The following is a 72,089-nucleotide window of genomic DNA, read 5'->3' as shown; positions in this document are numbered from 1 at the left end:
AATAGTGTTGGCCCCAGGACCGAACCTTGGGGCACGCCACTGGTGACGGGTTGCCAATCCGATGCTTCACCATTAAGAACTACACGTTGTTCTCTGTCGGTGAGCCAGTCATGAATCCACGCACATAGATGGTCGTTAATACCGTGGGAACGCAGTTTAGAAATAAGCCTAACGTGAGGAACTTTATCAAACGCTTTCTGAAAATCTAGGTAAACTACGTCATATGGGCTTCGGGCGTCCCAACATGTATAAACATCGTTGAAAAAAGTTAATAGGTTGGTAAGGCAAGACCGATTACTACGAAATCCGTGCTGACTATCAGTTATCAAATCATTTGTTTCAAGGAAAGTGATCATTTTATCCCTGATCATTTTTTCGAATAGTTTAATTAGGACAGACGTAAGGCTGATAGGATGATAATTACTGGCTTGTTTTTTATCTCCTTTTTTAAAGATCGAGGTAATATTGACCTTTTTCCACTCGAGAGGCACACTGGCCTGTGCTAATGACTTGTTGAATATTAATGTTATGGGTAATTCTAGCTGTTGACTACATTCTCTCAACACGCGAGGAGATAAATTGTCGGGGCCCGGAGATTTATTTGGATCTATTTTCTGCAGGTACCCACGCACTTCACTGATATCAATGTCGGTCAATGCAAGCTTATGTTCTTCAGGGCCTTGAAAAATTTTCTTCGGGGCTGGAATCGATGTCATGTTCTCTTTTGTAAATACGCTACTAAAGGTTGAATTTAGGACCGACGCCATGCCTTTATCATCACTAATCGTATTGCCACTTAATAGTAGTGGGCCGATATTATTTTAAAGTTTTTTTGTTTCTTATGTAACTGAAAAATAACCTGGGATTTTTCTTGGCATCGAGTGATATTTTCATCTCATATTCGCGTTTCTGTTTTCTGATTTTCCTTTCGAACTCTCTCTTGACATTGATGTAATTAGTATGATCCTGTGAATTATGTGACAACTTATATTGCTTATACAGTTTTCTTTTTTCGACGATGATTTTTTGTAGGTAATTATTCATCCACAGCGGTTGTAACGGGCTTGTCGGGGGGCGTTTAAAGGGTGTTGATTAAGACTTCAGCTTCCTTAAGGCGAATTATATTCGTAGCCTTTATGTACAAGAAGCGACGGAGCGAGAGCGACTGTCGTTGTGTGTCAGTCGGACTCTCGTGAAGGAGTCGCGAGTTACAGGTTGGAAAATAATTGTTACAATTGGTCACGTATGTCAAGGTGAGGCGATGGATTTACCATCCCCTGTATGCGTCGGCCTTGATACACGATCGCGTCGCTTTCAGGGTTTATGGTTATGTGCAGGTCTTTCATGGCGTTTAATCCTAAGATCCCATCCACAGGTAAAGCAAACCTGCTAGAGACATAAAAGAAATCTCGAAAGGGACAAACTTTTTCATGTAAGCTGACTGTTAGTGGTACTCGCCCAAGGATTCCCAAAGTGGTGCCCGTCACGCCTACCACATTCAGGTCGTTCTCTTGGAGCGGCCAATTTTCCCCACTCGCCTGTCGTGTCAGAGACCTGTAAGCGGAGTCGGAGATGACATTGACTGTGGCACCTGTGTCAACCGCTAAGGTGAGTGAGATTTTTCCCACCTTGCAAGGGAGAGCAATTATGCTTGTCCGTCCCAAGGCGGCAATGACGGAGTCAAGATGCTCCCAATTAGTATTTTCCTTAAGGGACACCTGGATGCACGCCTCGGGGCTGTCACGAAGTCATGTCTTTTTATTCTGAGAAGAGGAGTGTGGTTTACTGTCCGCTGAGGACTTGTACTTCTGTTCCTCCTTGGCCTTTTGTATTGCAGAACAACTGTCTGAACCATGAAAACAATTCCCGTGGATATGGCAAAAGGCAGCCTTCCGCTGATGGTTTGGCCTAGGGTTCCTGTGTGATGAATGATGCCCGCCCCTGTAACCTCCTGACCTCCTATCTGAGCCCCGTCTTGAATGTGTTGATTCCCTACGTTTCGCGAAACAAGAATGTTCAGAATGTCCTGATTGTTTGCAAAAACTACATGTGAGAGATGCCTTACTTTGTGCTTGCAATGCTGCTGCCGTTGCGAGGGGTTGATGGTGAGGGTGTTCCTGAACCATGACTTCTAACTCTGAGACGAAGTCAACCAACTTCCCGCTCGGTTTGAAGGCCAAAGGGAGGGCAGAACGGCGGTTCTTCTCTGAAATATGAAATAAGTAAAAAAACAACTCGAAAGCTGTCTTCACCTGGTGCTTTTGCATACAACCCCCTGGAAGCCAGAGCGCGTCTTCTAGGCTCTTGACACAGTCAACCGCCAGCTGATTTGCCTCAATCATGGCGTCCCAAATCGGCTTTGTTGAGGAATTTTTTTGGAGGGACTCAACCGTGTGTGCCATCTGTCTAACGATGCTTGGTTTACTCCCGCCCCCGAAGATTTTAATGAAATTCCCTTTAAAAACCTCATAGTTTACACCAATGTCCCCCGAAGCGAACGCTGAGGACTGCATCAAATTCAGTGCCCGAGAGCCTGGAAGTAACCGTGACCGAATGAAAGCGATTTTATCATGATCATGATCATGATCATGATGGAGGAATTTACGATGGCAGATCCACACAAATCTAAAAACTGTCGCGCCGAAAAGTCGGTCTCGCCTCCCGAGAATTGTCGAATACTGGCGTGAGTTGGAATGACCCGAATCGGGGGCGGGGGGAAGTGGTGTGGGGCCCCGGGAGGAGGGGGGGGAGGTGGATCGACAGGCATTGTGATCGGCCGAGTGGGGGATAAGTAATCAGACGAACCCGGAGGTGAAGGGGCGCTATCCCTTGGGAGGGAAGAGTACGTAGCCCCCGATCGCAAATTCACCACATATAAATCACCGGAGGTTGCACCTTGCTCCAATTCCTCCTCACTTGAAGGACGAGCCAACTGTTTAAAGGTGTCGCCTAGTTTAGCGAGAGTGTCTTTGTTCATACTATGGCGTAAATCATTCACAAAATAGGAGCATATGTTGATAGCTGTAAATATGAACCAATAAACGGAACGTGTATGAATGAAGAGTTTGCGTTGAAACCCTAAAAAGGCAAGAAAGAATGGCTAGCAAGGTGCCTGTTTAGACGTAATAGAAGTTAAGGTTATAATGGAATGCCCTAATGAGATGGGGATATTGAAAGAATAACTATATAAACAAAGTGGTATGGTAAGTGAGTAGACCACTGAAGCTCACGTTTTCTCTCGAGCGGTGAAAAGAAAACGGAGGCAGGGCACACTGATGAAGATTAACTTTGATCAGGGAACTCACACTATACTCAACAGACTCGCTAGCAAACAATAAGAAAGAATCAATATCGTATGCGAATGAACGTTACGCTCACAATTATGACTGATTAACAGCGTTAGGAACAAAGAAATAAAAAAAATCGTGCCCCTGCACGAACAATAATGAAAATAAGCCGAGTCGGCATATTTGGACAAGAAGGGAATATCCACAAATACCAAGATTAATCAGCTGATGTAGTGGAGAGGGCGACGGCTTGTGATGCCCTGGGTTACGTGCAGTCGTTGTAGGCGCGTCAGGGAACCTCAGCCGCGGCCACAGCGGCGGTGAGAGGTGAAGGATGGGCTGACATCGGAGGACTCGCAATGGAGGTTGAAAAACTGCTGACCCAGCAATTTGAGCGGCCGCGTGGCGCGGCTGGGAGCCGGTACACTGCCGCCAGACGTATGATGGCCGCGTCGTCCTTGTTATAGTAAGAGATGGGCGGCGGTGGCAGATAAGACAACTTGGGTGTGTAACCTCTTGAGAAGACGCCTTGCAAGAAACGTTAGTGGGAACAGCTTGCAGTCACCGGGAGATGGCCGCGGGTACCCTTGCTGACTGTTTGCCGGAAGAGGTTTGGGGCGATGCTCCCGGCAGCGGCGGTGGTGCCGCCAGCTGTGGAGCGAGGGGCATGCGGGGTGTCCCAAGGTCAGCGGGGCGTGCCTCCTCGTTGCCGGTGTGAATACTTCTGCCGTATCGTGGAGTGGCTTGCAGGGTTCGTAGCAGTGCTGGCTTGAAGCGGGGGAGCGGCTTGTAGATTGTGGCCCTCGCTTTCGGCTGCGTAGGCCTGTGGGTAGCTCGGGGCTTGTAGGCTTGACGCCTGTAGAGTTGCTTGAAGCTGGTGTGCTCGAGGCTTGTAGGCTGGACGCCTGTAAAGTTGCTTGTAGCTGGTGTGCTCGAGGCTTGTAGGCTGGACGCCTGTAGAGTTGCTTGTAGCTGGTGTGCTCGAGGCTTGTAGGCTTGACGCCTGTAGAGTTGCTTGTAGCTGGTGTGCTCGAGGCTTGTAGGCTTGACGCCTGTAGAGTTGCTTGTAGCTGGTGTGCTCGGGGCTTGTAGGCTGGACGCCTGTAAAGTTGCTTGTAGCTGGTGTGCTCGAGGCTTGTAGGCTTGACGCCTGTAGAGTTGCTTGTAGCTGGTGTGCTCGGGGCTTGTAGGCTTGACGCCTGTAGAGTTGCTTGTAGCTGGTGTGCTCGGGGCTTGTAGGCTGGACGCCTGTAGAGTTGCTTGTAGCCGGCGCCTGGTGAGGTGCTTGTAGCTGGCGCCGAGTGAGGTGCTTGAAGCTGGCGACTTGTGAGTTGCACGTAGCTGGCGCCTTGTGAGATGCTTGTAGATGGCGCCTTGTGAGTTGCACGTAGCTGGCGCCTTGTGAGATGCTTGTAGCTGGCGCCTTGTGAGTTGCACGTAGGTGGCGACTTGTGAGATGCTTGTAGCTGGCGCCTTGTGAGTTGCACGTAGATGGCGACTTGTGAGATGCTTGTAGCAGGCGCCTTGTGAGTTGCACGTAGGTGGCGACTTGTGAGATGCTTGTAGCTGGCGCCTTGTGAGTTGCACGTAGGTGGCGACTTGTGAGATGCCGCGGACGGCTGGTGCGTTGCCGCGGACGGCAGGTGCGTTGCCGCGGACGGCAGGTGCGTTGACTCCTTCTTCCCTTGTACGCCTGTCCCCGGAGTTTGTTGGTGAGTTCTCGTGGCTTGGAGGAGAACGAGGTAGCGAAGGCACAGGCGCGGGGTGACCGCTGCCAACCAAATGTAACGGGCTTGTCGGGGGGCGTTTAAAGGGTGTTGATTAAGACTTCAGCTTCCTTAAGGCGAATTATATTCGTAGCCTTTATGTACAAGAAGCGACGGAGCGAGAGCGACTGTCGTTGTGTGTCAGTCGGACTCTCGTGAAGGAGTGGCGAGTTACAGGTTGGAAAATAATTGTTACAATTGGTCACGTATGTCAAGGTGACCTCCACGCACCATCGGAGTGCGAAGTATACAAAACTGAGACGGTAAACACTGACGGACGACATTCCTATAAGGTGGCGTGATCTATCTGTCGTGGGTTTTTCCATTGACAATTGTATGCCTAATTCGTGGTGATATTAAATAATAATAATACATTCATATCCTACTATAACACGGTTTTTGATTATCAGTCCTTCGTGGCTTGAGTGGAATGAATTTATTTACACTCGTAGTGATTTGTGCAGTAAAATGATTATACATTTCTTGAACGCTGACGTTGTTGAGCAAATGATTCCAATTTACTGAAGCCAATTCTCTTTTTAGGTCCATAAAATTTGCTTTACTATAATTAGGTATTAAGAGCGAGTTTCCTCGTGCTTTTGTTTCAATATTTAAAACGCATCTGATTATGTTGTGGTCACTGCTTGCAAATGGCTCGCCTACCTCACACGCGGTTATGAGGCGGCTGTCGGTCGTGAAGACTAAATCCAGAATGTTATTTCCTCGCGTCGGCGCGGTAACTGTTTGATAAAGAAATGTATCTTGCGCAAAATTTAATAATCTAGTTCCTTCCCTGTCGGCAGATAGTGCAGACCAGTTAACAGAGGGGTTATTGAAATCGCCGCATATTATTGCATTTCTGTTTCTGATAATTTTATTTATCTCTGCGTAGAGATTTCCATCAATATCTTCATTTGATTTAGGAGGTCGGTAAATTACGCCCAGAACATACTTTGCATTATGGATCGTCGCTTGTACATACAAAGAATCATAAGCCTCTGTTTCGGTTGTGTTAAGCTAAATGACTTCTAAATTACTTTTAGCATATATTATTACACCTCCACCTTTTTTGTGAAGACGACACTTAGCAAACGCGTTGTAACCATTGATAGCTACTTCACTTAACTGATGCTTGTCACGCGTATTTAGCCATGTTTCTGTGATCAAAATGAAGTCGGGTTTTTCAGTAATTGCATGAATTATCAAGTGGCTACGCTTCTGAATAATGCTACGGGCATTTACATGGAAGATGTTTAATTTATTCGCCGAGTGTGCGCCATATATCAACTGTCGATTCACTGGAATAGTGCGTCAGACCCGATTATCTACAACTACCTCTACCTCACCACCCACCTGTGTGGCTGTTGACCTGACCGCTACCTCAGTATCCCCCACCTGGGGGTCTGGCGACCAGACCGCTACCTCATTGCCCCTTACCTGTGTGGCTGTTGACCTGACCGCTACCTCAGTATCCCCCACCTGGAGGAGAGCTGATGAGACGGAGAGCCTTAGAGTCCACTCTGTCCAGAAAAGCTGTGTGAGTGGAGCCCCCCCACATGTGGGATGCATACTTCATACGAGGGCGGACGAGGCCCCTGTTTATGGATAGCAACTGTGCGGGGGAGAAGAACTGGTGGAGACGATACAGAACGCCCAACCTCCAGGAAGCTGATTTAGCGAGTTGAGATTTTGAGTTAAAAATAGGCCGAGGATATTTAGTGTTGAAGAAGGTGACAGCTGAGTATTGTTGAAGAATAAGGGATAGCTGTTTGGAAGATCGTGTCGAGTTGATAGGTGGAGAAATTGAGTTTTTGAGGCGTTGAAGAACACAAGGTTCATTCTACCCCAGTCGGAAATGATAGCAAGGTCTGAGGTTAAGCGTTCTGCAGCCTCAAGTCTGGAGTCGTGTACTACCTGTTGGGATGGCCTTCTATTGAAAGAAGTTGAATAACGCAGAGTGGAGTTCTCGGCGTTACAGTGGACAGGACAGTTTGTTATGTAAATAAGATCATTGATAAATAACAAGAAGAGAGTGGATGATAGGACAGAGCCCTGTGGAACACCACTGCTGATAGGTTTAGGGGAAGAACAGTGACCGTCTACCAACGCAGAGATAGAACGGCCGGAAAGGAAACTGGAAATAAAGGAAGAGAGAGAGGGATATAATCCGAAAGAGGGCAGTTTAGAAAGCAAAGACTTGTGCCAGACTCTATCGAAGGCTTTCGATATGCCTAGCGCAACTGAGAAAGTTTCACCGAAACGACCAAGAGTCAGTTAAGAGAGCAAGAATATCGCAAGTAGAACGCCCATTGCGGAACCCATGCTGTCGATCAGATAGAAGGTTAGAAGTGGAAAGGTGCTTTTGAATCTTCCGGATAAGGATTGATTCAAAAGCTTTAGATAGACAGGAAAGTAAAGCTATAGGGCTATAGTTTGAGGGATTAGAACGGTCACCCTTCTTAGCTACAGGCTGTACAAAAGTATACTTCCAGCAGGAAGGAAAGGTAGATGTTGATAGGCAGAGACGAAAGAGTTTGACCAGGCAGGGTGTCAGCACGGAAGCACAGTTTTTAAGGACAAAAGGAGGCAGTCCATCAGGTCAATTAGTCTTCTGAGAGTTGAGGCCAGAGAGGGCATAAAAAACATCATTATGAAGAATCTTAATATCAGCCATAAAGAAGTCAGAGGGGGTATGAGTAGGAGGAATATTCCCAGAATCGTCCAGGGTGGAGTTCTTACAGAAAGTTTGAGCGAAGAGTTCAGCCTTAGAGATAGATGAGACGGCAGTGCTCCTGTAAGGGTTAAGGAGAGGAGGGAAAGATTAAGAAGTGAAATTGGTGGAGATAATTTTGGCTAGGTGCCAGAAGTCACGGGGAGAATCAGAAAAAGCAAGGTGTTGACATTTTCTATTGATGAAAGAGGTTTTGGTCATTCGGAGAATAGATTTGGCACGATTCCGGGCTGAAATGTAAAGTTCATGGTTAGTAGGAGTGCGAAGGCTCTGGTGGTGTGTGTGTGTGTGTGTGTGTGTGTGTGTGTGTGTGTGTGTGTGTGTGTGTGTGTGTGTGTGTGTGTGTGTGTGTTCGATTGCGTGTTTTGTAAGGTCCGCTGAGTGGGTGAAGCGCTGGACGCTGGACTCTCAGCTTAGATACTCGTATGTGTGTGTGTGTGTGTGTGTGTGTGTGTGTGTGTGTGTGTGTGTGTGTGTGTGTGTGGGTGTGTGTGTGGGTGTGTGTTTTTGTGTGTGTGTGTGTGAGAGAGTGTGTGTGTGTGTGTGTGTGTGTGTGTGTGTGTTTTGCAGGGTCCGCTGAGCGGGTGAAGGCGCTGGAAGCTGGACCCTCAGCCTAGATACTCGTGCGAGGGCCCGTAGGTTAGCATTGTTCCTGGGCGTGCAGATCTTCCGCCACGACTATTTCCCAAGGCCACAGAGAAAATTCACCGGGTTTTCATGGGTGGTTTTCCCGTTGAAGATCGTGACAGACGTGTAGAACCATCACTATAGGATCGCAAAACTGTTCATGGTAATCCCAGCAACTTTTACGAGAGGCTTTTCGTTTAGGATGGGAAAGAGCCTACATAGAGACTTCAGATTTGCCTGGAGTAAACTCTGAGGTGGTCTTCCTAGGGTGGGCTAGAAGACGCGCCTCCCAGCGTATGCCCCATTGATTAACTGATTTCCTTCTCTCCGGCACTCCAGGAGGCTTCGTGATCATCGTGATGCGCCATGAATACCTACAGACCGCGCCTTCCTACAAGGACAAGCTGGAGCCTTACATGGACCAGCTGGAGGCGGACGGGAAGTGGAAGAAGGTAGGGAGCACCGTTGCCAGATTATCGTACTCAGAGCATAGTATTTACCGTTTTTTGACACTTAGCTATTGCCAAGAAACATCAGGAATTAACTATTTTAACGATATATATAAATGAATCTAGTTATTGAACCCCAGGACACAGTTTTGGGGTCGGAAGTTGGTAAATATAAGAGGCTGAATGCAATTATCTGGCAACGTTGGTACAAGAAAACATTTACTCTAATCAAGGTTTATGTCTGGTGGGGCTGTTCACTGTATGGGCGCCTGTCACGACACACTGGTATAAGAAGATGGTCAGGATCTGGCCAGGAGGAGAAGGTCACGTATTTGAAATGATGGTCATAATTCCTTCAGGTGGAGCGGCGCACCGTCCCAAACTATTTCTGTGACAAGGAGGGTCTCGTCTTCGTCTTCCGCATCACTAAGCCTGAGTGAGGAGGAAGAGGAGGGAAGGGAAAGGAGAGAGATGAGGAAGAGTTATAGTTGTGCTGTGCCAAGTCCGTCTCTGTGTAACAGCCTTGGCTTTCGTCGCGGCACCCGAGACTGAGGTGTGAATTATCGTGCTCTGGCAACCTGGTGTCATGGCGTCTACGATGTTATATGATAGCCTACGCATAGGACACATTTGTCAGTATTAATCATATTATTGAAATTGACGTAAAAATCTGTTTTAGATTATAAGGCTGAGGCTGCAGAATGCTTAACCTCAGACCTTGCTATCATCTCCGATTGGGATAAAAGGAACCTTGTGTCCTTCAATGCCTCAAAAACCCAATTTCTCCACCTATCAACTCGACACAATTTTCCAAACACCTATCCTCTATTCTTCAACTACACTCAGCTGTCACCTTATAATTCTTCAAAACTAAATATCCTCGGTCTATCCTTAACTCAAAATCTTAACTGGAAACTTCACATCTCTTCTCTCACTAAATCAGCTTCCTCGAGGTTGGGCGTTCTGTATCGTCTCCTCCAGCTCTTCTCCCCCGCACAGTTGCTATCCATATACAGGGGCCTTGTCCGCCCTCGTATGGAGTATGCATCGCACGTGTGTGGGGGGCTCCACCCACACAGCTCTCCTCTATCTTTCGGCCACTCCTCTGTTGTAAAAAAAAATAAGGTCGCTGATTATGTAGCTGTATGTGTGTGCGCATGTGTAATGGCAAGTTGCCAGAACACGATAACGAAGACCTCAGACTCATGTGCTGCGATCATAGTATACGTTTAGGAATGCTTGGTCTGGGTCTTGGGGTCTTGATGATGTACAGACATGTATATATATATAATAAACGGGTGCCTACTTCCCCTCAGAATCATGTTAATCTTTGTTTGTTTCTCAAGTTAATTTAAGTGATTACTCTTCCTAATTTATAATGTGTCTGCTGTTCCTAATTTATAATGCGTCTGCTGTTCCTAATTTATAATGTGTCTGCTGTTCCTAATTTATAATGTGTCTACTGTTCCTAATTTATAATGTGTCTACTGTTCCTAATTTATAATGCGTCTGCTGTTCCTAATTTATAATGTGTCTGTTGTTCCTAATTTATAATGTGTCTACTGTTCCTAATTTATAATGTGTCTACTGTTCCTAATTTATAATGCGTCTGCTGTTCCTAATTTATAATGTGTCTGTTGTTCCTAATTTATAATGTGTCTGCTGTTCCTAATTTATAATGTGTCTGCTGTTCCTAATTTATAATGCGTCTGCTGTTCCTAATTTATAATGTGTCTGCTGTTCCTAATTTATAATGTGTCTGCTGTTCCTAATTTTAAATGCGTCTGCTGTTCCTAATTTATAATGTGTCTGCTGTTCCTAATTTATAATGTGTCTGCTGTTCCTAATTTATAATGTGTCTGCTGTTCCTAATTTATAATGTGTCTGCTGTTCCTAATTTATAATGTGTCTGCTGTTCCTAATTTATAATGTGTCTACTGTTCCTAATTTATAATGTGTCTGCTGTTCCTAATTTATAATGTGTCTGCTGTTCCTAATTTATAATGCGTCTGCTGTTCCTAATTTATAATGTGTCTGCTGTTCCTAATTTATAATGTGTCTACTGTTCCTAATTTATAATGCGTCTGCTGTTCCTAATTTATAATGCGTCTGCTGTTCCTAATTTATAATGTGTCTGTTGTTCCTAATTTATAATGCGTCTGCTGTTCCTAATTTATAATGTGTCTGCTGTTCCTAATTTATAATGTGTCTGCTGTTCCTAATTTATAATGTGTCTGCTGTTCCTAATTTATAATGTGTCTGCTGTTCCTAATTTATAATGTGTCTGTTGTTCCTAATTTATAATGTGTCTACTGTTCCTAATTTATAATGTGTCTACTGTTCCTAATTTATAATGTGTCTACTGTTCCTAATTTATAATGCGTCTGTTGTTCCTAATTTATAATGCGTCTGCTGTTCCTAATTTATAATGTGTCTGCTGTTCCTAATTTATAATGCGTCTGCTGTTCCTAATTTATAATGCGTCTGTTGTTCCTAATTTATAATGCGTCTGCTGTTCCTAATTTTAAAAGCGTCTGCTGTTCCTAATTTTAAAAGCGTCTGCTGTTCCTAATTTTAAAAACGTCTGCTGTAGCCCTACGTGGCGCAATGCAGAGGAAATTAACTTATTTAATCTGAAAGTAATGTGAAATGATCTGAAAGTAAAGTTAAGTAACAGAGTAGTGAAGTATATGTGGCAGTGAGCATGTGGAAGGATGAGATGGAACGAGAGAACAAAGATTAACGAAAAGAATAAAAACTCTTGCTCCCATCCCTCCCTCCTCCATACTTCCTTCCTCGAACAGAGTCGTCCGCCACTGGAACAGCCTCCCCGCAGAAGTAGTCAGTGCGGAAACGAACAACTCGCTTTCCACTGACTGCGTCGGGAGTGAACCGAACGTATCCGAGAGTAGCAGAAGTGCTTTAATCCTTTCCACAGGTCACTTAATGTTCTTAGTTCAGTTCTTTTCTTCTTCTATTATGAGATATCATCATCATCATCATCATTTCGTTTAACGTCCGTTTTCACTCTTCCTGAGCGGTTGGACGCTTTATGGGTCTCCTCTATTCTGCCCTGTCTTCTGCCTGATGCTCATCCAATCCCATCACTGCCAAGTCTTCCTTTATACACCTTCTCCACCTTTTCCTAGGTCTACCAACTGGTCTCCTTCCTTTTACTTTCAATCTCTCCAAAACTCCCAGCACTGTTTCCAGGTTCTCTACTCCACATCTGTTAGCCACATCTAGCTGCACTGGATACCCTGTCTTGCCAATCTCTCCATAACTCCCAGCACTGTATCCTCCCCTGCTCCCTTCACATGTCCAAACCATCGGAATATTTCCCTTCTGAGCACTGTTTCCAGGTCCTCTACTCCACATCTGTTAGTTACATCTGCACTGGGCACCCTGTCTTGCCAATCTCTCCAAACCTCCCAGCACTGTATCCTCCCCTGCTCTTTTCACATGTCCAAACCATCGGAGTCTTTCCCATCGGTAGGAATTTCTTTTCAAACCGAGTCATCCGTCACTGGAATAATCTTCCTTCAGAAGTAGTAAATGCGAATACTATCAACTCCTTCAAATATAGAATCGACGTTCACTTCGCTGCGTCGGGAGTAAACTGAATATTGAGGTGCTTTCATCTGCTGCTCGATATCGAGGTGCTTTCATCTGCTCCTCAATGTCGAGGTGCTTTCATCTGCTCCCCAGGCCCCAAGTGGCTGTCGAGCAGATTAAATCACCAAAGCCGGCAACCTCGTAATGAGCCAATAGGCTTTATGTTGCCTGCATTTCCATGTTTCCATGTTTCTGAGGTGGTGGCGGAGTGGTTAGCGTGCCGGCCCCGCATTCGCAGGGTTGATGATGATGAGGGTTCGAATCCGCCGCTAACCACCTGGGATTTTTCAGTCACCGCCGAGGGGCCTAAGACTACCCACATGCTGTCCTGAAGACTATCCACCAACCCGAACTCTACAAGAAGCTATGCAAGTGAAATCAAGAATGATCTCCGAGGGACAGCATGAGCCAATAATAATTGCGCCACTATAAACAATTGTCTGCGCCATAACAGGCTCGGGCCCACCATCAGGCCCCTAATAAAAAAAAGCCTACCGGCGCTTTAGGTCACATGTAAAAAAGGAAAGAAGAAACTGTTTCCAGGTCCTCTACTCCACAACTGTAAGCTACATCTGCACCGGACACCCTATCTTACCATTCTCTCCACAACTCCCAGCACTGTATCCTCCCCTGCTCTCTTTACATGTCCAAACCATCGGAGTCTTTCCCTTCTGAGCACTGTTTCCATGCAGAGCCATTACTCTACATCTGTTAGCTACATCTGCACTGGATCGACACCCTTCTATTATGAGATTTGGAACAAAGAATAAAGAAGAGAATAAATTGCTCTCCCGCCCCCTCCCTCCCTCCTTCCTTCCTTCGTTCCTCGAATTGAGTCGTCCGCTACTGTAACAGCCTTCCTGCCAGAGTGGTTAGCGCATACTGTGTGATTTTCAGTTAAGAAAAGAAACATGTGTGCAGTATTCATGCAGTGGAGGAAATGATAAAACTCGTAATATGATAATATAAAACAGTAAAGGAAGGAATGTTAATGAAGTGCATGAAACCAATTATAATCATTTTCCACAGCTAGAGGTCGTTTTTTCTTTTTCTTGTTCTAATAGTTTTCTTTTTCTTCTTCTCCTATATGAGAGAGAGATAATAATGATAATATAATAATAATAATAATAATAATAATAATAATAATAATAATAATAATAATAATAATAATTACAATAACAGTAATATGAGAAGTGTGATAAAGGAGAAGAGAGGAAGAAGAGAAAAAAAAACGGAGAAAGGAGAGAATTACAGAAGAATGAAGAAGAGGAAAGAAGGAATGGAGGAAACAGAAGGAAGGGAAATGGAAATAATGGAAATATATAACAATAGAGCGGGTCAAGGGGGGACGGTGGGAGGGGGGGGGCGGTACTCGGCTCACCTCAAACCAAAACAACGTGACTGAGAAAGAGTAAGGGAGGAGAGGGAGAGAATGTAAGGGAGGAGGGAGGTGGGAACAGGGAAGGGAGAAGAGGACGAAAAGGAAGGAGAGGGAGAGAAAGAGTAAGGGAGGAGAGAAGATGGAAGAGAAGGGAGGGGAGAGGGAGAGAAAGGAGGGGGACGGAGTGAAAGGGAGGAAAGAGAGAATAAGGGAGGAAATAAGGGGATGGAGTGAAGGAGGGGATGGAGGGAGGTAAGGAGTAAGGGAGGTGATAAGAGGGAGAGAGGGATGTAAGTAAAGGAAGGTGAGGGAGAGAAAAAATAAGGGAGGAAAGGAGGGGATGGAGGGAGGTAAGGAGTAAGGGAGGTGATAAGAGGGAGAGAGGGGTGTAAGTAAAGGAAGGTGAGGGAGAGAAAAAATAAGGGAGGAAAGGAGGGGATGGAGGAAAAGGAAGGAGGTGAGGGAAATGAGTAAGGCGAGGTTCCCACTATTCCGTTTTGACGGATCCGTCGACGTTAATAATGACCTCAAAATGACGTCAGCGAAATAGCGGCCGCTCGGCACGGATGATCCACTCCGTCATTCCATCGCTCATCATTCGTTGACAAACATATGGACAGCATTAACCATAATGACCTCTTGTATGTTATTTTGTAGCTAAGTACTTATATTTCATATTTTCATGATATGTTGGATACATAATTTTCATTCTGTGGAGCACCATCTCTCCTCCTCTAAACCTCACCTTCTCTTCCTCACCGAAACACAGGTCTCTGAGGCTACTGACAACAATCTCTACTCTGTTCCCTCCTACTATCTCTATCCTAAATTTCAATCCAAAGCTGGATGTCTACGTGCGCAACGACATCACTTGCTCACATGCCCACGACCTTGACTCTTCTGAATTTTCCACCATCTGGCTAAGACTTCATTGTCATACTATTACTAAATACATCTGTGCTGTTTATCTCTCACCCAACTCAATTAACTATGTAAAATTCTTTGACTACTTGAACTCTAAAGTGGAGCACATCTTGACCCACTCTCCCTTCTCTGAAATCTCCATCTTGGGAGATTTCAATGTTCACCACCAGCTTTGTCTTTCATCCTCTTTCACTGACCAGCCTGGTGAACAAGCCTACAAATTTGCCCTCCTCAACGACCTAGAGCAGTTGGTTCAGCACCCTACACGTGTAGGCGGTAGCGAGTGTTCTAAGTGCTAATTGGTTCATGGATAGAGAAAGTCAATATCCGTCAGGCTTTATTATTGACATAAAAATCGTACAGTTGATAAGAACAAACAAAATACATAGAAAAGGTGTTTGTGTGTGTATGCGTGTGTATGGTGTAGATGACATATAAATGTTAGTGTGTGTAGTAAACAATATGTATGAGTTAACAATAGGAGGACGAGGACAGACAGTGGAAGATAAACGAGTAACAAGAGAGACAAACTGAGACAGGCTGGAGTAGGTAGGAAGACACCTACCGAACGGGCGCAAGCCACTCCCGGTGAGGTATATATGGGAAGTGAGGAGGGTGCTGAAGCCCTCCAAAGGCCCTTCCCATGTCTTCATTAACCGTTTCCCTATTGTCTCATCAACACCAGAGAGTAGTTCAGCATGCTCTCTAAAGACATCTCCTCTCTCTATCCACACCACACTACATTCACACAACATTTTTTTTTTACAACAAAGGAGGCAGCTCAAGAGCACAAAAAAACAATAATAAGAAAAAAAGCCCGCTAATTCCTGCTCCCATAAAATAATCAGAAGAGGTGGCCAAAAGCAAGGTCAAATTCGGGAGGAGAGGTGTCCTGATACCCTCCTCTTGAAAGAGTTCAAGTCGTAGGCAGGAAGAAATACAGATGAAGGAAGATTGTTCCAGAGTTTACCAGCGTGAGGGATGAAAGAGTGAAGATGCTGGTTAACTCTTGCATAAGGGGTTTGGGTAGTATAGGGATGAGCATGAGTAGAAAGTCGTGTGCAGCGGGGCCGCGGGAGGTGGGGAGGCATGCAGTTAGCAAGTTCAGAAGAGCAGTCAGCGTGGAAGTATCGATAGAAGATAGAAAGAGAGGCAACTTCGCGTCGGAATTTAAAAGGTAGAAGACTATCAGTAGGAGGAGGAGAGCTGATGAGACGAAGAGCCTTAGACTCCACTCTGTCCAGAAGAGCTGTGTGGGTGGAGCCCCCCCACTCGTGAGATGCATGCTCCATACGAGGGCGGACAAGGCCGCTGTATATGGATAGCAACTGCGCTGGGGAGAAGAACTGGCGGAGACGATATAGAACGCCCAACCTCGAGGAAGCTGATTTAGCGAGAGAGGAGATATGAAGTTTCCAGTTGAGATTTTGAGTTAAGGATGGTCCGAGGATGTTTAGTGTTGAAAAAGGTGACAGCTGAGTGTTGTCAAAGCTTTTGCTTGCATCTTTTTCATGCGAAAGGGGAGTGCTTGAGTAATACTTTTCACTCTAACCCACTATTTTCTTTTATTGCTGAGTTGCTGTATGGCACTAGTCTTGTTTGTTCGGAGCCGTAATAATCAAGGGTGTAGAATAACATAGGGGTAGGTACTTTTTAACCTTGAACCTCATGTGCTTCTGCTTGAAACAGACATTTTTATCTGCAATGACAGACTTAACTAAAGTTGAGCAGATGCTGTCCCTAACTTTTATTGTAACCAGCATGTCAATATCTGTAACCTTTGGAAGTAAGCAGACAAGTCTTACTTACCCTTTGCTTGACATACCACTGTTACTTGTTACGGGAATTATTTTTTTGGCGTCACAGATGTCAGTCATCCACGTTCGCTACGATCGATGGATAGGTGGAAATTTGTCTTTTTAATTTGATGTTTATTAATGCTGGAATTACTTTAATCAATTATGCTGGAGTTATATATTTCAATGAGATTTGTTACAGCAGTGATTTCACAACTTGGTGACAGGATTTTCTCGTATAGTACTGTAGACCTGAAAAACGGAGTATCAGGAGTCATTGGTGCTGACAGCCGATGCTTCTTAGGCTCTCCAGACTTGTCCTTGTTATCGCATTGTAAATATTAGGACACTCTACGGATAACATTGCCTCTTTTCACACAACCTTATCTCTTGTCGTAGATCCCGCCCGTCTCAAAGGCGTGCCGAGGGTAACAACACTGGCAATTAATTGTCACGCAACGGATGAGTGTTTCTCTGCGACAGTTTTGTGTCAAGGTGTGACTCGAAGGTTCAGTGTGTAGCAGATCTTCTTCAAGGGTTTTTCCTTTTTCTTTTTACTATTCCAAATAGCTCCATTACCATGTATCCTAATGACAGTTTAGTCAATTTAATTTTTCTAGGATGTATCATGTAAATAATTTTTCGAGCTATTATTTTGTTTTCTCGGAATATAACTCAGCTTCCACGTCCATGATTCTCGCCCTGTTTACCTCAACCTGTATGTACATTACCCGTTTTTTGTTACTTTCATGATTATTATCATTGGCATTTCCCTATGTTGTATCGTTAGGCGGGCTCTGACTTGTGTGATAATCTTTAAAGCAACTGTAACAAGACCACGCTTAGCTAGTACACATTGGGCGACTGTAACATGATAAGGTACAAAAAAAAATTATAGGTGGGGTGAGTTGCGGGGTCGCGACTTTTACGGGTATGCGTATATGAATGTATTACTGTATGTGTTGCGACACCGGGTCGGTGTTGCACAACAGGATGTTTAACAACACGCCTAAGACTACCCACATACTGTCCTGAAGACTATCCACCAACCCGAACTCTACAAGAAGCTATGCAAGTGAAATCAAGAATGATCTCCGAGGGACAGCATGAGCCAATAATAATTGCGCCACTATAAACAATTGTCTGCGCCATAACGGGCTCGGGCCCACCATCAGGCCCCTAATAAAAAAAGCCTACCGGCGCTTTAGGTCACATGTAAAAAAGGAAAGAAGAAACTGTTTCCAGGTCCTCTACTCCACAACTGTAAGCTACATCTGCACCGGACACCCTATCTTACCATTCTCTCCACAACTCCCAGCACTGTGTCCTCCCCTGCTCTCTTTACATGTCCAAACCATCGGAGTCTTTCCCTTCTGAGCACTGTTTCCATGCAGGTCATTTATTCCACATCTGTTAGCTACATCTGCACTGGATCGACACCCTTCTATTATGAGATTTGGAACAAAGAATAAAAAAGAGAATAAATTGCTCTCCCGCCCCCTCCCTCCCTCCTTCCTTCCTTCCTTCCTCGAATTGAGTCATCCGCCACTGTAACAGCCTTCCTGCCAGAGTGGTTAGCGCATACTGTGTGATTTTCAGTTAATACAAGAAACATGTGTGCAGTATACATGCAGTGGAGGAAATGATAAGACTCGTAATATGATAATAGAAAACAGTAAAGGAAGGAATGTTAATGAAGTGCATGAAACCAATTATAATCATTTTCCACAGCTAGAGGTCGTTTTTTTCTTGTTCTTGTTTTAGTAGTTTCCTTTTTCTTCTTCTATATGAGAGAGAGATAATAATGATGATGATAATAATAATAATAATAATAATAATAATAATAATAATAATAATAATAATAATAATAATAATAATAATAATAACAGTAATATGAGAAGTGTGATAAAGGAGAAGAGAGGAAGAAGAGAAAAAAAAACGGAGAAAGGAGAGAATTACAGAAGAATGAAGAAGAGGAAAGAAGGAATGGAGGAAACAGAAGGAAGGGAAATGGAAATAATGGAAATATATAACAATAGAGCGGGTCAAGGGGGGACGGTGGGGGGGGGGGGCGGTACTCGGCTCACCTCAAACCAAAACAACGTGACTGAGAAAGAGTAAGGGAGGAGAGGGAGAGAATGTAAGGGAGGAGGGAGGTGGGAACAGGGAAGGGAGAAGAGGACGAAAAGGAAGGAGAGGGAGAGAAAGAGTAAGGGAGGAGAGAAGATGGAAGAGAAGGGAGGGGAGAGGGAGAGAAAGGAGGGGGACGGAGTGAAAGGGAGGAGAGAGAGAATAAGGGAGGAAATAAGGGGATGGAGTGAAGGAGGGGATGGAGGGAGGTAAGGAGTAAGGGAGGTGATAAGAGGGAGAGAGGGGTGTAAGTAAAGGAAGGTGAGGGAGAGAAAAAATAAGGGAGGAAAGGAGGGGATGGAGGAAAAGGAAGGAGGTGAGGGAAATGAGTAAGGCGAGGTTCCCACTATTCCGTTTTGACGGATCCGTCGACGTTAATAATGACCTCAAAATGACGTCAGCGAAATAGCGGCCGCTCGGCACGGATGATCCACTCCGTCGGTCCATCGTCCATCATTCGTTGACAAACATATGGACAGCATTAACCATAATGACCTCTTGTATGTTATTTTGTAGCTAAGTACTTATATTTCATATTTTCATGATATGTTGGATACATAATTTTCATTCTGTGGAGCACCATCTCTCCTCCTCTAAACCTCACCTTCTCTTCCTCACCGAAACACAGGTCTCTGAGGCTACTGACAACAATCTCTACTCTGTTCCCTCCTACTATCTCTATCCTAAATTTCAATCCAAAGCTGGATGTCTACGTGCGCAACGACATCACTTGCTCACATGCCCACGACCTTGACTCTTCTGAATTTTCCACCATCTGGCTAAGACTTCATTGTCATACTATTACTAAATACATATCTTTTTACTATTCCAAATAGCTCCATTACCATGTATCCTAATGACAGTTTAGTCAATTTAATTTTTCTAGGATGTATCATGTAAATATTTTTTCGAGCTATTATTTTGTTTTCTCGGAATATAACTCAGCTTCCACGTCCATGATTCTCGCCCTGTTTACCTCAACCTGTATGTACATTACCCGTTTTTTGTTACTTTCATGATTATTATCATTGGCATTTCCCTATGTTGTATCGTTAGGCGGGCTCTGACTTGTGTGATAATCTTTAAAGCAACTGTAACAAGACCACGCTTAGCTAGTACACATTGGGCGACTGTAACATGATAAGGTACAAAAAAAAATTATAGGTGGGGTGAGTTGCGGGGTCGCGACTTTTACGGGTATGCGTATATGAATGTATTACTGTATGTGTTGCGACACCGGGTCGGTGTTGCACAACAGGATGTTTAACAACACGCCTTGCTTTTGGCCGTGGGAACGGTGATGAGCTGACGCTAGATCAGCAAGGATCAGCAAATGATGACTTTCATCAGCAGTCATCAACCGGAAGCCACACCCTTCCGGACAAATCAAGATACAATAAAAAGAGCGAGCAACGCAGAGAAGAGAAGACAGTGGGCAGCGGGTGGCGGACGGTGATTTCCTCCGTCCGCGCTCTGTGGTGTGGCTGGCTCTCGTTTCGTACGACTCGCTCACATAACTATTGTAACTATTGTAAATTCATCACACCTTTTAATGTCCCTGTGAGAGAGAGAACTAAAGTGAACTAAAGTGAACTTAGAACGGCTACCGCTCGGCCACACACCTCACTTAACTAAAGGCTATTGTGTTATCTCATCTACTACAATCAACTTGTGAAGCAGGCCACGGCAACACCGGCCCTGTGACGAGTTTTTTTTTTTTTTTTTTTTTTTTTTACGTTGTTGCCTATTGCGCCGGTAGGCATCTTCCCGGTGGGGCCTGATGGTCGGCCCAAGGCTTCATCCAGGTGGGGCCTGATGGTCAGCCCAGCCCGTTCTGGCGCAGGCGAGTGTTTATAGTGGCGCCATCTTGCATTGGCTCATGCTGCCCCCCGGAACTCGTTCTTGATTCGCTTGGACGGCTTCCTCTAGAGTCCGGGTTGATGGGTGGTCTTCAGGACAGCATGTGGGTAATTTTAAGCCACTCGGCGATGACTGAAAAATCCGAGTGGTAGCGTGAGGATTCGAACCCGCGTCGTCCATCACGCGGCGAATGTGGGTCCAGTACGCTATCACTTCGGCCACCGCCTACAGTTCGCGCCTTAAACTTAACACTAAACACCAACCACTTTAAAAGTAACACTTAAAAAAGGGTAACCACCTCAGTCGGTTCTACACTTACCAACTTGGCGGAACCCAGATGTAGACTCAAGTACGTGGTACTTCGAGAGAGTTCCCTTTTCTCCAGCTCCAAGTGTGAGTTAGCTATCGTGCACTAGTCATGAAGGGTTCACAAAATGACGGTTTTGATCTCTGAAAAACCTATTTTTGGGAACCCGGAATGACTAGTGCACATACTTACTTCCCTCCTTCCCCTGAGAAGGTTCCTCCAGTCTCCGTCGAAGCGCATTGAAAGAATGAGGTGTGGGACTGGCGGCAATTTCCTCTACCTGTGCCCAGGTGGTGCTGCTGACGCCGTTCTCGATCGCTTCATTAGACTGTTCCACGTGTTATTACTTCATTTTTCTGGTGCAGCCTAGACACTTTGTATACTAGAAGTTGGAGTATCTGCCGTTTTTCTCTAGGCTTTATCGCGAGAGCGAGGATCCCTCTCTTGTAATAGCTATCGTCATTCCGGGTTCCCCAAAATAGGTTTTTCGGAGATCACAAAAGTCACTCTGGTATTAGGCTTAATAGTTTCCTACCCGTGTTTATGTTGTTTCTGTATACCTGTGTGTGCTTGTGTGTGTGTGTGTGGGGGGGGGGGGGGGGTTCAAGGGCCAAAAAAAAATAATAATGGAAGAAAATATGGCCCCCTGATCACTGCCCCTATAAAAAGAGTTAGAAGAGTGGCCCAAAAAAGAGGTCACTTTTCGGTAGGAGAGCCATCCCGATACTCTCCTCTTGAAAGAGTTCAACTCGTTAGCAGGAGGAAATACAGATGAAGAAAGATTGTTGCAGAGTTTGCCAGTGTAAGGAACGGAGGAGTAGAGATGCTGGTTAACTCGTGCATAAGGGATTTGGACAGTATAGGGATAAGCTTGATTAAAAATTCGTGTGCAGCGGGGGAGAGGTATGCAGTTAGCAAGTTCAAAAGTGCATATAACACTTTTTACAAGCTGCTGGGGCACTTGGAGTATGGTGATAGCTCATTTTCTCCTTGGCAGACGTAGATGATGGTTGTATTGCTCCTCGGCCTCTACTGACGTACCACAAATCAAGATGTCCCATAACAGCCAAGGTCAAACACAAAAACGACACTGTGTTCGTTTAGACAAGGCAGACATGTGTCCTATCTTTAAACAAGTGGATGATCTCCCAGAAAACCAACTTCCTACATACAAAGATGTTCTATCATGTGTTCTGTGGCATAAATATAAAATGCTTGAATCATCAAAGAGTCCTTCAGGTCACATGATATCTAAGTGTGTTGCAGAAAAGATAGTTCGCATTTACAGCCAGGAAAACATCCCCATAATCAGTCAGAAATGCATTGTTGACAAATTAGTAGCCTATCACAACAAATACAGGAATTTGCTGAAACCTTTCAAAGACCGATAAAAAAAAATGCCCAACTTAGGATAACAAAGTTAAAGAGTTCATCAGAGATGCTGCTAGCTTATTTGAAGTAACAGCTTGCAGGTGCCTTGAATTCCAGTACTGTGCCTTTCCTTGACAGAAAAAAGTCCCCAAAATAGAACAAGAATTTGTAGAGGTCCAAATAAATGAACGTAAAATGTTCATTGGAGGAATGGACAAACGAACAACTGAAACCATTAGGAAAAGAGAAGAAAGAAGAAATCAATATGGTGCAAGACCATCAGGATGTCTTGTTCAAAGTGATAACTCGTCCTCAAATTTGACTGACTCGGAAGATGAATACACCCCTTCCAAGTACCAGCTCCATCATAGAAAACCAAAAGAAGGTGGAGCTGTGGGACAACAATGTAGAAATGAAAAAAGGAAAAAAGTAGAGAACAAAAACGTCAGTTCTCTTCTTTCCCGGAGGCCTGTAACCGGGTTGGACTGTCTGATCGTGGTGCTGCATTACTATCTCGTGCAATCCTTGAAGTTTTAGGGGTTATTACAAAAGAGGATCCTTCCAAAGTCATAGATAGGAAAAAAAGTACGGACAGCGAGGCAATCAAACGGACAAAATTTGACAAAGGAAGCACATGGGAAAGTACAAGTTGCAGGCATCTACTTTGATGGAAGGAAAGATAAAATTCTTACTACGGAGAAGATTGGAAATAGAGACTATAGGAGAAAGGTAATTGAAGAGCATATTGCTATAGCGGCTGAACCAGGTTCAGAATATCTAGGCCAGTATTCACCTGCCACTGGTTCTGCAAAGAGTATTGCCACTGAGCTAAAACAGTTTGCTAATAGAAAAGGAATTTCCATGGAAAACGTACTGGCGATTGGATGTGATGGTACAGCTGTAAATACCGGGGATAAATCTGGGGTGATTTGTCAAATCAAGAAAAGCCTTGCCCACCCAGTTCATTGGTTCATCTGTCAGCTCCATGGCAATGAGCTGTCACTACGTCACCTTTTTGAAAAACTCGATGGTAAAACAAGTGGGCCACCTGGCTTCGCAGGACCAATTGGGAAAAGCAATCTCTAACGGGACTGTTCCTGACACACTGTCAAGGAGAAATCCAGGAAACCTAAACCACTCCAGATGGCTCACAACAGCCAATAGGATTCTCCGCCTGTATGTTGGTACACAATATCCGACAGAACAACGTAAAAACTTTTTTTTTACAACAAAGGAGACAGCTCAAGGGCACAAAAAAAGGAAACAATAATAAAAAAAAAAAAGCCCGCTACTCGCTGCTCCTAAAAAAAGAATCAAAAGAGGTGGCCGAAAAAGTGATCAATTTTGGGAGGAGAGGTGTCCTGATACCCTCCTCTTGAAAGAGTTCAAGTCGTAGGCACGAGGAAATATAGATGAAGGAAGGCTGTTCCAGAGTTTACCAGCGTGAGGGATGAATGAGTGAAGATGCTGGTTAACTCTTGCATAAGGGGATTGAACAGAATAGGGATGAGTAAAAAGTCGTGTGCAGCGGGGCCGCGGAAGGGGGGGAGGCATGCAGTTAGCAAGTTCAGAAGAGCAGTCAGCGTGAAAATAGCGATAAAAGATAGAAAGAGAGGCAACGACGCGACGGAATTTAAGAGGTAGAAGACTATCAGTAGTAGGAAGAGAGCTGATGAGACGAAGAGCCTTAGACTCCACTCTGTCCTGAAGAGCTGTGTGAGTGGAGTCCCCCCACACGTGAGATGCATACTCCATACGAGGGCGAACAAGGCCCCTGTATATGGATAGCAACTGTACGGGGGAGAAGAACTGGCGGAGACGATACAGAACGCCCAACCTGGAGGAAGCTGATTTAGCGAGAGAGGAGATATGAAGTTTCCAGTTGAGATTTTGAGTTAAGGATAGACCGAGGATATATATTTTTGAAGAAGGTGACAGCTGAGTGTTGTCGAAGAATAGAGGATAGGTGTTTGAAAGATTGTGTCGAGCTGATAGGTGGATAAATTGAGTTTTTGAGGCATTAAAGGACACAAGGTTCCTTTTACTCCAGTCGGAAATGATAGCAAAGTCTGAGGTTAAGCGTTCTGCAGCCTCCAGTCTGGAGTCTTGTACTTCCTGTTGGGATGGCCTTCTATTGAAAGAAGTTGAATAATGCAAAGTGGGGTCGTCGGCGTATGAGTGGACAGGACAGTTTGTTATGGAAAGATCATTGATGAATAACAGGAAGAGAGTGGGTGATATGACAGATCCCTGTGGAACACCATTGTTGATAGGTTTAGGGGAAGAACAGTGACCGTCTACCACCGCAGAGATAGAACGGCCGGAAAGGAAACTGGAGATAAAGGAACAGAAAGAGGGATAGAATCCGAAAGAGGGCAGTTTAGAAAGCAAAGACCTGTGCCAGACTCTATCGAAGGCTTTCGATATGTCTAGTGCAACTGAGAAAGTTTCACCGAAACGGCTAAGAGAGGATGACCAAGAGTCAGTTAAGAGAGCAAGCAGATCGCCAGTAGAACGCCCCTTGAGGAACCCATACTGGCGATCAGATAGAAGGTTAGAAATGGAAAGGTGCTTTTGAATCTTCCAGTTAAGGATTGATTCAATAGCTTTAGATAGAGAGGAAAGTAAAGCTATAGGGCGGTAGTTTTAGGGATTGGAGCGGTCACTCTTCTTAGGCACAGGCTGTACAAAGGCATACTTCCAGCAGTAAGAAAAGGTAGATGTTGATAGGCAGAGACGAAAGACTTTGACCAGGCAGGGTGTCAGCACGGAAGCACATTTTTTAAGGACAATAGGAGGCACTCCATCAGGTCCATAAGCCTTCTGAGAGTTGAGGCCAGAGAGGGAATATAAAACATCATTATGAAGAATCTTAATAACAGGCATAAAGGAGTCAGGGGGGGGATGAGTAGGAGGAATATGCCCCGTATCATCCAGGGTGGAGTTGTCACAGAAAGTTTGAGCGAAGAGTTCAGCCTAAGATATAAATGAGACGGCAGTCCTGCCGTCAAGACTAAGGAGACGAGGGAAAGATGAAGAAGTGAAATTGGTGGAAATATTTTTGGCAGAAGTCACGGGAAGAATTAGAAAAAGCAAGGTGTTGACATTTTATGTTGATGAAAGAGGTTTTGCTAAGTCGGAGAATAGATTTGGCACGATTCCGGGCTGAAATGTAAAGTTCATGGTTAGTAGGAGTGCGAAGGCTCTGTAACCTTTTGTGAGCTGCCTCTCTATCTTTAATAGCACGAGAACAAGCATGGTTAAACCAAGGCCTTTTAGCATGAGGAGTAGAGAAAGAACGTGGAATGTGTGCCTCCGTTCCAGAGACGATCAGCTCTGTGATGCGCTGGGCACAACAGAGGGGTCTCTCTCCTGGAAGCAGTAATCATTCCACGGGAAATCGGAAAAGTACATCCTCAGGACGTCCCACCGAGCTGAGGCAAAATGTCAGATGCATCGCCTCTTTGGTGGGCCCAGAGGATGAACAGGACCAATAGGACAGGATACAGAAATAAGGTTGTGATCGGAAGAGCCCAACGGAGAGAACAGTTTGACAGAGTAAGCAGAAGGGTTACAGGTAAGGAAGAGGTCTAGTATGTTGGGCCGGTCTCCAAGACGGTCGGGAATACGTGTAGGGTGTTGAACCAACTGCTCTAGGTCGTTGAGGAGAGCAAAGTTGTAGACTTATTCACCAGGATGGTCAGTGAAAGAGGATGAAAGCCAAAGCTGGTGGTGAACATTGAAATCTCCCAAGATGGAGATTTCAGTGAAGGGAGAGTGGGTCAAGATGTGCTGCACTTTAAAGTTGAAGTAGTCAAAGAATTTTACATAGTTAGTAGAGTTGGGTGAGAGATAAACAGCACAGATGTTGTTAGTAATAGTATGACAATGAAGTCTTAGCCAGATGGTGGAAAATTCAGAAGAGTCAAGGTCGTGGGCACGAGAGCAAGTGATGCCGTTGCGCACGTAGACGCAACATCCAGCTTTGGATTGAAATTTAGGATAGAGACAGTAGGAGGGAACAGAGTAGAGATTCCTGTCAGTAGCCTCAGAGACCTGCGTTTCGGTGAGGAAGAGAAGGTGAGGTTTAGAGGAGGAGAGATGGTGCTCCACAGAATGAAAATTCTGTATCCTACATATCATGAAAATATGAAATATAAGTACTTAGCTACAAAATAACATATACAAGAGGTTGCTGTGGTTAATGCTCTCCATATGTTTGTCAACAAATGATAAGCGATGGACCGACGGAGTGGATCATCCGTGCCGAGCGGCCGCTATTTCGCTGACGTCATTTTGAGGTCATTATTAACGTCGACGGATCCGTCAAAACAGAATAGTGGGAACCTCGCCTTACTGATCTCCCTCACCTCCTTCCTTTTCTTCCATCCCCTCCTTTGGGCGCACTACAAAAGCGCGGATTCGAAAAGATTAACGAGTTCTAAACTCACCCTTAATGCAGTTACAAAAGCGCGCCAAGATTATTCCCTTTTGACTCGCTATTTCAATAAGTTTCGTTTAGTGTGTCTTAATGATTCACAAAGTGTTCACTGTTGTTGTAGCCGGTTGATTACACCTTGATGGTCAGTCAGTCCGTTGTTTTCATCCTGTGCTGTGTTGTGCTGTGCTGTGCTGTCCAGTATGGAGTTCACCATTTCTAAGACCAACAAAGGCAAGAAGTGCTTAATGCAGGATGGATATATAGAGAGAGTTGATAGCACACTGACTGATGGATCCATATCGTGGCGATGTACAAACAAAAAATGTAAAGGTCGACTTAAAACAGACAATGACTGAAGTAATTACTCCAATACAATGTGAGCACAATCATGACAAGGATGAAAAAAAACTAGAAAGATAGCAAATACGTGCAACAGTGAAAAGGAAGGCAACTGACGATTTGACGGCAAGGCCTTCAAAGCTAATTAGAATTGAACTACAAAAATTCTCTGACGATGAACTTGAATATACTGATATAAGATCGATTGCACAATCATTATACAGAGAAAGGCGAAAAGTGTATCCTGTATTACCTAAAACTCGTCAGGAACTACACCAGGCTCTTAATTCTATGACTACTTCTACAACCAAAAGGGAAGATTTTATCCTGGAAAATAATCCTGAGACAGGTTTGGTTATTCTTTCATGTACAACAAATCTAAAAATTTTGACAAACACTGCTGAGATCATCGTAGATGGAACTTTTAAATGTTGTCCTAAGTTCTTTTATCTGGCTAACGGAAGAGGTGAGCGATCGTTAATGAACGTATGAACAATCGGACTTGGAGGTGAGTGATAAAACGCGCTTTTCACTTAATATTCTGCCGCGCTTTTGATAGCAATATATCAGCAACGTTTGCCGCGCTTTTGATATGCCAATCCGCGCTTTCGTAAAACGCCGCCTCCTTTCCTCCCTTATTTTTTCTCTCCCTCACCTTCCTTTACTTACACCCCTCTCTGTCTCTTATCACCTCCCTTACTCCTTACCTCCCTCCATCCCCTCCTTTCCTCCCTTATTCTCTCTCTCTCCTCTCTTTCACTCCATCCCCTCCTTTCTCTCCCTCTCCTCTCCCTTCTCTTCCATCTTCTCTCCTCCCTTAGTCTTTCTCTCCCTCTCCTTCCTTTTCCTCCTCTCCTCCCTTCCCTGTTCCGACCTCCCTTCTCCCTTACATTCTCTCCCTCTCCTCCCTTACTCTTTCTCAGTCACGTTGTTTTGTTTTGAGGTGAGCCGAGTACCGCACTCCCCCCCCCCGTCCCCCCTTGACCCGCTCTATTGTTATATATTTCCATTATTTCCATTTCCCTTCCTTCTGTTTCCTCCATTCCTTCTTTCTTCTTCTTTATTCATCTGTAATTCTCTACTTTCTCCGTCTTTTTCTTTTTTCTTCTTCTTCTCTTCTCCTTTATCACACTTCTCATATTACTGTTATTATTATTATTATTATTATTATCATTATTATTATTATTATTATTATTATTATTATTATTATTATTATTATTATATATCTCATACAGGAGAAAAAAACTATTAATACAAGAACAAGAAAAAAAAAAGACCTCTAGCTGTGGAAAATGATTATAATTGGTTTCATGCACTTATTTAACATTCCTTCCTTTACTGTTTTCTATTATCATATTACGAGTCTTATCATTTCCTCCACTGCATGAATATTGCACACATGTTTCTTGTATTAACTGAAAATCACACAGTATGCGCTAACCACTCTTGCAGGAAGGTTGTTACAGTGGCGGACGACTCAATTCGAGGAAGGAAGGAAGGAGGGAGAGAGGGAGGGGGAGGGAGAACAGTTTATTATCTTCTTTATTCTTTGTTCCATATCTCATAACAGAAGGGTGTCGATCCAGTGCAGATGTAGCTAACAGATGTGGAGTAGAGGACCTGGAAAGAGTTTTTTTTTATTTTCTTACATGTGACCTAAAGCGCCGGTAGGCTTTTTTTATTGGGGGCCTGATGGTGGGCCCGAGCCCGTTATGGCGCAGACAATTGTTTATAGTGGCGCAATTATTATTGGCTCATGCTGCCCCCCGGAGCTCAATCTTGATTTCACTTACATAGCTTCTTCTAGAGTCCGGGTTGGTGGGTGGTTTTCAGGACAGCATGTGGGTAGTCTTAGGCCCCTCGGCGGTGACTGAAAAATCCCAGGTGGTTAGCGGCGGATTCGAACCCTCATCATCATCAACGCTGCGAATGCGGGAACGGCACGCTAACCACTCCGCCACCACCTCAGAAAGGAAAGACTCCGATGGTTTGGACATGTGAAGAGAGCAGGGGAGGATACAGTGCTGGGAGGTTTGGAGAGATTGGCAAGACAGGGTGTCCAGTGCAGATGGAACTAACAGATGTGGAGTAGAGGACCTGGAAACAGTGATCAGAAGGGAAATACTCCGATGGTTTGGACATGTGAAGGGAGCAGGGGAGGATACAGTGCTGGGAGTTGTGGAGAGATTGAAAGTAAAAGGAAGGAGACCAATTGGTAGACCTAGGAAAACGTGGAGAAGGTGTATACAGGAAGACTTGGCAGTGATGGGATTGGACATAGCTGGGCACGATAACAGAAAACCTTATTCCCGATAACCGATAATGGAAAACCTTATCGGTGATAACCGATATTCGTTAACTGGAAACACAAATATAGGCGATAACCGATAACCGATACCAATATATATCCACAATTCCGATATTAGCTAGCGATAAGTCCAATAGGCGAAAACAATACTATATTGATATTTCAAATAAAAAACATAGATGAGTTAAAATTTTCATTATCTGTATTTTAGAAAACTTACAAAACCTGAGAACCACACGTTGACACATACATATGGACGGTAATACTAGAAACGCCTGAGCCGGTGTTGTGTTATTTGGCGTCCCCACCGTCAACGCTTTTGTTTACAAACATTGGTCTCTCGTGAACTGCACATGCTCAGACCAGCAAGCGTAGACCTGTACACTCTCACAATTTTTTTTACCATAATTAAGAGTTACTGGAAGGCTGAATCAGACATACAGTACCACTACCACTATCCTCGCTGTTTTTAGAACGACACTGTACGAGTTGTATTTATATGTACAGAGTGTCGTTCTAGAAACAGCTAGTATGGTGGTACAATATGTCTGATATCTGATTCAGCAACTACTCTTAATACTCTTAATGTGTTAAAAGCTTTGAGAGACTGTACAGGGCTACTGATCTGAACATGCGTAGTTCACGAGACCAGTGTTTGTAAACAAAAGCGCCAGCTTTTGACGATGGAACACCAATTAATACAACACCGGGTGCCTTAAATACCATGGCATGCTCACAAACCAATATGGAATATCAAATTTGAGGCAGTGAATAATAATTTTGGGGGCAAAGGTAAATGGTTTTTCTCTTTGATTTATTGATTTTTGAGTAACATAAAAAAGATAACCTAGTGTTTTAATGTTGATGATCTAAGTATGAAATCTCTTCACCGAAGATATTTCATACCCCGATGTTTTTTCATACAACACCGGGCGCCCGGGCCACGCATGCGCAGTATGGAGGAGACAACGGTTGTTGTTTTTTTCTGAGAGGCGAACAAAAGTTGCGATTATCGCAAGTTTGGTTACAAAAGTAACGAAGCTACCGATATATATTTAAATAAGTAGCGGATGGCCGATAACCTGATTTTGTTATCAGCGATAAAGTATCGCGATACCTTATCGCGATGACGCCCAGCTATGGGATTGGATGAGCATCAGGCAGAAGACAGAGCAGAATAGAGGAGACCCATAAAGCGTCCAACCGCTCAGGAAGAGTGAAAACGGACGTTAAACGAAATTATGATGATGATGATGATATCTCATAATAGAAGAAGAAAGGAAAAGAACTAAGAACATTAAGTGACCTGTGGAAAGGATTAAAGCACTTCTGCTACTCTTGGATACGTTCAGTTCACTCCCGACGCTGTAAAGTTACTGTCAATGGAAATGGAGTTGTTCGTTTCCGCACTGACTACTTCTGCGGGGAGGCTGTTCCAGTGGCGGACGACTCTGTTCGAGGAAGGAAGTATGGAGGAGGGAGGGATGGGGGCGAGAGTTTTTATTCTGTTCGTTAATCTTTGTTCTCTCGCTCCATCTCATCCTTCCACATGCTCACTGCCACATATACTTCACTACTGTTACTTAACTTTATTTTCTGATCATTTCACTTTACTTTCAGATTAAATAAGTAACTTCCTCTGCATTGCGCCACGTAGGGCTACAGCAGACGCTTTTAAAATTAGGAACAGCAGACGCTTTTAAAATTAGGAACAGCAGACGCTTTTAAAATTAGGAACATCAGACGCTTTTAAATTTAGGAACATCAGACGCATTTAAAATTAGGAACAGCAGACGCATTATAAATTAGGAACAGTAGACGCATTATAAATTAGGAACAGCAGACACATTATAAATTAGGAACAGCAGACACATTATAAATTAGGAACAGCAGACACATTATAAATTAGGAACAGTAGACGCTTTTAAAATTAGGAACAGCAGACGCTTTTAAAATTAGGAACAGCAGACACATTATAAATTAGGAACAGTAGACACATTATAAATTAGGAACAGCAGACACATTATAAATTAGGAACAGCAGACACATTATAAATTAGGAACAGCAGACGCATTATAAATTAGGAACAGCAGACGCATTATAAATTAGGAACAGCAGACACATTATAAATTGGGAACAGCAGACGCATTATAAATTAGGAACAGCAGACACATTATAAATTAGGAACAGCAGACGCATTATAAATTAGGAACAGCAGACGCATTATAAATTAGGAACAGCAGACGCATTATAAATTAGGAACAGCAGACACATTATAAATTAGGAACAGTAGACACATTATAAATTAGGAACAGCAGACGCTTTTAAAATTAGGAACAGCAGACACATTATAAATTAGGAACAGTAGACACATTATAAATTAGGAACAGCAGACACATTATAAATTAGGAACAGCAGACACATTATAAATTAGGAACAGCAGACACATTATAAATTAGGAACAGCAGACGCATTATAAATTAGGAACAGCAGACACATTATAAATTAGGAACAACAGACGCATTATAAATTAGGAACAGCAGACACATTATAAATTAGGAACAGCAGACACATTATAAATTAGGAACAGCAGACACATTATAAATTAGGAACAGCAGACACATTATAAATTAGGAACAACAGACACATTATAAATTAGGAACAGCAGACACATTATAAATTAGGAACAGCAGACACATTATAAATTAGGAACAGCAGACGCATTATAAATTAGGAACAGCAGACACATTATAAATTAGGAACAGTAGACGCATTATAAATTAGGAACAGCAGACACATTATAAATTAGGAACAGCAGACACATTATAAATTAGGAACAGCAGACACATTATAAATTAGGAACAGCAGACACATTATAAATTAGGAACAGCAGACACATTATAAATTAGGAACAGTAGACGCATTATAAATTAGGAACAGCAGACACATTATAAATTAGGAACAACAGACACATTATAAATTAGGAACAGTAGACGCATTATAAATTAGGAACAGCAGACACATTATAAATTAGGAACAACAGACACATTATAAATTAGGAACAGCAGACGCATTATAAATTAGGAACAGTAGACGCATTATAAATTAGGAACAGCAGACACATTATAAATTAGGAACAACAGACACATTATAAATTAGGAACAGCAGACGCATTATAAATTAGGAACAGTAGACGCATTATAAATTAGGAACAGTAGACACATTATAAATTAGGAACAGTAGACGCACTATAAATTAGGAACAGTAGACGCATTATAAATTAGGAACAGTAGACACATTATAAATTAGGAACAGTAGACGCACTATAAATTAGGAACAGTAGACGCATTTAAAATTAGGAAGAGTAATCACTTAAATTAACTTGAGAAACAAACAAATATTAACATGATTCTGAGGGGAAGTAGACACCCGTTTATTATATATATACATGTCTGTACATCATCAAGACCCCAAGACCCAGACCAAGCATTCCTAAACGTATACTATAGTCGCAGCACACGAGTCTGAGGTCTTCGTTATCGTGTTCTGGCAACTTGCCATTACACATGCACACACACATACAACTACATAATCAGCGACCTTATTATTATTATTTTTTTTTTTTTACAACAGAGGAGTGGCCGAAAGATAGAGAAGAGCTGTGTGAGTGGAGCCCCCCACACACGTGCGATGCATACTCCATACGAGAGCGGACAAGGCCTCTGTATATGGATAGCAACTGTGCGGGGGAGAAGAACTGGAGGAGACGATACAGAACGCCCAACCTCGAGGAAGTTGATTTAGTGAGAGAAGAGATGTGAAGTTTCCAGTTAAGATTTTGAGTTAATTAAGGATAGACCGAGGATATTTAAGAACATAAGAACATAAGAACGCAGGAGTCTGCAAGAGGCCGGTAGGCCTGTACGAGGCAGCTCCTTTGACCCTAAGCTCCCGTGTATCTAACCCCACCTAATATCGCTGTCCATGAATTTATCTAGTCTATTTTTGAATGTCACAATTGTATTGGCACTCACCACATGACTGCTAAGCCTATTCCATTCATCCACCACCCTGTTAGTAAACCAATTTTTGCCTATGTCCCTGTTGAATCTGAATTTATCCAGTTTAAACCCGTTACTTCGTGTCCTACCCGGTTCTCTTACCAACAAAACGTTATGAATGTCTCCCTTATTAAAGCCTGTACTATCCATTTATAAACCTCGATCATGTATCCACGCACCCTTCGCCTTTCTAGAGAATGCAAGTTTAACTGTTTGAGTCTTTCCTCGTACGGCAAGTTTCTCAACCCCTGAATCATCTTAGTCATCCTCCTCTGCACCGATTCTAACATTTTGATATCCATTCTATAGTAGGGTGACCAGAACTGAACCGCATAGTCAAGATGAGGTCTAACTAATGCTAAATATAGTTTGAGGAAGACTGGCTTTGTTGCTTGCCCGCCTTGAAATAAATCCCAGTACCCTATTCAGGGGGCTTCTTGTACCGCTCTTGAAATAAATCCAGTACCCTATTAGCTCGATTTCTAGCTTGAATTGCATTGTGCTTGGAGATCAGAGCTCACTTAACACCCCCCCCAAAATTCCTCTCGCACCCAGACCTACTTATGAGAGTGTCATTTAAGCAATAGTTATGTGAGGGGTTGTTCACCTACACTCAGAATACTGCACTTCCCTACATTGAACTCCATCTGCCATTTATCCGCCCAGTCATATAATCTGTTGAGTTCACCTTGGAGAATACTAGCGTCCTGATCCGACTCAATTACTCTACCGATCTTGGTATCATCTGCAAATTTACTAACATCACTACTAATTCCTGTGTCTAAGTCATTGATATAAATAATAAACAAAAGTGGACCTAATACCGAACCTTGTGGGACCCCACTCGTAACACATCCCCAGTCAGATCTTTTACCATTGATTTGCACTCTTTGCTTCCTATTGCTAAGCCACGCCTTGATCCAGTTCAAAACTTTACCCTCTACTCCGTGAGCCTGTAATTTAAGCAACAGTCGTTGGTGAGGAACTTTGTCAAACGCTTTACTAAAATCAAGATAGATTACATCATAATTTTCATCTCTGTCAACCGCCTCAAATACTTTATTGTAGAAGGACAAGAGATTGGTGAGGCATGACCTACCTTTTGTGAACCCATGCTGCGAGTCGTGAATTAAGCTATGTTTCTCTAAATGCTCCCGAATGTTCCTGGCTATTATGGACTCCAGCATCTTCCCTATAACCGATGTTAAGCTAATGACCCCTGTCCTCTTTAAAATCGGCGTCACATGGATAGTTTTTAGTGAAGCAACTGACCTGTCCCCCTTTTTAAAAATCGGCGTCACATTAGCTACTTTCCATAGGCTCGGCACATAGCCAGTATTTACCGACATCTTAAAGATGTCGGTTAGTGGGTCACAGATTATATCACCTAACTCCTTTAATACCCTCGGAAATATAAGGTGACAGCTGAGTGTAGTTGAAGAATAGAGGATAGGTGTTTGGAAGATTATGTCGAGTTGATAGGTGGAGAAATTGGGTTTTTGAGGCATTGAAGGACACAAGGTTCCTTTTATCCCAATCGGAGATGATAGCAAGGTCTGAGGTTAAGCATTCTATAGCCTCAGCCTTATAATCTAAAACATATTTTTACGACAATTTCAATAATATGATTAATACTGACAAATGTGTTCTATGCGTAGAGTATCATATAACATCGTAGACGCCATGACACCAGGTTGCCAGAGCACGATAATTCACACCTCAGTCTCGGGTGCCGCGACGAAAGCCAAGGCTGTTACACAGAGACGGCCTTGGCACAGCACAACTATAACTCTTCCTCCTCATCTCTCTCCTTTCCCTTCCCTCCTCTTCCTCCTCACTCAGGCTTAGTGATGCGGAAGACGAAGACGAGACCCTCCTTGCCACAGAAATAGTTTGGGACGGTGCGCCGCTCCACCTGAAGGAATTATGACCATCATTTCAAATACATGACCTTCTCCTCCTGGCCAGCTCCTGACCATCTCCTTATACCAATGTGTCGTGACAGGCGCCCATACAGTGAACAGCCCCGCCAGACAGAAACCTTGATTAGAGTAAATGTTTTCTTGTACCAACGTTGCCAGATAATTGTACTCAGTCTCTTATATTTACCAACTTCCGACCCCATAACTGTCTCCTGGGGCTCAATAACTAGATTCATTTATATCTATCGTTAAAATAGTTAATTCCCGATGTTTCTTGGCAATAGTTGGGCGTCAAAAAACGGTAAATACTATGCTCTGAGTACGATAATCTGGCAACGGTGCTCCCTACCTTCTTCCACTTCCCGTCCGCCTCCAGCTGGTCCATGTAAGGCTCCAGCTTGTCCTTGTAGGAAGGCACGGTCTGTAGGTACTCATGGCGCATCACGATGATCACGAAGCCTCCTGGAGTGCCGGAGAGGAGGAAATCAGTTAATCATTGGGGCATACGCTAGGGGGGGCGTCGTCTAGCCCACCCTAGGAAGACCACCTCAAGGTTTACTCCAGGCAAATCTGAAGTCTCTATGTAGGCTCTTTCCCATCCTAAACGGCGCCTAAGTTCGCCTGTTTGAAAAGCCTCTCGTAAAAGTTGCTGGGATTACCATGAATTGTTTTGCGATCCTATAGTGATGGTTCTACACGTCTGTCACGATCTTCAACGGGAAAACCACCCATGAAAACCCGGTGAATCTTCTCAGTGGCCTTGGGAAATAGTCGTGGCGGAAGATCGGCACGCCCAGGAACAATGCTAACCTACGGGTCCTCGCACGAGTATCTAAGCTGAGGGTCCAGCTTCCAGCGCCTTCACCCGCTCAGCGGACCTTGCAGAACACACACACACACACACACACACAGTCACACTCTCTCACACTCTCTCTCTCTCACACACACACACACACACACAAACGCGCGCGCACACACACACACACACACACACACACACACACACACACACACACACACACACACACACACACACACACACACACACACACACACACACACACACACACTAACTCATCAGAGCCTTCGCAGTCCTACTAACCATGAACTTTACATTTCAGCCCGGAATCGTGCCAAATCTATTCTCCGACTTACCAATACCTCTTTCATCAATAGAAAATGTTAACACCTTGCTTTTTTTCTAATTCTTCACGTGTCTTCTGGCACTTAGCCAATAAGATCTCCACCACTTTCACTTCTTCCTCTTTCCCTCCTCTCCTTAACACTTACGGGAGCACTGCCGTCTCATCTATCTCTAAGGCTGAACTCTTCCCTCAAACTTTCTGTAAGAACTCCACCCTGGACGATTATGGGCATATTCCTCCTACTCATACCCCCTCTGACTCCCTTATGCCTGTTATTAAGATTCTACATAATGATGTCTTCTATGCCCTCTCTGGTCTCAGCTCTCAGAAGGCTAATGGACCTGATGGAGTGCCTCCTATTGTCCTTAAAAACTATGCTTCCATGCTGACACCCTGCCTGGTCAAACTCTTTCGTCTCTACCTATCAACATCTACCTTTCCTTCCTACTGGAAGTATGCTCGTTCCAATCCCTCAAACTATAGCCCTGTAGATTTACTTTCCTGTCTATCTAAAGCTTTTGAATCAATCCTTAACCGGAAGATTCAAAAGCACCTTTCCACTTATAACCTTCTATCTGATCGCCAGTATGGGTTCCGCAAGGGGCGTTCCACTGGCGATCTTCTTGCTCTCTTAACTGACTCTTGGTCATCCTCTCTTAGCCGTTTCGGTGAAACTTTCTCAGTTGCGCTAGACATATCGAAAGCCTTCCATAGAGTCTGGTACAAGTCTTTGCTTTCTAAACTGCCCTCTTTTGGATTATATCCCTCTCTCTGTTCCCTTATCTCCAGTTTCCTTTCCGGCCGTTCTATCTCTGCGGTGGTAGACGGTCACTGATCTTCCCCTAAACCTATCAACAGTGGTGTTCCACATGGCTCTGTCCTATCACCCACTCTCTTCTTGTTATTCATCAATGATCTTTCCATAACAAACTGTCCTGTCCACTCATACGCCGACGTCTCCACTCCGCATTATTCATCTTCTTCCATTAGAAGGCCATCCCAACAGGAAGTACACGACTCCAGACTGGAGGCTGCAGAACGCTTAACCTCAGACCTTGCTATCATTTCCGATTGGGGTAGAAGGAACCTTGTGTCCTTCAATGCCTCAAAAACTCAATTTCTCCACTTATCAACTCGACACAATCTTCCAAACACCTATTCCCTATTCTTCGACAACACTCAGCTGTCACCTTCTTCAACACTAAATACTCTCGGTCTATCCTTAACTCAAAATCTCGAACTGGAATCTTCATATCTCCTCTCTCGCTAAATCAGCTTCATCGAGGTTGGGCGTTCTGTATCGTCTCCTCCAGTTTTTCTCCCTCGCACTGTTGCTAACCATGCACTGGGGCCTTGTCCGCCCTCGTATGGAGTATGCATCTCACGTGTGGGGGGGGCTCCACTCACACAGCTTTTCTGGACAGAGTGGAGTCTAAGGCTCTTCGTCTCATCAGCTCTCCTCCTCCAACTGATAGTCTTCTACCTCTTAAATTCCGTCGCGATGTTGCCTCTCATTCAATTTTCTATCGCTATTTTCACGCTGACTGCTCTTCTGAACTTGCTAACAGCATGCCTTCCCCCCTCCCGCGGCCCCGCTGCACACGACTTTCTACTCATGCTCATCCCTATACTGTCCAAACCCCTTATGCAAGAGTTAACCAGCATCTTCACTCTTTCATCCCTCACGCTGGTAAACTCTGGAACAATCTTCCTTCATCTGTATTTCCTCCTGCCTACGACTTGAACTCTTTCAAGAGGAGAGTATCAGGAGAGGAGAGTATCAGGACACCTCTCCTCCCGAAATTGACCCCTCTTTCGGCCACCTCTTTTGATTTTTTTTTTTTTTTTTTTTTTTAAGGAGCAGCAAGTAGCGGGCTTTTTTTTTTATATTAGTTTCCTTTCTTTGTGCCCTTGAGCTGTAAAAACACTCACTCACTCATTCACTCACTCACTCACTCACCGTTCTTTGCGACGCGCACCAGGTCGTCGAGGCCACTGAGTGGGATGTGACTTTCGCCCATACCGCCCGAGATGACCACCAGGTCGTATGTGTCTGAGAGAGAGAGAGAGAGAGAGAGAGAGAGAGAGAGAGAGAGAGAGAGAGAGAGAGAGAGAGAGAGAGAGATGTAGAAAAAAAATACGTATATTATTCTTTACATATGTAACAACAAAAATAACTAATTCCAATCACACAGCTCTCCTGGACAGAGTGGAGTCTAAGGCTCTTCGTCTCATCAGCTCTCCTCCTCTTACTGACAACCTTCTACCTCTTAAATTCCGCCGCTATGTTACCTCTTTTTCTACCTTCTATCGATATCTTCATGATGACTGCTCTTCTGAACTTGCTTACTGCAGCCTCCCTCTCTCCCGCGGCCCCGCTGCACACGACTTTCTACTCATGCTCATCCCTATACTATCCAAACCCCTTATGCAAGAGGTAAACTCTGGAACAACCTTCCTTCGTCTGTATTTCCTCCTGCCTATGACTTGACTTATTTCAAGAAGAGTGTATCAAGACACCTCTCCACTCGACTTTGACCTCTCTTTTGGCTACTCTTTACTTTTATCTTTTATGGGAGCGGCGAGTAGCGGGCTTTTTTTTTTGTACTCCTTTTGTTGCCCTTGAGCCGTGTCCTTTAATGTAAAAAAAAAAAAAATACCAATACCTTTGGGGACGGTGGAGTGTCCGCTGCCGATAAACTCCAGGAAGTCGTTGGTATAGATGCCAGTCTCCCGCTGCTTCATCATGCCCTCCGACGGGTCCACAGCGTCTATGTGCCTGTGGGAGTGGCTGTAGTAGTTGTAGTAGTAGCAGTAGTAGTATAAGTTATAGCAGTAGTAGTAGTTGTTGGGAATCAGTAAAGTTACCCTACCCAACAGTTAGGTCACTCGCAAAGTGAATAACACACCCGTCAGACAATCCCAAAGAAACAAGTGCTTACCAGCTATTAGGTGGTGAAGGTATCCAACAAGCACCTCCAGACAGCCGAACAAATAATAATCCTACCGGATCCGTGTAGTAAAATCTATCTGTCTCAAATAACTGCTGGGGGCACTTAGCTGAGAAGCGGGTTTCAAAAGATATTGTTGTCTCTGAAGTCTCGTTGCCGAGTTAATGGGTGGGCTGCAGTGCCTTGGTCTTTACTTTGAGAAGGCCGGTGATGGAGTGAGAGAAAACCAACCACGTGGGTCTGAAGCGATATTTGGATTTCTCTCGCCAGATGGCGTGGCTTTCCTCGCTGTTTCCATCGGTTAAATTATCCTTGCTCTTTAATTATAATTCAGCAAGGACAATTAGTTATTATTTCGTGAAAGGAAACACTTCACTATTGTTATTCCTTTCATGGTAAATATGGTTAGTCTTCAGGCAGTGAATAAGTTGATTCTGTCTCGGTTTGGGAGCCGATGACCGAAGTATTTAAGTACCATCCAAGGCTTATTTGAGCTCAAACGATACTCATAGTTGGCTTGAACTGTCGGCCCGAGACTAATTCCATAAGGGAAATAGTTCATTTGTCTAATCCCCCGGTTAACTGGCCTAATTCCTAACATAGTATAGTCTATCGATTTAACTTGAGCCCTTGGGCGCGACACAAGGATTCCCCACGAGGCCGCGCTGGTGCCACATCACTCCATTACTCTCCTCAGAGAGGGTGGCTATCTCTCTCTCTCTCTCTCTCTCTCTCTCTCTCTCTCTCTCTCTCTCTCTCTCTCTCTCTCTCTCTCTCTTTCTTTGCATGGCTGCGCAGGGCGCGAGAGTGAGATCTACTTGATTTGTCCATTGTGGCGTAACGCTGAATGGTGCGGTCTGGCGCCTGTTGCCAAGGTCCGTCAGGCGGCAACGTTGCATGAGCCACGTTGCCAAGTGATATGGAAGGTTTCCTGAGTCGTTGTCTTTCCCTCTAATCCCAAGCCATTCATAACACCACGCAGTCGTATTATGAATGTATATATATTCCATAAATATATAACGTACAGACTAACAGTGAGACAGAACGCCATGCGCTGGTCATCGCTAGATCTGTAAACAATGGGGGTTTCCCCGGGCCAAGTCACAGGGCTCAATTTTAAGTTAGAGTCGATGGACTATAGTAATGCCTCTCCTGCCCGCTCCCAGTTCCCACCCAGCGGCCCTGCCTCTACACAAGCTGCTGTAATTTCCAACACATCATCTTCATCTCTTGGCGTTGGAGTCGTGTTGAGGCTGAGGCACTGGCAGGCAGAAGGCAGTGGACTGGAGGATATTTAAGTATGGTGACCGGACATCCCCCTGTCTGCGGCCCTGCGGCACCCACCTGAAGCCTTCCCGGTGGAGTTCGCGGCCCACGCAGCCCGTCCCGGCGGCCACGTCCAGCACCCTGGCCTTGGCTCGCCGCTCCGGGGGTACCCAACGCAGCGCCTCCTCCAGCGTGATGGCGGGGCCACGGTACCCGCCTTTCCAGATCATCTAATAGGACGGGGAAGCAGATGATTACAGGTGCGTACCCCAGGGGCCGCATCACTTCACTCCCGGACCTTACGGAGTAGTCGCCGGTTTAACGCAAAATCATTCCAGCGATACCCCATGATTCTGCGTTGGCACTTGGTACCGAAGGCATCTCTCTCTCTCTCTCTCTCTCTCTCTCTCTCTCTCTCTCTCTCTCTCTCTCTCTCTCTCTCTCTCTCTCTCTCTCTCTCTCTCACCATCTCCTCGTAGTTCTCGGACCACTCGTCGTAGCCGGCCGCCATCTCCTCCGGCGTGACCCCCGGCCTGTGGACGTTCGCGTCCGCCCTCATTGCCACGTCGCCCCGACTGCCGCCCTCAGACATTATCCTGCAGCAGGGAAGAGACGGGAGAATCACAGACAGGGCATGACTACAGTACAGTACGATTCCTTTATACATCCTTTATATATTTACGAAGGTAGGTACGGTTTTCTAGCCCCGCGCCGCACTCCTCGTTGATTCGCCGGCTGGCTCTCAAGCTCCGCCCACCTCCATGACAGGTGTGGCCCGCCTCTCTCTCTCTCTCTCTCTCTCTCTCTCTCTCTCTCTCTCTCTCTCTCTCTCTCTCTCTCTCTCTCTCTCTCTCTCTCTCTCTCTTTCTGGAATGTAATAGACTAAGGAATCACATAGTTAGTGCAGGGGCGAAAACTTGGTTTAAGAGTAGACTGGATTGCTACATGGACGAGGGTGACAGGTGATAGTGAGGTGTGGGTGCAGTAAGGCTCTGAACCTTATTGCACGGCCAGCTGAAGTTGCGCTCTCTCTCTCTCTCTCTCTCTCTCTCTCTCTCTCTCTCTCTCTCTCTCTCTCTCTCTCTCTCTCTCTCTTTGAGTATGTCCATTTGAAGATGAAATCTTCGCATAGGAGGCTGGGAATGGGAGTGATTGAAATGGGTCTAAGGTCGCCTAGGGACTGAGGGTTTGGGGTCTTAGGGACTGGGGTGACGTAGGCTGTTTTCCAATCAGCGGAACACTGGCTGTGTGTGTGTGTGTGTGTGTGTGTGTGTGTGTGTGTGTGTGTGTGTGTGTCAACGTGTCCTACGAGACATCTATGGATATTGAATTTGTATTTTGTTTGTCGCCATGAGGCGTAATAAATTTATCAAATCAAATCTCTCTCTCTCTCTCTCTCTCTCTCTCTCTCTCTCTCTCTCTCTCTCTCTCTCTCTCTCTCTCTCTCTCAGAGAGAGAGAAAGAAGAAATTTATTACGCCTCCTTGAAAAAGAAAGAAAGACATACTTGACCAATTTATACCCCATATTGACACTCAACAGTACGGCAATATGAAGACCTCCTCCACCACACACTGCCTTATCAGCCTCCTTGACTTTGCCTACAAGAACCTCGAACAACGGAAAACATCAGTCGCCCTTGCATTCATATACTTCAGAAAAGCTTTTGATCTCGTCCACCACGCCACTGTCATCAACAAGGCAATTAACCTCGGGCTTCATCCAAGCTTAGTGTGCTGGCTGGCCGACTTCCTCTCCCAACGCAGTCAGGTGGTGAGGTATCAGGGAGTGGCCTTTCCCCCTCAGCACCTCACCTGCGGAGTGCCTCAAGGGACCAATGTCGGCCCGCTTCTCTTTCTGATATTGATCAACAGCGCACTGACTCACACCCCCAACCGCTGGAAGTATGTAGACGACACCACACTAGGAGTCACCATCAACAACGACAACCCTGACTACAGTCAACTCCAAGACCTCCTACACAGCCTACAATCATGGACACCAGACAACTACGTCACCATCAACGACACCAAAACCACAGTCATGCACATCAACACCTCAGCCCCCATCACCCCTCCTGCAGTCTTCTTAAATGACACTCCTCTTCGGTTAGTCCAGTCTACTAAGCTACTTGGAGTCACGATAGACAACAAGCTCACATGGAAGGACCACACCACCCAACTCATCAAATCCGCCACCTACAAACTGTACCTCCTGCGGCGGCTCAAGACGCTGGGGACTCCCGGGCGTGAGTTGGCGAGTGTGTACAGCACACTCATGCTCCCGCAGCTCACGTACGCGTCCCCAGCATGGTCCAACTCCCTCAACCTCACGCAACGCCGCCAACTGGAGCGCGTTCAAAAACGGGCATGCAAAATCATCCTGGGCCCCAACTACACCAACTACCAAGACGCCCTCGATATCCTCACCCTCACCACCCTTCAAGTACGTCATTCAGCCCTGCTGCAACGCTGTGCGACCGGTCTGCTCTACCACCCCAGACACCGGAATCTACTCCCGCCTGCAGTCTCCCGTCCTAGACAGTCCGTGAGGCACGCCAACAGACTGGCTCCAATACGGGCACGGACGGACCGCTACAAGAACAGCGCCGTGCCCGCGATGGTCAGGCTAATCAACAACATGTGAACCCCTCGACAACAGAAGCTGTAAATATCAGTATTTTCATTATTATTATTATTACTATTATTGTTACTATTATTATCACTATTATTATTATTATCATTATTATTAATATTATTATTATTATTATTATTATTATTACTTTGCCCATGTAAAGTTTGTAAATTTTCAGCTCTAGGGCTGCAGTCCTTCCTCTCAATAAACCGTTTTATTATCATTATTATTATTACACACACAAAAAAAAAAAAAATATATATATATAAGAGACTGAAAGATTCACATTTAATATCCCCCAAAATAAGGAAATCTTATGAGCATAAAGTCCAAATTATCATCCTGAAGTAGATATTTACAAACATAAGTTAAATCCTGTCCCTGCGGTAATAGGTCTATCACTGTGGGGCAGGCAAGACAATAATGTTGAAGGGTGTTAGCGTTCACTTGGTCACATAGTTTGTATGTAGAATAGTGTGGCATATCCTCGACCTGGGAGATCTGCCACACTGGTCGATAACCCAACCTAATCCTCGCACTCACGACATTGTGTCTACGGACCATGAGGCCATGATGACGATATTTGTGGTTTGTATCCATGAAGGCGTCGTAATGTTGGATGGATACACTGTCAGCACGCTCAGAGTTCCTGCGATTCACCATACGGGCGTTGACGTCTGCCATCAGCGTATTCCTGTAGCACCGTAAGGAGAGCGGGACTCGCACTGCAGGAAGGTTAAGGCCACACGCAGCCTTAGCGAGACCGTCCACATTACCATTGGCCGCGAGTCCAACATGAGACGGCACCCACAAAAAGGACACAACCAACGCTCTGTCCCGTGCGGTGGCTAGCCGACGTGAACCACGTGATCGTAAGCGGGTCTCGGGGATGAAAGGGCGAGAAGGGCAGACTTGGAGTCGCAGATGATCACCCCACTCAGTCCCCTGTCAGTAAGGAGGGTAACAGCATCCAACAAGCCGTTCAGCTCACAGTAGGTGGAAGACGTCGAACTGGGTAAACGACGGCCAACCCACCCATCTCCCGGCGGCGCCACAGTGGGGGAGAACACAGCACACGCCGCACTCCCGTCCGCCTGCAGTGAGCCGTCAACATAGAAATGGTGTGCAGGAGGAACCGAAGCAGACACACTGGCGATGGCCTCAAGGGACAACTGCTTCTGTAGGAGAGTATGGTCAGTTTTAGATGTACGAGTGAAGGAGATGCGTGGATTAGGTACTCGCCAGGGTGGCAAACCAGGAACAACCTCGACTGCAGGGACATCAATGGTATGTGCCTTCGGAGATCAGCACATACCATGCGGACAAGTGTGCGTCCGCCTGGCCGAGGTGGAGGTCGGCGCGTGTTCGGGTCGAGTGCCGCTCGGATGACATGAGTGTAGTGAGGAGCAAGATGGGGAAGATGCAAACACTTGATGCTGAAGTACGTGACATTCATGTAGATCCTATCAACAAGTGGAGTCAAAGTTAGCTCTGACAGCATATTGACTATTCTGGTCGAAGTGGGGCAACCCAGGATAAACCGCATGACTTTGTTTTGAAAAATTTCAAGTGGTTGCATTGATGCCCTGGAAAACTGGCAGAGCGCAGGGGAAAGATAGTCGACAACTGATCGAAGAAACACTATGTAGATGGTCTTGGCTACAGGGATAGAGACTCCTTTCATGTTGTTTGCAAGCCACTTGACAGGGATGAAGCGCTGCTCTAGTCTGTCCAGTAGCTCCTTAACGATGGGATGGATACGTTGTTGTGCAGGCATAGCTGGGGTGATGCGCACGGGTGAACCTAAGTAGGTATACTGTGTGCAATGAGGGACAATACTGCCTCCCACGGTGAAGACAGGGAGTGTCTGAGGGTTGCGTGTAGAGAAAATCCTACTCTTCTCAGGGGAAATAACGAGGCCTCAAGCAGTTGAGGATGCATAGAACGCGTGAAGGAAGTGCTGAAGATCCATGGGTGAGTAGGCGTGGATGCAGATGTCGTCAGCATAACAGGTAATTGCAATGCCAGGGCTGTCAGGAAGGAGAGAAAGAAGGCGATGCATGAGGACGTTGAAGAGAAATGGACTTAGTACGCCACCCTGTGGAGTACCCAAAGCGAAGCCTTTAGAGGTACTGCACGCGCCCCTAAAAAGGACCCGAGCAGTTCTGTTGCTGAGGTAGCAACGTATTCATATCAACAAACTTCCTTTAACACCAAAGGCCACAAGGTGATCAAGTATGACTTCTCTACTCGCAATATCAAAAGCACTCTTAAGATCGATAAATGCTGCAACACTGGTGGGTGAAAGGCGGGAATAAAGCTCATACAGGCCGTGGTGCGTCCCCCGCTGAGGCAGGAAACCATACAGTCGCGGCGAAAGCTTGTTTTGCAGGCGGAACATCAGACGGTTAAGGAAGATCCGTTCAAGCACCTTGCTGAAGCACGATGTCAGGGAGATGGGGCGGAATTTATCAGTACCGGGTTTGGGTATGGGCACTATGGTGCTAGAGGTCCACGCCCGAGACACACAACCCTTCCGAAAACACGAGTTAAAAAGCTGCAGCAGGAGATCGCCAGGAACTTTCTGGAGAAGACGTAGGACAGAGTAAGTGATCCCGTCATCACCAGGTGCTGATGACGTACCTCGAGTCAGGGCACGCTGCAGCTCATCAGACGTGATGGGAACGTCATCCTCCTCATCTGTCCGCAACAGAGCGTCCACCAGGCAGAGAGAACGAAGGCTTGCCTGGGAGGAGAGTGCAGCTTGTACAGGTGCTGGAAGGTTGCCAGGTCGTGATTGTGCAGACCAGGAGTCAATAAGGGACTCGGCATATTCCGTTGGACTGTGATGGAGAGCAATGCAAGGCTTTTTCTTTACAATCTTGTTAATCTTGTGCCACATGGAACCCACGCTGGTGAGATGATTGATGCTATCAGTAAAGTTGTGCCACGAGTCAGTCTGGGCATGCTGTTGGAGAGTCATCAGCTCGTCTCGAGACGTCTGGTACTGGTGAAGATGGGCAGGGGTTGGGTCTCTCTGAAAAGCAAGGCCGTGCTCCACCGCCTTCCTTTCTGCCTGAAGCACACGGTCATCGAGTGGCCCGATACGAACCCCAGGTCGACGGGTGAGATGAGGCCGGGTGACATACCGGGTGTAAAAGTCATGGGTGGACTTCACCAGCGAGGAATACAACTCATCAGGGGAGCTGGTGTTAAATGTAGGAAGCATAGTAGTCATGTAGGAGATGTATGTTGGACAGTATTTTGGAGGTATCTGGATGCGGGAGCGGGCGTGGGAGGGAGGGGGTGTTGCTGGTACGGAGTATCGGAGGTCAACGCAACGTGGTCGGAGAACAGCACGGGGATGGAGAAACACTTGACACGTGGAGCTACCAGTCCTGACGTAAAGATGTGGTCCAGGGTACCTCCACGGGAGTGGTGGCGCCGCCAGTATCCCATCGTGTGAGTCGGTATCGTCTGACGAAATCAAGGAGTCGAGGCCCATTCCGGTTCGGAGCTGGAGAAGAGTCACCAGGTTCAGGATGGCGGGCATTAAAATCACCCATGTACACAATGCCACCAAGTGTTGGAAGGGGCAAGGCCGCCAAGTTTATTCTTCCCGGGGCAGAACATACATTACATAAACGAATCTTGCCGTGTCCCATCGCTACCTCCAGGAGTTGAAAGGTCATGTCTGCTTCAACGGAGGTACGAAGCAGCTGGTGTGGTACTGAGGAGTGTACATATGTGACGAGACCGTTTCGAACTGGGTGGACGTAAGAAACGTAGCCAGTAAGTGAGGGAGCTTGTCTGTCACCAATAAGAGGACCAACAAAGGCCACCTAATTGAATATGACTGTCGGGGAGTGCTCGTTAACATATCCCTTCAAAGCTGAGAGTCTTGCCAGATCTCTTAAACCGCAGGCGTTCCAGGAGATGACATGAAGCTCAATATTACGTGCGAACTCTACCCTTCGGTACACGGAAGCCAGACGTGGAATAGGTGGTGGGGAACGCACGGTCACGCTGTGCCCCGCCCAGGGGTGAGGAAGGTGTCAACGACTCCATACCCTTCTTCTCTAGGTGGGAAACGATGGCGTCAAACTTCTCGGTGAGTGTGGTGACCGTAGCAATCATTGCCTGCTGCCCTTCAACAAGTGTGGTGAGTGTGGTGTCTGTGGAGGCTTGTTTGGCGGCGAGATCAACAAGGCTAGTCTGGAGTGCATCACACCGCTCTGCGAATGAGTTGCAACGAGTCGTTAGAGCAACAACAGCCTCACGAAGCTCACGAGTCTGTGCTGACTCCGAGGAGACAGAAGCTTCATAATGCGGGGTTTGAGGCAACGAGGCTGGCGGAGGAGGAGGAGGAGGCGAGGCTGCTGGTTGCCTCGCCGAGCGCTTGACACAGCCGTGCCATACATTAACTCCCTGCTTGTTACACCGAGGACACTTCCAGTTGATGTTCGTAGATGCGGGCAGGTCGGGTTGTTCGGTGGCTGCGGTGGGACAGGAGGCGGCTGAGGAGCGACGCGGTGTGAGCAGATGCGAGAGTCGTGATCACTAGCGCACCAAGCACATTTTTCTGACGCACTGCAGTAGCGGGAGATGTGTCCGAATTCCCAACATCGGAAACACAATGGACGGTCATCACTAATTCTGCGGATGTCACAGTCGGGGAGGCAGGGGAGGAAACTGAGGGAAAAGCTGAAGGGAGGCGGATCAGTCAGGCTCCAAGAGACAACAATGCGGTTGATAGGTAAACCGTCTTGACGAAAACGTCGGGCAGAGTGAACACCAGGGAGTTCCAGGGCGAGGGAGGGATCAACACCGACAGGGTACCGAGTTATCAGATAGTTGGGATATTTCCTGGGCCTCTCAGGGGAGTCTTGCACATCAAGAATGACGGAGACAAACTCACCCTTTGCTACTCGCTCCACGATGTCCTGGCGGCACCTTGCAATATAGACGAACCGTGATGTCACAGATGCCATCTTCACCTCGGCGATATCCCGCTCGAGTTGGAATGTTTTCTTGACCTCCGCAAGCCAACGAAGCTTAATCTCCACTGGTAAACGCTCCCTAAAAGCAAGCTTCACGTAATCAGCACGGGGAGCAAATGCTGGTAGGGGAGGTTTGATAGGAGCAGCAGCTGAGGTGCGTTGAGGAGGCGGCGGCAGCAGAGAAGTGGGTGTGGAGGGTTCACTGTGGTGTGGTGTCTTGGTAGCGGGTAGGTGTGTCTCGCTGTCACTGTCTGTTGTCTCACCCATAGACCGCTTGCCCGGGTTGGCACGGCGGGAGCCATCAAGTTTGGAAGCAGCTTCAACAGAATCACTTGACACTGACGAGGGTAGAAGTGGCCAGTGTTTCACGCTTACGTCCTCGTCTTCACTGAGTGCAAGATCCATCTGCACGTCAGCAACAGTGCCGGGGCCAGAGTACTCCATGACGGCAACGATGAACTGTTGCAAGGGGCAAACAGCCACACGTCTTCACCCAACCGTAGGTTGGGCTAGACTGAGAGAGAGAGAGAGAGAGAGAGAGAGAGAGAGAGAGAGAGAGAGAGAGAGAGAGAGAGAGAGAGAGAGAGAGAGAGACTCGTGATCAGGCTGTGATGAATAAACTACACACACACACACACACACACACACACACACACACACACACACACTGCCAGGCTTCACGGTCTGACAGGGCGGCGGGTCGAGCCCGCTCAGGCCGGATTTTTTCCGTTGACTAGGAGTGGTTACTATCCCCCCATGAGCAAAGGGGATGGGGTGTGTGGTGTGTGAGGCCCTGGCAGTACCCATACATCGACGATAAAGAGCACTTGCTCATGTCGGGAGGGTACCTGCTGCTGGGGATTGCAAGTCCAACACGTGATCAGGTCGTGGTGAATTACACACACACACACACACACACACACACACACACACACACACACACACACACACACACACACACACACACACACTTAAGGCGGCTTTACACGTGACAATTCCTGGCCGGCAATACAGCCGCGACGATCTAGCGGCTAGACCGGCTGGGTGCTCTCGGGAGAAAGTACCTTCACACGTGGGAGGAGCCGCCGGGAGCATCAAGACGTAAACTGCTAGTAAATGCAAGGGCATGAATTCACCCCAGACACCCCAAAAGGCTATTACCATATCTTAAAACCACAATGAGTTTGGTCCATCAGCCTAATATTGTAGAAATACTTTAAGTAAACGAGTTTTATCATAAGTAGTATTAATTGATTGATTGATTGTTTATTGTTGTATTTAACAACAAAGGAGAAGGGAGGAACATGCCATCCCGACCCCCAGGCATTACATAGTGTGATTATATAATACACGAAAATAACCGTTCTTTATACCTCCTTCGATATCTCGCAAAGAGATAAACATTTCCCGCAATGTTGCTGCCACTCTCTCAAAAGTTGTTTTGCTCAGACTTGTAATGTGTATATTATAATGTACATGTGAGTGTGTGACTGTGTGTCTAAGCACAGGCTCAGTGCCTTTGCCAGGATGTTATGGAACACGTCAGAGCTGATGGCCGTGGGAACACGTGCTTGGCTGATAATAAATCAGCAATTGATGACAAATCATCGCCAGTCATCAACCGGAAGCCCCACCCTTCCGGACGGACTACAAGCAAATAAAATGAGCGAACAACGCGAAGACGGGAGAGAAGACGGGTGACGGGCAGGCGAGCGGTGCTCCGCCGCCACGCGCCCTGTGGTGTGGCTGACTCAAATCGTGCGACTCGCTCATTTAAACTGTAAACTTTATGTACAACTGTTAATATAGTTAAAATACATTTTGTATTTGTATTGACCCTGTGAGAGAGAGAACTAAAGTGAACTCAAAGTGAACTTAACGGCTCCGCTCGGCCAAAACATAATCCACATCACTTAACTAAAAGGCTATTGTGTTATCTCACCTACTACAATCAACTTGTGAAAGCAGGCAACGGTACACCGGACCTGACGAGAGATAGCAGTTCGCGCCTTAAACTTAACACTTAACACCAACTACTTTAAAAAGTAAAAAAATAAATAAAATAAAAATTAAAAAAAAAACTAACATAAGTCGTGGACAGTGCGGTTACGAACTACTCCGAATTGTTATATCCCTCTCTCATACGCAACTTCAGTGATAGTCTGCTGACGCAGCGCACGACCTTCCTGCCCCGTGAGCGTCCAGTCAGCACCCAGCCACACCCGAGGGCAACGCCCCGCTCCGCCCTGCAACTCCACAGCCCGCTCGCCCCGCATCGCACCTCCACACAACCAAGTTTCCTCGGAGGTGTCTCGGCGCTTGTTTATTCCTACGACACAACCAGTCGTAGGTGCACACTTTTCTTCGCCAGGCAACTCAGACCTTTGGGGGTGACTGTGGTGGGCGTATATACTCTGCCCGCCGCCCATCCCACCACCACTACCAGACGACGGACGGCAGACCCTGCCACCCCTGCAGCCCTGCCCCAGCCACCGGCGATGCGAAGGACGCGCAGGCGCTGAGTAGTGGGGTATCGAGTTGCTGTCTTCGAGGTTTTTAACACATTTTAGCTGACACTACATTGATACGGTTTCAGTAATTACACCACTTGTAACATGATTTCAGGTGAATTACTGTTATTATGTTCACATGTTTAGGCGTGTGGGGCCGTATCTAATATATTAGATTTTTCAGCTGTTGATTTTTCTGGCGTGTGGATGTTTAATATTTTTCTTGAGTAACATTGTTACGCATTTTATGTATAATCATTCATTTTCCCTTCTCCTTTCTTTTGTGTGTTTTATTTCACAGTGGAGAAGTTTTGTCTTGCTAAGCCTCACTCATTATTCTTTTTCCTCTTTTGTTATGCATTTTAAACGCATCGGGGAAGGGTGAGCACATACTTAGCGGTGAATGATTATTACTTTAATTATTTTTGCAGCGATATTTTTTTTTCTTTTACCATTTTGCTCCTCATTTTACTAGTAACTCTTTTTAATGGCAGAGAAACCTGACCCGCAGTTACAAGCTCTCACCGAGGACTATGAGGGGTGGGAAGAGAGAAATGACAGTGCCGTCAAGGATAACGGTAACTGTCATGTAAGGAGTGTAGCAGTCTTCAAAGGGTGCCTCCTCCTCCTTCTACGCTGCATGAGCAACCAAGAGGTATTTACTTACCTTACTAATCCCACAGTGGCTTCTGCCCTTAATCACCCGCTAACAGCAACAGCAGTTAGGCCCTTCTCAGGTAGTAAGGGAGGCAGATTATTCGGCCAGGGACTTCTTGTTTCAAAGTGAGATTGTCATGGACATTACATTCGTGTCAGATCCGGGAGATAAAATATCTCTCAGCTGCTCGAAGGTCAATCCCGGGAACGGGAGCACGGCCCTCATAAACAGGAGCGCGTTCACAGGACGGAAAGATTGTGATGCATTTCGGTCACTTTTTCTTGAAACATTTGGGGAAGATGGGCAACACAGCCTCGTAAAGGGTGTAAATTTTGCTGTGGACACTGTGCAAACGAGTGGCCTTTTTAACAGGCCAGTGGACGCCTATAGGCTATCTACTGATTTGATCTCGTGTTTTAAACAAGGAAACTGGACAGATGGAGAAACCATTTCTGTAGCTAATGCTGGATTATTACTAGAGTTCCTTGTGTACATGATTGTCCTTAAAATTCCTCTTCGAAGGAGTGCAGTATCCCTTGACTACCGCCCCACTGGCAACCTACACGGTTTTATCAGCCAACTTTTATGGCACTTAAAATAATTTTGGGTCCTTTTTGAAGCTTCTTTTGCCGTCGACACGTTCATCGGGGAGGGGGGCCTTCGACCCTCTGATCTAAACCTTTTTGGCTGTCACCAGCGGTAATCAAAAAAAATCCCTGGTGTTTTTTTTTCTTTTTGAACAGACTCTGCTTCTTGTAGAGCTTATCTTGTGGGTCCCACAAGTGTCGATGCTGTCTCACTTCTTCTAGCAATGCCACCTCGGCCTCCCGGCTCCAAATCTTGTTATCTGCATCTGTCATTTCTTGTTTTATTGGCGCCGACATGTTGTTTACCCAGCCGCAAGCTGCAGAGAACTTGCCGCGAGAAGAGCTCCCAGACCCAAACCCAGACCAAAAATGCTGCCGCGCCTGTATTGCCAGCCGCGAATTGCCAGGTGTAAAGCCTCCTTTAGAGGTGAGGTTCGTGATTTAAATGAGAAGAGATCGCAAGAAGAGAAGAGGGAGTTTTTTTGGAGAGTAATGGATATGAAAGTGAGAAAGTAGTTCATAGGGTCGAGAGGAAGAAGGGAATAAAACTAACAGAAAAGGAGGAAGGGTGGAAAGTGACATATACGAATATTAATGGAATAGTTTCATCGTGGATAGAGTTAACGACTATTTGAGAGACAAAGAACCTGATATTGTGGGGCTGACGGAAACTAAGTTGTGACACAATTGAGGTGGTGGGGATTGGAGAAGGTGCAAACAACATATGGAGGAGAGACATAAAGATAAAACAGGGAGGAGGTGTGATGTTGATGGTTAAAAAGGCATTAGGGTGGAGGAGGTAACTGAGGGTGAAGGCTTGACAGAGGTGTTGAAAGTGAAAATTGTGGGTGCTGAAGGAAGAAGGAGGCATTATGTAGTAGGGGAGGCGGTGGCTGAATCGACAGAGTAACACCACCGCGTTCAGGAGGACGCGAGTTCAATCCCCGCCCGGTGCCACCAAGCTGGGATTTTTCACCCGCCGCCGAGTGGCTTAAAACTACCCACATGCTGTCCAGAAGACCACCTATCAACCCGGACTCTAGATTCTAGGATTAAAGATGAGCTCCGGGAGGGCAGCATGAGCCAATGCAAGATGGCGCCACTATAAATACTCGCCTGCGCCAAAACGGGCTGGGCCGACCATCAGGACTCACCGGGAAAAAGCCTTGGGCCGACCATCAGGCCCCACCGGGAAAAAGCCTACCGGCGCTATAGGCCGCGACATAAAAAAAAAAGGGGGTATGTGCCCCCATTAACAAGCGTATGGGGGTTGCGGGAATATAAACAAATGATACAAGACACGGTGAGTTGCAAGGATGAAATGTTGAGGGAGTGTGAAAGAATACTTATAATGGGTGATTTCAACTGCATGGAGGTGGAATGGGAGGATTGGCAGACGCAGGGAGCAGACGAGTCGTGGGGAGGAAGACTCCTGCAACTGGCAGTGGAACATGTGCTGACTCAGTGGATCAAGGAACATACCAGATTCGGGAAAGAAGGCGAGGCATCAAGACTAGACCTGGTATGTATTTAGTAAGGAGCCGGAAATAATAGAAAATCTTAACGTAGATTGTTCAATAGCGAAGAGTGACCATGAGGTTGTGGAATTTGAAGTATCAGAAAAGAGAACGATTGGCCGAAAAGAGGATCACAAAATTGGGAGAAGTAACTAGTGTGACTTTGTTAGCATGAGAACCTTTTTTGAAAATGCAAATTGGAGTGGGCTGTACAAAGCCAAGAGTACACAGGATAAGTGAGAGGAGTTTTTAAAGCTATACAAGGAAGCCGAAAATAAATATGTCCCCAAGGTAACCAAAAAGGATGTTGGTAAAAAGGAGTGGTTTAACAAGAGATGCGAGATAGTTAGAAAGAGAAAAGAGGAAGCATGGAAGGGATGGAGGAGACGAAGAAGAATTAACTCGTGGAACGATTTCAAGCAAGCAAGGAATGAATATACAAAGATTAAAAGAGAAGAAAAAAGGAAATATGAAAAAGATATAATCGACAAGTGAAAAGACCAACCCAAACTATTTTATAGACGTGTGAACGGCAAATTAAAGAATAGAAAAAAATCGATAAACTGAAAATGGATGAAACCACATATGAGGACCCAGCAAAGATGGCAGAGGTGATGAATAACAGCTTCCATAGAATTTTCACAAAAGAAGAATTTGTACAACCCCCGGGCCAGGAAAAAGGAAGGGTTATGCAAGAGATTCAGTTAACGGTGCAGGTCAAATAAAGTTTGAACAAACTGGATGTAAGAAAGGCGACGGGGCCGGATGGAGTATCAGGGTGTATCTTGAAAGAATGTAGTGATCAACTTGCAGAGAAACTGCACTCCATAATGAGTGCCCCTCTGAGGGAAGGAAAGGTACCACAAGATTGGAAGAGTGCAAATATAGTTCGGTACCGATTTTTAAGGGAGGCAAGAGAGAGGACCCATTAAATTACAGACCGGTATCACTCACTAGTGCGGTTGCGAAGATATGTGAGAGACTGGTTAAAAACAGGCGGTCGGATTTCTTAGAAAGTGAGAAAATTATATCGGATTGCAGTTTGGATTCAGGAAAGGGAGATCTTGCGTCACCAACTTGTTGTGTTACTACTTAAGGGTGACATATTTAATATAGGAGAGAGAAGGCTGGGCGGATGGAAAGTACCTGGATCTGAAGAAAAAAAAACATTTTACATAGTGACGCACGAGGGGAACCATAGACTGCCATCTTCTGTCCCTCGTGGCCCTGATGAACTGTCCACCCGTCATATTCCTCCGTGCCAGCTTTACCAATCCGTCCATGTATTTCACTCTCGGTCTTCCTCTCCCTCTGGTTCCCTCCACCATTCCTGTCATTATCAGATTCTCCAGCCCCTCTCTCCTCATTACGTGCCCAAAATATTTCAGTTGTCTCAACCTCACCGCCCCTATCAGCTTCCTCCTCTCTCTCACCATCTCCAATACTTCTTCGTTCGACCTTGTTGCCGTCCACGTGATCTTCATCCTCCTCCTCCACAGCCACATCTCCATCGCCTCCAGCCTATTCAACATCGTCTTTGATATAGTCCAACTTTCCACACCATATAACATTGTTGACCACACGAGTTTATATTAAGCTTTTCCGTATTTTTTATAGAAAACTTTATTTGTCAATAAGTTCCTCATATAGCAAAATGTGGTCTTTGCTATACCTATTCTCTTTTTAATTTCTGTATCACACCTTATATCCTCGGTCACAACACTTCCCAAATAATTAAAGTTGTCTACCCTCTCCACCGTTCATCGCAGCTCCATTCCTGGTATCTGTGCATTATTTGACATTACCAACCACTTCGTTCTCTATACCTTAATTGTCAAACCTTTGGATTCCCTTTCTTCTTTTACTCGGTTGAGCATTAATTGTATTTTTTTTCTTTATTGTTTGAGCATGCGTAGAAAGTCGCGTGCAGCAGGGCCGCGGGAGGGAGGGAGGCATGCAGTTAGCAAGTTCAGAAGAGCAGTCAACATGAAAATATCAATAGAAGATAGAAAGAGAGGCAACATGGCGGCGGAAATTAAGAGGTAGAAGACTATCAGTAAGAGGAGGAGAGGTGTTGAGACGAAGAGCCTTAGACTCCACTCTGTCCAAGAGAGCTGTGTGAGTGGAGCCCCCACACACGTGAGATACATGCTCCATACGAGGGCGGACAATGCCCCTGTATATGGATAGCAACTGTGCGGGGGAGAAGAACTGGTGGAGACGATACAGAACACCCAACCTCGAGGAAGCTGATTTAGTGAGAGAAGAGATGTGAAGTTTCCAGTTAAGATTTTGAGTTAAGGATAGACCGAGGATGTTTAGTGTTGAAGATGGTGACAGAAGAATAGGGGATAGGTGGAGAAATTGGGTTTTTGAGGCATTGGAGGACACAAGGTTCCTTTTACCCCAATCGGAAATGATAGTAAGGTCTGAGGTTAAGCGTTCTACAGCCTCCAGTCTGGAGTCATGTAATTCCTGTTGAGAGGGTCTTCTGTTGAAAGAAGTTGAATAATGCAGAGTGGAGTCATCAGCGTATGAGTGGATAGGACAGTTTGATATGGAAGGAAGATCATTGGTGAATAACAGGAAGAGAGTGGGTGATAGGACAGAACCCTGTGGAACACCACTGTTAATAGGTTTATGAGAAGAACAGTGACCGTCTGCCACAGCAGAGATAGAACGGCCGGAAAGGAAACTGGAGATAAAGGAACAGAGAGAAGGATATAATCCGAAAGAGGGCAGTTTATAAAGCAAAGACTTGTGCCAGACTCTATCGAAGGCTTTCGATATGTCTAGTGCAACTGAGAAAGTTTCACCGAAACGGCTAAGAGAGGATGACCAAGAATCAGTTAAGAGAGCAAGAAGATCGCCAGTAGAACGGCCCTTGCGGAACCCATACTGGCGATCAGATAGAAGGTTAAAAGTGGAAAGGTTCTTTTGAATCTTCCGGTTAAGGACTGATTCAAAAGATTTAGATAGACAGGAAAGTAAAGCTATAGGGCGGTAGTTTGAGGGATTGGAACGGTCACACTTCTTAGGCACAGGCTGTACGAAGGCGTACTTCCAGCAAGAAGGAAAGGTAGATGTTGACAGGCAGAGGCGAAAGAGTTTGACCATGCAGGGTGTCAGCACGGAAGCACAGTTTTTTAAGGACAATAGGAGGCACTCCATCAGGTCCATAAGCCTTCTGAGAGTTGAGGCCAGAGAGGGCATATAAAACATCATTAGGAAAAATCTTAATAACAGGCATAAAGGAGTCGGAGGGAGGATGAGTAAGAGGAATATGCCCAGAATCGTCCAGAGTGGAGTTGTTACAGAAAGTTTGAGCGAAGAGTTCAGCCTTAGACATAGAAGAGACGGCAGTGGTGTCGTCTGGGTTAAGAAGAGGCGGGAAAGAGGAAGAAGTGAAATTGGAGGATATATTTTTGGCTAAGTGCCAGAAGTCTCTGGAAGAATTAGAGAAAGCAAGGCGTTGACATTTGCTATGGATAGAGGAGTTTTTGGTAAGTCGACGAATAGATTTGGCACGATTTCGGGCGGAAATGTAAAGGCATGGTTAGCGGGAGTTCGAAGGCGCTGGTACCTTTTGCCTGTTGCGCCGGTAGGCATCTTCCTGGTGGGGCCTGATGGTCGGCCCAAGGCTTCTTCCAGGTGGGGCCTGATGGTCGGCCCAAGGCTTCTTCCAGGTGGGGCCTAATGGTCGGCCCAAGGCTTCTTCCAGGTGGGGCCTGATGGTCGGCCCAGCCCGTTTTGGCGCAGGCGAGTGTTTATAGTGGCGCCATCTTGCATTGGCTCATGCTGCCCCCCGGAACTCGTTCTTGATTCGCTTGGACGGCTTCCTCTAGAGTCCGGGTTGATGGGTGGTCTTCAGGACAGCATGTGGGTAGTTTTAAGCCACTCGGCGGTGACTGAAAAATCCGAGTGGTAGCGTGGGGATTCGAACCCGCGTCGTCCATCACGCGTGAATGAGTGTAATGTGAGCCACGCTACCAGTTCCTACCCATTCCTGAGACATTCCTGAGACAATCACCTCTGTGATGCGCTGGGCACACACAGAGGGGTCTCTATCCTGGAAGCAGTATTCATTCCACGGGAAATCGGAAAAAGTACATCCTCAGGTCATCCCACCAAGCTGAAGCAAAATGCCAGAAGCATCGCCTCTTCGGTGGGTCCAGAGGGTGTACAGGGGCGATAGGACATAATACAGAAATAAGGTTGTGATCGGAGGAGCCCAACGGAGAGAACAGTTTGACAGAGTAAGCAGAAGGGTTAGAGGTAAGGAAGAGGTCTAGTATGTTGGGCCGGTCTCCAAGACGGTCGTGAATACGTGTAGGGTGCTGAACCAACTGCTCTAGGTCATTAAGGAGAGCAAAGTTGTCATGCTGACTGCTCTTCTGAACTTGCAAAACGCATGCCTCCCCCCCTCCCGCGGCCTCGCCACACACGACTTTCTACTCAAGCTCATCCCTTTACTGTCCAAATCCCTTACGCAAGAGTTAACCAGCATCTTCACTCTTTCATCCCTAACGCTGGTAAACTCTGGAACAATCTTCCTTCATCTGTATTCCCTCCTGCCTACGACTTGAACTCTTTCAAGAGAAGGATACCAGGACACCTCTCCTCCCGAAATTGACCTATATTTCGGCCACTACTCTAACTCTTTATTGGAGCAGTGAGTAGCGGGCTTTTTTTCACATTTGTTACCTTTTTCATGCCCTTGAACTGACTCCTCTGCTGTAAAAAAAAAAAAAGAATTGTAGACCTTGTTCACCATCTCTCTGATACACTTTACTGCCATATCTTCAACTGCTTGCAACATTTATATCGTAACACTCTCGCCTCCTGCTGCCTTTCCTCTCTTCAGGTCTTTCATTGCCCATTTTACTTCACTCTAAAATTTCTAGGCCTTCATTTCCTTCGGCCGTGTCATCCATCTCTGTTCTCTCATCACTAAACAGCTCTCTTATAATAATAATATTATATTCACTCCATCCTTGTCCCGCCTCCTCTGCATCCATCAAGACTGTCCCATCTTTCTTTTTCACACTTCCGTGTCTGACTTCCTAACTAACAGGGAAATGAGGACGATAATCAGGGACAGGGTTTCCAACTGGTGCCCTGTGATGAGTGGAGTCCCGCAAGGTTCGGTGTGGGCACCAATAATGTTTCCTGTTTATATGAAATATGGTGGCTGGAGTGTCCAGCTATGTGAGTTTGTTTGCAGATGATGCAAAACTATTGAGACGAGTGAATAATGTGAAGGACTGTGAGGCATTGCAACGGACCTGGATAGAATATGGGAGTGGAGTGGTACATGGCAGATGGAATTCAACCTCGGGAAATGTCAAAAAATGGAGTTTGGTAGGAGTGGCAGAAGATGTGAACATGATTATAAGATGGGAAGTAATATAATATGCAGAGGAGTGGAGGAAAAATATTTGGGAGTGACTCTCAGAGAATATGTCACCGGACAAACACATCAACAGGATAACATGACAAACTCTGAATTTGCTGAGGAACATAAGGACGGCATTTGTGTACTTGGATGAGGAGATGATGAAGAAAATAATAATCCCAATGATAAGGGCAAAGTTAGAGTATGCAGAAGTGGTCTGGTCTCCTCACGAAAAGAAGATCATAAAGAAGCTGGAAAGAGTGCAGAGAGTGGCAACTAAGATGGTACCGAAACTTCGAGATCGGACTTATGAGGAGAGACTCAATAGCATGGGGCTCACAACCCTGGAAAGAAGAAGAGACAGAGGAGCTCTGATAGCGGTGTACAGGGTGGCGAGCGGAATGGAGCATTTGGACAGAGAGGACCTGTGTGTATGGAACGAGAGAGAAACAAGAGGACATGGAAAGAAGTTGAGGGCGACCACGTGTAGGAGAGATGTGAAAAAGTTTACCTTTCCAAACAAAAACATTGAGCTATGGAATAGACAGAAGGAGAAGGTGGTTTGTGCAAGAAACATTCATGATTTAAAGAAAAGTTGGATAAGAGTGAATATGGAGACGGGACAGCGCGAGCATAGCTCTTTTCCCGTATGTCACAACTAGGTAAATACAACGGGGTAAATACCCACGCACGCGCACGCGCGTTGAGTGTGGGCGGAGATTGAGAGCCAGCCGGCGAGTCAGCGAGGAGTGTGGCGTGGCATTAGAACACCGTAGCTACCTTCCTGAATATGCGGCCGGCATATCTTCCCAGGCCCGTGGATTCGTACCTCCGCGCGCTGCCCACCACACCGCGGAGGCACACTATCCATAACCCCGGTAAATGTGTCACCAATATCAGCCAAGACTGATTGATGTTATAAAACGTATGTAATAACCTAAATACATCGTTCCATTGACTCAGATATTTGACAGCAGCAGAGTAGAAGCTGTAGTCAGAAGTCTGGTGGCCACGGTAATGGTGGCGGCGAAGGAACCCCCGAACTTATATAATTTGCAGCCGAACAGTGTGTGTGTGTGTGTGTGTGTGTGTGTGTGTGTGTGTGTGTGTGTGTGTGTGTGTGTGTGTGTGTGTGTGTGTGTGTGTGTGTGTGTTTGTGTGTGTGTGTGTTTGTGTGTGTGTGTGTGTGTGTGTGTGTGTGTGTGCGCGCAATAATGACAGCGTACAAGGGCAATCTTATCCACACACGGGTTATTCCCTCTGGCCCACCATATGATGTTAGAGGACGGACACACGACACACTTGGAGTAATTCCGAAATTCAAAGTAAATTTCATATACAATTTATCTTCCAGATTATCACTAACAGCCACAATTACCACAAATTAGTAACGATTACTGATGATTGGTAGTGAGTTACTTTATTCAATCCGTGAGTTACTACGAGGTATTTTTCGACGAATATATTTAAAATAGTAAGAGTACATGTTTTTCGCTCAGCATGGCCGGGAAAGCCTAAACTGCCAGGTGGTGAGGCTTGTTTTCGTAAAATTAAAACCCCTTCCACCTGGAGGGGCTGTTGCGTCATAGCCGTACATACGCGTCAACATATGCATGTGTCATTCCATGCTTGTATATACGTAAAAATTGCATTTGAATATTTTTTTCTCCGTAAAGTTTCTCATGTCATCCTCTCCTCCGAGCGGCGAGACAGGGGAGGAAGAGAGGCGCCAAAGCCAGTGCCAGTCGGAACAGTCGGGGAGAGTGCGTCGTAGTTTTCTCTCCACTCCAGCCAAAAAAACGTCCTTACAAATGATGTACAAGCGCAAGGCAACCAGAAATAGTCATCAACATCAAGAGGGCTTATGGAGCGGCCAACTCAGAAAACAAGCAAGAGAGTAGCGTAGAAGCGAGGTATTTAGAGGTAGAAGCGAGCGGGTGTGCGGGACCAGATGCCTTGTCATTCTTCAGTAGGTCAACAAGGTATACACAATAAAACGTGAATAATAAATACAAATGGCAAGACAGCGATGAAATGGAAAAACATCTTTGGAACCAAGTAGTTTTTAAATTTAAAAAAAAATCACAAAATCGAAAAAAAGTCTGACCGACTTTTGTTAGGTATCATTTAAAAAAAAAGTAAAGGACAATTTTTGCTATTGATAGAATTTCAAAAAATGTCAAAAGAAAACGGGACACAGTGAAGAAAATCCTGACAATTTTTTTTTCGAAGACAAAACAAAAAGCCAAAAATTTTATCAATGCGAAATGTAGATAGGTAAGCAAAGTTTCTATGTTTTATTTTTCAAAGCGATTAACTGAAAAATAAAGTATGCGAAACAAACAAACAAACAAAAAAAAAAACGCTTTGTATGAGTCTCCTCAAGCTAATTTAATGTAAATTCACAGAGTATCACACCTTTACACCAACAAAAACATACTAAGATTTCAAAGCTAATGGACGTACCATATACACAGGAGGACACCCCGTAGTCGCCCCCCTTTAAAATTTTCTACCGATGAGATTATTACTATTTACGGTAAAAGTCAATAAACACGAACACACACACAAAAAGAAAAGAAAAACCATCCAATCGCGGCTCCTGCAAATATAAACAGGAGTGGCCAGAAGAAACACTGATGAATCATTATAGTGTATACCGATGTAAGTTTAGTGTATACAGTTGTAAGTCCTTGAACACTGTGTAAGACTACCCGTGTTATTTATTTACTTTTTTACGTATTAGCCTTTAGCTGGGGTAGGCTTTCTTGGTGGGGGCCTGGTTGTCGGCCCAAGCTCGCTGTGGCACAGGCAAATGTTTATAAAGGCACAGCTCCTATCCATTTACAGGGGCCTTGTCCGCCCTCGTATGGAATATGCATCTCACGTGTGGGGGGGCTACACGCACACAGCTCTCTTGGACAGAGTAGAGTCTAAGGCTCTTCGTCTCATCATCTCTCCTCCTCTTACTAATAGTTCTCTACCTCTTAAATTTTGCGGCCATGTTGCCTCCATCTCTATCTTTTATCGATATTTTCATGCTGGCTGCTCTTTCCCCTCCCGCGGCCTCGCCACACACGACTTTCTACTCAAGCTCATCCCTTTACTGTCCAAAGCCCTTACGCAAAAGTTAACCAGCATCTTCACTCTTTCATCCCTCACGCTGGTAAACTCTGGAACAATCTTCCTTCATCTGTATTTCCTCCTGCCTACGACTTCAACTCCTTCAAGAGGAGGGTATCAGGACACCTCTCTTCCCGAAATTGACCTATCTTTCAGCCTCCTCTTAACTCTTTTAAGGAGCTTTTTTTTTTTACATGTGTTACCTTTTTATGTCCTTGAACTGACTCTTCTGCTGTAAAATATATATATATATATATATATATATATATATATATATATATATATATATATATATATATATATATATATATATATATATACAGAGGAAGATGACAAAGATGATTCAGGGGGTGAGAAACTTGCCTTATGAAGACAGGCTGAAGCATTTAAATCTACACTCCCTAGAAAGGCGAAGGTTGCGAGAAGACTTGATCGAAGTCTATAAGTGGATGAAGAGCTTTAATAAAGGGGATGTCAATAAGAGTTTGATAGTAAAAGAGCCAGGTAGGACGCGTAGCAATGGTTTTAAGTTAGACAAATACAGATTCAACAAAGACATATGCAAGAATTGGCTCACCAGTAGAGTGGTAGATGAATGGAACAGGCTTGGGAGCCATGTTGTGGGTGCCACTACCATAGATACATTCAGGAAGAGGTTAGATAAAGCCATGGATGGTGAGGTAAGGTGGGGTTGAGTGTACAGGAGCTGCCTTGTATAGGCCAACCGGCGTCTTACAGACTCCTTACGTTCTTATGTTCTTATCTTTATATATATATATATATATATATATATATATATATATATATATATATATATATATATATATATATATTGTGTGTGTGTGTGTGTGTGTGTGTTATTCACGTACGGGCTTGTAGATCATTGTGGATCCCTGTGAGCCACCATCCTCTGGGAGCGACCTTTGAACTCATTATATGACCGGTCTATGGATGGGAATGAAGCCAATACACACACTCACCCTCCGGGCTACGAGGTCAAAAATTCTCGATTTACATCCGGTATCAAATTATTGCCATGTGAAGTGGGGTTACACGTGAAAGGAAACATGCCCAAGTTTTTCCGTCCAGCCAGGGAATCGAACCCGGGTTCTTTTACGTGTGTGTGTGTGTGTGTAATTCACCTCCTCTTGGTCTGCTGCGAGTCTCTCTCGAGACAGCCAGCCGTTCCCCTACGGAAGAGCACAGAGCTCAGTGTGTGTGTGTGTGTGTTTACAACATAATATAGTAATTGTGTTTCCACCTTTTCGGATTACCTAAACTCTGATAATATTATCATGTTCAGGAGAATTGTATGTGTCAGCTGTTATTTTTTACTTCTTCAATGCCTTGGTAATTCTGTAAAAATAATCCAAATGAAGTAAAGCTTGGTAAACATTTATAACAACCGCTTTGACCTATTTTTATATTCGCCTTATGTTATTTATATTTTTGAATTTGAAATTTATTCATTACAGTTCCAGTGCACTGCCATCCTAAGTTTATTGATGAAAGAAAGAAGTAACTATTACGCGAGATAGTGAACCACAGAGAATACTGAAAACTTGAAGTGCGGAAAGTCCAGCGGATGGAAGGCGAGAAGGGACGCACTGAAGTTATCCTTCCACCTCGGAATAGATTGCAAACGTACGTGTTGCCGTACATAAGAGATGAAATTGCCGTGCCAGAGCTTATTGTCAATCATTTATTGGTACACAGCACAACAAACACATCGACCCCAGAAAAGTTGGAGCTATTTAGTGAAACATGTCATTGGGATCTGTAATGCAACTTCCTCTCTAAATAGCTACAAACTTTTCTGGGGTCGATGTGTTTGTTGTAAATATGTAACATTAAATGTTTGACAGAATAAGCTCTGACACGGCAATTTCATCTCTTATGTACGACAACACGTTTGCAATCTATTTCGAGTTGAAGGAATAGCTTATAGTGTCTCGGGAGAACTTTCAGCTGCGTACGAAGACAATGGGTACGGATATATATAAATATATAAATATGTAAATAAATTATGCTGCCTAGTTTCTTGTAATTGTTGTAGAATGATAAAATGTGCTTGTTTATAAGATCAAATGACTAAAGGACAAAGTACAGTCCTACTGGAGAGGTAATTCAAAATAATATAATATCCAATAGCCTAATCTCGCTCGTGCCGACATCATCAAAAGTAGTGTATGTATAGTTCATTCTTTTACAGACTATCCATTACTAACAAGCATATAAGGTTTCGAATGATGAAGTTTAATTATTGAGGATGGTTACCAATGAACAAAATACACCGTAATAATTATCATAAACGCACAGTGATGGAACAAAATAAAGGGTGTGTGAAAAGCCACCCGGGCGGCTCATGGCAGTCTACTAACCAAGCCACCCGGGCGGCTCCGGCTCTATAAGGGTGGTGGGAGAGCTTTGGCATGGCATGATAGGCGGATAGGCGGCGCTGGCATGCGTTATCAGGTGGGTTACGACTATGATAACAGGTGATTAACGATCACCCACACCTATAGGCTATGGCTGAAACGTGAACGGGGAAATTAGGATCATAACTTCGTACCGTACCGTGCCGTGCCCATGCTCAGGTTACAGGCCAAGACCCTTGTCGTGCAGGAAGGAGACTTACAGAGCACAAGGTTATTTTAACGAGCAAGTCACGTCTGCCGCAAGGAACACAAGCGACAAAGGTCCTCAGGATCGAATAATAATTACAAGGGAAGTGTGGCGACGACAGCAAGCAACTTACCTTCAGTGAAGACGGAAGATAAATGGTACTCAGAATCCTTATCGTGTGATTTGTATACTAATGTTTTTTTTGTTTTTTTTCGAGGATATACTTTGATTACCAATAATGATAAGATAAAATTACCGGCTGAAATGCTTGAAAACATCAAGTTTTCTTGCACGCCTGGAGCAGGTGCGCAGTGGTCTAGTGACCGAGTGTCTCAAACTTTTAATCAACTTCATTTTCTAGACGTGAAGATTTTTTTTTTTTTACGTCGCTGCCTGTTGCGCCGGTAGGCATCTTCCTGGTGGATGGTGATGATGCTCCCTCTTTTCCAGGTGGGGCCTGATGGTCGGCCCAGCCCGTTCTGGCGCAGGCGAGTGTTTATACAAATTTTCAAACTTTTTGATCGGTAATTACCTTGGATATAATACTGCCAGGTCAGGTTATCTGTACGCCCTGATCCATTAGAAAAGTATTTAACTTTTTGTTTACAAGAGTTGGCCCAAGGGCAACAAAAAGTGTAGAAAAAAAAGACCGCTATCTTGTCGCTCCCACAACAGAAGATAATATAGAGTGGCCTAAAGAGAGGTCAATTTCGGATGGAGAGGTGTCTTGATACACTCTTTTTGAAAGAGGTCAAGTCATAGGCAGGAGGAAATGCAGACGAAGGAAGGCTGTACCAGAGTTTACCAGTGTATGGGCTGAAATAGTGAAGATGCTGGTTAACTTTTGCATAAGGGGTTTGGACAGTATAGGGATGGGCTAGAGTGGAGAGTCGAGTGCAGCGAGGCCGCGGGAAGGGGGGGAGGCATGCGGTTAGCAAGTTCAGAAGAGTAGTCAGCATGAAAATATCGATATAGAGGCAACATGACTGCGGAATTTCAAAGGTAGACGAGACTATCAGTAAGAGGAGGAGAGCTGATGAGACGAAGAGCCGAAGGGCCGCTTTCACAGTCACTTTGTTTGTTTTGATCGTTACTAATGGCGGCGATCGACGCTATAGTTTTCAACATGAAACTGGCCTATGGGGTAGTGTCAGCTGCAGAGGAAGCAAGCGGTGTTGAGAGTGTGTGCCAAGGTGCGGGGCTAGGCTAACCCCGCAGCCGCCACTACCCCATCGGCCAGATTTACGTGGAAATACTATAGCAGCGATCGCCGCCATTGGTAACGATTAAAACAAACAATATGACTGTGAAAGCGGCCCGTAGACTCCACTCTGTCCAGAAGAGCTGTGTAAGTAGAGCTCCCCCACACGTAAGATGCACACGAGGGCGGACAAGGCCTCTATAAATGGAAAGCATCTGTGCGGAGAACTGCCGTGGACGATACAGAACGCCCAACCTCGAGGAAGCTGATTTAGTGAGAGAGGAGATGTGAAGTTTCCAGTTACACACACACACACACACACACACTGAGAGAGAGAGAGAGAGAGAGAGAGAGAGAGAGAGAGAGAGAGAGAGAGAGAGAGAGAGATTTTAATTCATCAGCAACCCCAGTCTCCACCCGATAGTGATAATTTGGATATACCCTGAAAGTTTCAAGTTAAAAGATCTTACACTTTTTTTATTATTTTTTTTTTTTTTTGGTCAGAGGGTGAGTGTTCCCTTAAGTTCTAGGAAGTGACGGTCGAGCTTGTTTTAAAGGAGTCAATCGTGTTACCCTAGACCACTGAAGGTTGGAGCTTATTTCATTCTCGCACTACAACGTTGGTGAAGAAAAATCTGGTGCAGTCTGAATTAACTTGTTTACATTTTAATTTTATGCCATTGTTCCTCTTTCACAAAGTCATCGATCATAAACAATTTTGATCTGTCTACATTCGTGAAACCATTAAGTATTTTCAAACATTCGATCAGTCTTCCACGGAGGCGACGTTTCTCAAGAAAGAACATGTTAAGGGCGGAAAGCCTTTCTTCGTAGGATTTGTTGCGCAATGAAGGGATCACTTTTGTTGCCCGACGCTGAACACCTAATTTAGCAATGTCCTTTGCATGGTGGGGAGACCAAAACTGTACTGCATATTCCAAGTGGGGTAAACGTTTATTTTAATGAAGCCCAACATTATGTTCGCTTTATTGCTGCATCGATGCAATGCTGTGAAAATTTTAGGTTTGACGCGATTTGACCCCCAGGACCTTAACGCATTGAACACTTTTGAGTTTAACGCCGCGCATTTCGTAATCGAACTTCTTATTTCTTGTTCTAACTTGAAGGACCTGGCACTTGTCTACGTTAAAGGGCATATTCCATATATCCGACCAAGCTGAAATTTTGTGCAAATCCCTGTCTTCGTCAGTGAGAACTGAGCTACCAATCTTTGTGTCGTCCGCAAATTTACTAATGCGATTATTGAGCCCAACATCTACATTGTTAATGTAAATAATGAAGAGCGCTGGGCCAAGAACCGAGCCCTGAGGGACGCCACTAGTGACCAGCGCCCACTCTGAGTTAAATCCGTCAATCACCACTCTTTGATGTCTGTTGCTCAACCAGTTCGCGATCCATTGGTGTACTTGGCCATACCTATTTGCTTTAAGGGGCGCGTAGTCTTAGAAAGCATATGAAGTTGCATATTTTTGGCTGTAAATTTTACACAATAAAGTAGACTATAATCTAACATCTCTGGCAACGTTTGAGCCTGATTGACGAAAAACATTTTATTTTTTTTGGAAATTTTTTGACCGAATTTGAGTTCTAAATAACTTTTTAATATATAGGTTTTCAGCTTAATTGTTCATTGGACAATGTAAAGTAACCTCAGTGCTAATATTTGGCCAATATGTGTTGGCAATGTTTTGTTTCAATATATATAATAATTTTTTTTTTACGTAACCGAACACATTTCGCTGTTTCGGTGTAAAATATATGAAAAAAATATTCTATGGCGCTTAGAAGAGTTTTGTCTTGAGGTAAATATACTCTAACCATTACCGTATTGAATGAACTTATCCAATTGGCAATGTCTTTTATAGGCTATCAGAATTTTAACAAAAAATGCCTATAACTTACATTTGGAGAAATCATCGTTTTTACATTTCGTTACCATAATATGTTTGATATGCTATTTCTGCAATGTATTTTTTATTCTAAAGATATTTCTGAGTTATGGCACCTGGTCCCCTTCCTTTTCAAAGGATATTATACACTCGATGGTGTGGGTATCATGGGGCACCACCCCACTCATTGTAGATAGGTTTTTACTCAGAAGCCTCCAGGATTATGTTTTTTTTTCTGCTGCCTTGCTGGTTTGTTTTCTTGTCGTTTTCTTCTTCCTCTTCTCGTTCTTGGTTCTGCTTGTCCTCTTTTCCCTCCGCTCAAGATAATCTATTAAGTTGGAGGACCTGTTGAAACCAAACGAGGTCAGGAGGTTGGCTTCACTGTGCCCAAAGTTATGCTCCAGGATTGTGACCTGGGACACAAAGACAGTCCTACGTAGGCCACAGAATTTGTCTTTTGAAGCCTTCCTCCAGACCTTTCCGTGTAGGCTCTCATTTCTGTTATGTGTTCTCCCCTTCAGGCACTTATCCAGCAGCTCTGGTCTTGTGAGGTTACGGTACACCGTCCTGATGAGGTAGGTAACTCACAATTTTGTCTCTAATTATGCTTTCAAGTAGCTTACCTACAACTGAAGTTAGACTAATAGGCCTGTAATTACCTGGTATATTTTTGTCTCCTTTCTTAAAAATTGGTGTCACGTTAGCCTTTTTCCAATCCGAAGGGACAATTCCTTGCCGCACGGACGTACTGAATACGGTAGTGAGGGAGGAGAGTATTTTGCTCTTTGTTTCTTTAAACAGTATAGGATATACTTTGTCAGGTCCGGGACTTTTATTTGTTTTAAGTGATTGGAGAGCTTTAAAGACTTCATCAGTTGTTATTTTAAAGTTAGGCAATGCATGTTAAAGATTTACATTAGTACTGTTGTTATTGGTAGTGGTGGGGAGACTGTTAGTATTAAACACCGAGGAAAAGTAATTGTTTAAGAAGTTTGCAATGTGTTGTCTGTCAGTCACTAGTGCACCGTCACTGTTAGTTAAAGGTTCAATTCCACTTTTGATCGCCTTTCTGTTGTTTATGTAACTGAAGAAGGATTTTGGAATATTTTCGCAGTTGGCTGCAATATTTTCTTCATATCTACGCTTTGCCATGATCGCCATGATTTGCAGTAGATGTGTTTTGTCTTAATATGTTGGACAGTTTGAATAATGTTTCACTCTTCCTGTCATGACTTTCCTATATTAATAATCTTTAGTTTTCGCTCAAACGCTGAAGAATATTCCTCCCCTTCCCCTTCACTCCCCCATATCCCTGCAGCTGCACCACCCTTCCTTCCTTTCCACCTCCCACTTCCTCCTCTCTCACATGACGCTGATCTCCTCCTCCCCTTCCCTGTCCCCACCCTCTTCCCTCGGGAAGTTGCATTCCCTTTCCTCCCCCTCCTCCCCTTCCCGTCCTCTATTCCCCTGTCCCCCCCTTCTTCCTCCCTTATCTCCCTCCCTCCCTCCCCTTGTCCTTTTTTTTGTATCTTGCAAGTTATTAGTTAGTCAATGGATAGCCAGGATATTCACTGAAATATTTTTATTATGCTGACTAGTGACTACCGCTACTGCAGTACCGCACACCACGTACCGCACTGGGAAAGAAAAAAACTATCTCTACATAAGATTTCCACGGTGATTGCAACCAAGAAAATTCCAATGGCGACTTAATAACAACAACAAAACATTAATCTATCTATCTATCTATCTATCTATCTATCTATCTATCTATCTATATATATATATATATATATATATATATATAGAGAGAGAGAGAGAGAGAGAGAGAGAGAGAGAGAGAGAGAGAGAGAGAGAGAGAGAGAGAGAGAGATATGTGATGGGTCGCATCGGAATACCTGGCAGAGGAGGGGAAGAAGTTATTGTACTTGCTCGAGGAAAACCCGGTAGTTCCGAGAATAAAGGTGTGGGGTTCTTGAAAGGTCTGGACTTCCGAAAATCCCGTATATTCTCAGCAATAAAAAATATAAAATAAAATAACTGAAAATTGAGTTATTAGACTCACAGCCCCTCTAATCCTTATTATTATTTAAATATCTGACCAATCACATCTCTCATAGGGTAAGCAAAAGCCAGATAAACGTGCTCTTAAGTTTATTGAAAACAACAAAGAAACTCGCTGGAAATTAAGAATAATTAATTAACACCAAGCACACAGCAACCTAGTAGCTATGCTAAAACATCCTAGGAAATGGTTACTTAGCTGTAGCTAGAAGAAGGGGAAAGCCACACCCTGATCTTCCTCGTGGTTCACTCGGCCTGGAGTCCTTCTGTCCTCTTCTCGTTCCTCACTGCAACGCGCCGTGCCCTCCTTCCTCCCACGGGCTTCCCTTGACCTGAGTATACAATCACTCTGGAATTGTGGGTACTACAAGGCAGGAAAACCCCACGATGCTCAACGTGGTCTGGGAGGACGGCGAGGGACGTGTGCTCGCGGTGGAGTCTGGGCAGGAGAGATGGTTGGAAGATGGCGGCCGTCCCACAATGCTCAGGCCGGGTTCCGCGGTCAAGATGTCAGCTCTCGCCATACGGCATCTCGTTTTCTGTGCAACACTTACGCTAAAACGCCCTAACGGCTATGGATTGTTATTTATTAATAACCTAACACATGCAGTTGGTCATAGTGGGTCATGCAGCCCACATGACATAAGGGTCTTCCCAAAACTCACAAGCCAGGAATTCCGATGCGACCCATCACATCTGGGATAGGGAGTGCTCCACACAGGTTGGCCAAACACCTGGCCAAACCTCTAACGTCAGCCCTCGGTAAGATTAGAGGATCACACCTGAGGAACTCAGCCGACTTAACGCACAGATTACGGGAGGTGGACTTCAGTGATAAACAGCTGGTGAGTTTTGACGTCAAGTCTTTATTTACCAACGTCCCCACAGATAGTGTTATCAGTGCTATAAAGACAGTGCTAGATAAGGTCGATGTGAGTGAGTTACCGGTAAATAAGAGAGACTATATGAAGTTAGTGGAAATGTGCATGAATTTCAACTCGTTCAACTTCAGTGGTTACACATATCGCCAACACGAGGGATTACCAATGGGGTCCCCATTGAGCTGTGTCGCTGCGTGTTTGTTCATGGAAGTTCTAGAAAGTGAGCATTACAGTAAATTGATTTCGGATGATTCAGAATGGTATAGGTACGTGGATGACTGTTTGATCGTTACACACAGAGATATTGATTTGGACGTATTACTGAACAAAATGAACAGCGTACATGAGAAGATCCAGTTCACAATGGAGAAGGAGAACAATGGTTCACTTCCTTTCCTTGAAACAGTGATTATGAGAACGGAAGACAGTGTTAGATTTAAAGAGTATCGTAAACCAATCAACAAGGACGATTTTATCCACTATCTAAGTGCACACGATGAAAATACTAAAACTGGTGTAGTAATTGGTTTCTACCTTCGTGCACTACGTATCTGCAGTCAGGACTACATAGATGAAGAAATAGATTATATCAACCTGACAAACTAGGTTATCCTAAAGGTATGTTTGCGCTGTCATTAAGGAAAGCACGGAACATTATACAGAGGGGAGAGACTGAGAAAAAGTCGAAAGGAAACGGTTACATAGTGGTCCCCGATTCGAAACTAGCACGGGCTCTCACCACCGCGCTACGTTTAACAGGCTCTGTGGTGGTGTGTGACAGTGGGAAAAAGATCGGTGAATTAGTGACATCTAAGAGGAATGACCGTGATAATGAAGATAGTGTTGTATACAGAATACCTTGTAATGGTTACGACAGTGCATACTATGGCGAGACATACAGAGGCCTGGGCAAAAGGATAAGAGAACATAAAGCAGACGTACAGTCGTGGGACACAAGTGGTGACACAGTTTCCAAAATGTTTCGGACGCCGCCAGCGAAAGACGGCAAACATCCAACAGAGCTGCATTCGAGTTATACAAGACGTATGTGTGTCTGTGTGCGAGTGTGTGCAAGGATCAAAGAGTGTGTGTGGGTGTGAGAGATATAGTATTTAAGGATTTTTCTTACGAAATTGTGAGCATCAACTGCACGACGATTATGTTTCTTTAAAAAAATCTGTTATGAATGCTCTTGTTTCCACTAGTGCACGATCTGTAATAAGATTGTTTGCATTCCATAAGCTATATACTTGCTTGGCTTTGGTCGTCAGTGCGCATTCTGGAGAGAGAGAGAGAGAGAGAGAGAGA

General features: G+C 45.0%; 2 protein-coding genes across 3 annotated transcripts in view; one reads left to right on the top strand and one right to left on the bottom strand.

Moving 5' to 3' along the window:
* Positions 1-10,187, top strand: part of LOC126989442 (demethylmenaquinone methyltransferase-like) — a 14,996-nt gene extending 4,809 nt beyond the window's left edge. Inside the window, exons 5-6 of the mRNA XM_050848036.1 lie at positions 8,751-8,863; positions 9,220-10,187. Coding sequence (XP_050703993.1) covers positions 8,751-8,863; positions 9,220-9,300 — 194 coding nt within the window. The 3' untranslated portion in view covers positions 9,301-10,187. The remainder of the gene's footprint in view (positions 1-8,750; positions 8,864-9,219) is intronic.
* A 24,559-nt stretch (positions 10,188-34,746) lies between these two features.
* On the bottom strand, positions 34,747-41,544 carry LOC126989441 (demethylmenaquinone methyltransferase-like). Of its 2 annotated transcripts, none has more exons than XM_050848034.1 (6): positions 41,144-41,544; positions 40,756-40,907; positions 39,127-39,251; positions 38,421-38,513; positions 35,665-35,777; positions 34,747-35,308 (listed from the first exon to the last, which is right to left on the bottom strand). In XM_050848034.1, exons 1-6 carry the CDS (start codon positions 41,342-41,344, stop codon positions 35,228-35,230), a joined length of 765 nt encoding a protein of 254 aa, XP_050703991.1. In that variant the 5' UTR covers positions 41,345-41,544; the 3' UTR covers positions 34,747-35,227. The 2 variants fall into 2 exon arrangements, with proteins under 2 accessions (XP_050703991.1, XP_050703992.1); XM_050848035.1 differs by having other exon boundaries at positions 34,808-35,308; positions 39,127-39,239; positions 41,144-41,533.
* Positions 41,545-72,089: the final 30,545 nt, after the last annotated feature.

This window comes from Eriocheir sinensis, unplaced genomic scaffold (genome assembly GCF_024679095.1).
Source record: "Eriocheir sinensis breed Jianghai 21 unplaced genomic scaffold, ASM2467909v1 Scaffold1172, whole genome shotgun sequence".
In the NCBI taxonomy this organism is placed as follows: Eukaryota; Metazoa; Arthropoda; class Malacostraca; order Decapoda; family Varunidae; genus Eriocheir; species Eriocheir sinensis.
This window is presented reverse-complemented; position numbering and strand designations above follow the sequence as displayed.

Bases quoted from the DNA above. Each gene is read 5' to 3' on its own strand.
- LOC126989441 (XM_050848034.1), bottom strand. From the start codon at position 41,344: ATGTATAAAGGAATCGTACTGTACTGTAGTCATGCCCTGTCTGTGATT. The intron at 35,778-38,420 runs GTGAGTGAGTGA...CCGGCACTCCAG, and splicing joins GGTGCGCGTCGCAAAGAACG to GAGGCTTCGTGATCATCGTG. The intron at 35,309-35,664 runs GTAGGGAGCACC...TAATTCCTTCAG, and splicing joins CGGACGGGAAGTGGAAGAAG to GTGGAGCGGCGCACCGTCCC.